At 36.9% G+C, this 62,411-nt stretch overlaps 6 protein-coding genes and 1 non-coding gene across 10 annotated transcripts in view; 3 read left to right on the forward strand and 4 right to left on the reverse strand.

Moving 5' to 3' along the window:
- exoc6 (exocyst complex component 6) overlaps positions 1 to 5,489 on the reverse strand; it is a 23,284-nt gene extending 17,795 nt beyond the window's left edge. For both annotated transcript variants that reach the window (XM_087792727.1, XM_087792726.1), the window contains exons 1-4: positions 5,349 to 5,489; positions 1,704 to 1,875; positions 459 to 506; positions 216 to 306 (exon numbers count right to left, since the gene is read on the reverse strand). In XM_087792727.1, the coding sequence (XP_087648853.1) occupies positions 216 to 306; positions 459 to 506; positions 1,704 to 1,875; positions 5,349 to 5,446 (409 nt within the window). In that variant the 5' untranslated portion in view covers positions 5,447 to 5,489. The remainder of the gene's footprint in view (positions 1 to 215; positions 307 to 458; positions 507 to 1,703; positions 1,876 to 5,348) is intronic.
- A 15,803-nt stretch (positions 5,490 to 21,292) lies between these two features.
- hhex (hematopoietically expressed homeobox) lies at positions 21,293 to 26,042 on the reverse strand. Its single transcript, XM_087793503.1, has 4 exons — positions 25,545 to 26,042; positions 22,154 to 22,332; positions 21,801 to 21,851; positions 21,293 to 21,724 (listed from the first exon to the last, which is right to left on the reverse strand). The coding sequence occupies exons 1-4, from the start codon at positions 25,897 to 25,899 to the stop codon at positions 21,494 to 21,496; spliced, it is 816 nt and encodes a 271-aa protein (XP_087649629.1). The 5' UTR covers positions 25,900 to 26,042; the 3' UTR covers positions 21,293 to 21,493.
- A 707-nt stretch (positions 26,043 to 26,749) lies between these two features.
- LOC148078166 (U5 spliceosomal RNA) lies at positions 26,750 to 26,859 on the forward strand. Its single transcript, XR_015711690.1, has one exon. It is a non-coding gene; the product is annotated as a U5 spliceosomal RNA (small nuclear RNA).
- Positions 26,860 to 30,079: 3,220 nt separating this feature from the next.
- On the reverse strand, positions 30,080 to 33,902 carry trub1 (TruB pseudouridine (psi) synthase family member 1). The gene is made up of 8 exons (XM_087793505.1): positions 33,755 to 33,902; positions 33,582 to 33,680; positions 32,838 to 32,893; positions 32,685 to 32,766; positions 31,874 to 31,946; positions 31,156 to 31,295; positions 31,024 to 31,080; positions 30,080 to 30,482 (listed from the first exon to the last, which is right to left on the reverse strand). Exons 1-8 carry the CDS (start codon positions 33,894 to 33,896, stop codon positions 30,253 to 30,255), a joined length of 879 nt encoding a protein of 292 aa, XP_087649631.1. The 5' UTR covers positions 33,897 to 33,902; the 3' UTR covers positions 30,080 to 30,252.
- Positions 33,903 to 35,111: 1,209 nt separating this feature from the next.
- ppifb (peptidylprolyl isomerase Fb) lies at positions 35,112 to 37,876 on the forward strand. The gene is made up of 6 exons (XM_087792734.1): positions 35,112 to 35,339; positions 35,596 to 35,626; positions 35,996 to 36,084; positions 36,161 to 36,257; positions 36,604 to 36,679; positions 37,564 to 37,876. The coding sequence occupies exons 1-6, from the start codon at positions 35,196 to 35,198 to the stop codon at positions 37,697 to 37,699; spliced, it is 573 nt and encodes a 190-aa protein (XP_087648860.1). The 5' UTR covers positions 35,112 to 35,195; the 3' UTR covers positions 37,700 to 37,876.
- A 157-nt stretch (positions 37,877 to 38,033) lies between these two features.
- Positions 38,034 to 47,151, reverse strand: LOC148078169 (zinc finger CCHC domain-containing protein 24-like). Of its 2 annotated transcripts, XM_087792732.1 has the most exons (5): positions 46,873 to 47,151; positions 45,581 to 45,766; positions 45,050 to 45,100; positions 39,621 to 39,785; positions 38,034 to 39,203 (listed from the first exon to the last, which is right to left on the reverse strand). In XM_087792732.1, the coding sequence occupies exons 1-5, from the start codon at positions 47,098 to 47,100 to the stop codon at positions 39,096 to 39,098; spliced, it is 738 nt and encodes a 245-aa protein (XP_087648858.1). In that variant the 5' UTR covers positions 47,101 to 47,151; the 3' UTR covers positions 38,034 to 39,095. The 2 variants fall into 2 exon arrangements, with proteins under 2 accessions (XP_087648858.1, XP_087648859.1); XM_087792733.1 differs by lacking the exon at positions 45,050 to 45,100.
- A 1,023-nt stretch (positions 47,152 to 48,174) lies between these two features.
- On the forward strand, positions 48,175 to 60,248 carry LOC148078170 (annexin A4-like). 2 transcript variants are annotated; one of them, XM_087792728.1, is made up of 15 exons: positions 48,175 to 48,252; positions 50,179 to 50,632; positions 54,611 to 54,648; positions 54,741 to 54,842; positions 54,916 to 55,003; positions 55,813 to 55,907; positions 56,079 to 56,192; positions 56,368 to 56,458; positions 57,082 to 57,161; positions 57,282 to 57,338; positions 57,407 to 57,500; positions 57,577 to 57,672; positions 58,284 to 58,342; positions 58,894 to 59,016; positions 59,087 to 60,248. In XM_087792728.1, exons 2-15 carry the CDS (start codon positions 50,188 to 50,190, stop codon positions 59,144 to 59,146), a joined length of 1,542 nt encoding a protein of 513 aa, XP_087648854.1. In that variant the 5' UTR covers positions 48,175 to 48,252; positions 50,179 to 50,187; the 3' UTR covers positions 59,147 to 60,248. The 2 variants fall into 2 exon arrangements, with proteins under 2 accessions (XP_087648854.1, XP_087648855.1); XM_087792729.1 differs by lacking the exon at positions 48,175 to 48,252 and adding an exon at positions 48,331 to 48,350.
- The last annotated feature ends 2,163 nt before the right edge of the window (positions 60,249 to 62,411 follow it).

Here is a 62,411-nt window from a genome sequence, read left to right on the forward strand (position 1 = left end):
TAACATGCGTAGATGCTCCACTACGTAAGTCAACGGCTTTGTAGGACATGTAGGAGTGCATTGGACTATGACATAAATAATCTTGCAATTGCAGGCACCTGGGATAAAGGAACAGATCGATAACATGTATGATCAAACAAACATAAATTCTACATCAGTGGCAGATTAACCAAAAAATTAAAATAAACTGCAATTAAATTTTCATTAACAATCACCTGGTATACAGAGCTGGAGCTTCTCGACAGTGATCGCCATGTTTCTTTGCTGAAGCCGACAGCGAATCACCTCCTCCGTCTGAGCTGTCACCTGAGGCAACGAAGAGAACAATGGGAGAGAGGCCAACACTGGGTTAAAATGCGGTCTCGTCTCCAGAGTTCAACTAACATGTGTACTGACAGCAATAATCTCCTCTGAATTTGTCTGTTATCATTCATGCATAGACAAAAGTCTTTTCTTACCTCCCTCCCAGCATCTTGTAATCTTCGATTAGTGTCTGTTACCTGGCTCTATAATGAGAAAAAAAGACAGTCAATTCTTTTTTCAATTGAAATAATACATTTTATTTATTCTCTATGAGGCTAATTGTAAATATATTATTTTACCATGAATAAATCATCGACAAATGATGGTAACCAACATATTTTTAAAAAAAGTGTTTTAATTGCTTCCTCAACTTTTAATCCCAGCCTACTGTTCTAAGGCCATGCAAGTAAAGTAGAGGACAATATATACTAAAGAAAATGTTGCCCCAACAGATGGATTTCTATATAGAGAGATGGGAAATCAATTAGGTACTTGAACTGACATAATTGTTCCTCTACAGATAACAAAATAATTTTTAAGAGACATGGATTTGCACATGAAGCTTCAAGTGGAATCATTTGAACTAAAACTGTACAATCATTTTATTTAAGTCTTTAAACTGCTACATCATTAGGACATATAACTGATGTCACATGTCAACCCTACCTTCATCCGTGTTTACCCCACCCCCTCACCTTGCCCTCTCTTTTCCCTCTCTACCTCCTTTCCTGAAGCTGCTCAGCCTTGTAATCAACTCATTGTCCATGAAGGGGCAAGGACAAAAGCGGGCAAATTCAGATTAACCAGGCAGCAGGGACCTGAACCCATCATCGACGCACTGGGCCTTTCATGGGGTTTAATGGCTTGTGACAGGCTCTTTCTCACAGATTCAGTGACAAACTTCTCGATTCTGGATGTGGATTTTTGAACTCTATGCTGAGAGCCATGACCCAATTGACCAGTCGGCTTTTTGATGACCACCCTTTCAACAGTGAAACTTTCAGGAACAGACCGACCATCCACATAATTGACATTTTGTCTTTGTTTCATTCAGTTGGGGCACTGCGACAGAAACAACATTTCACGTTGACAATTCAATTACTGATCAAGAGTCTAGTAAGAGGTTAAAATGAGGAGTAACTTGTGAACCATAATGAGTTACTTATAATGCAGCAAGCAACATCCAAATATTGCAAAAAGGGTTCATACCTGAAGATCTGTGCCAAACATGATTTAAACAAATAATGACCATTAACTCCACCTATGTTCCTTAATTGCCCTCACTTTTTGAAAATTCTGCCCTTTTTTTAAACTATACTTCAGTGGACATTGAGGAGAAAAAAAGGTGATTAGTAAAATTGTCAATTAAATAGTCACACAGCTCATATTATCCGTTTTACCATTAGCTTTTCTGCATCAGTCCGAACTTTAAGAAGCTCCGTGATGGCGTCCACGAAACCTTGGTGGTGGAAATTACACATCTTTTCAATTTCCCGGTCATGGTTCCGGATCCTGGCATCCAGCTTCTCCATGAAGCGTTTGTGGGCATTTGGCTGGTCATCGTATATTGATCTGTCAGGTAAGGAAGGAGGGAATAACATTAAGAGATTTTAAAACAAAGAATTTGGTGCTTGGTTCTGTTTTTCTATTGCTCATTTTCTGTATCTTATATTTCTTTTCTGTACTTCCGCCATTAAAAAAAATCCTATGTTGTGTTTACAACTCTGGCAATAAAGGTTTCCGATTCTGAAAATTTCACATTTTAAACAGCTATTGCTGAATGTGATTTACAGAAAAAGAAAAATCCAGTTTATACTTTCTCAGTAATGGACACATTTTGAAACTGGGCGTGACTCTTTATAATAAACTAGTTAACATGTCTTCAAAAACGCTCAGTATTAACATCAGTGTCTCAAAGAGAGGACCAGTTGCTTTTTTGCACATTGCTGTAAGGAACCTAACCATTAATCACAAGTGAAAACTCACAACCACAAATCCAAACATGAAGGGTTTAAAATTCTGGCTGGATTTCAACAGGCACAGATGGAGTGTGTTCATATTTATGAGACTATCTTGCCTGTGTAACAGAGCTGTTGGTTACCGGATTACACTTGTATACAGAATAGATTTTTCTGTATAGAGCATAGGTTAAGATTAAGAAAGGTCATAAACACTCTTATTTTGCATATGGAACCTTTCAAAGTTTTAAACAAGACAAGGCAATTAAATTAACAATCATTATAATTCACAAATATGCATCTCATTTATTATATCATTCTTTCACAAATTTCAGCCTCTCTTTTTTAGGGTTGTTATTGGCAGCAAGATCACTACCACTGATCATGATCATGCAAATATACCTTACTCTACTTATAACTCTTAGGCATGAAAAACTAAACTTAAAAAACGAATAACTGAGAATTTCCACTAGCAGGTCATCACATTTTATTCATTGCATTTGTCATAACTGAGAGTCAAGAAAACAAAGACTTTTTAATCATCCCAGAAAGTTCTTTGCTGACATGTAACCTAATAGTTGTAGTGCTGGGTTTATTTTTTTAAACCAATTTTCTATAAATGATATTAGATTCACTGTCTTACCTCACAAAAAGTCATCATCATTAATTACTTGGATCATGTATATAGGTTTCCCTTGATAAATTATAAACACAAAACTACTTAAAACTCAGTTTTTGAAATCTCAAAAATGTCAATATAACATAAAAATATATATTTATACAATTTAATGGGGGGGTTGGGGGAGATCCATCTTTTAGACACCATGCAATAGTGAGAAAGTGAGTCAGGAAGTAGTCGACCAAAACGTTAATGCGTCAACTTCGATCAGAAGTTTGATCTATACCACTATCTAGTGGCCAAGCAGGGAAGCGTAACGCGGTTCCCGTTTTAAATATCACGATAAACTATATATACACTATATTGAAACTATTATTTTTAAAATACATGTCACAGGATGAGGCACAATTATAGGATAGTGGTTTATTTGACGTATCTATACTATCGAAGCCCAAAATACGCAATCATTATTTTAAAAGACTATTACATATCAATATAAGCAAAATGTTTTATTCTTGGATTGACATAAATTCACCGCACCTTCCAATTAGTTATATGAAGTTCATTTCATGCATTAAAAAAAAAAAGTTTTATTTTACATTTCAACAAAAACTGATTTCAAATTCTACTTCTAGGGCACAGAAATTATTACTACACCTGACAGGAAAAGTATGTTTGTGATTACCATACACAAAAATATTGCTATTGATTTGTCATAATTTATTTGCCAGGTGAAAATACACTTATTATTGTCTAAATGAATTGCACACCATGATATCCAATATGATATTCAGGGTGTGCAAAAGAAGAAGGCTGTTTAATGTGTAAGTGAAAACCGACTTCCTGGTCTTCGCTCCTTGCAAAAGAAAACATGTAAATGATTGATTGACTGCACTCATGAAGGAAATAGACATGAACAATAAATATGGATTAGTGAGTCACAACCACCTACACACACACATATTTTCTGAGCTACCCAATATAAATCCTTTTTTTTCTTTGAAGAAGACCTTATTCTCATTAGTAAAATATTCTTTGTGCTAATAATGGATTCCACAATTACATTTCAAATATTGTTAAAGGATCAAGTATAAATCTAAAATATGTTTTAATGAATACTTAAAATACTATGACAATATTCACTTGAGTTAAAAAATGTAAATCTATGCATATTTAATTTAACAATGGCTTTTGTTAATAAGATCTGAATATATTGACGTAATACTTTAAAATAGGGGAATGCAACTTAAGCAAATTAAACCTATCACAACTATATTGATCGATACTGTAGCCATGCCAGGAACTAGCAGATTATATTGAAATCACATCACAACAGAGAGCAATGAGGACATCAGACGATGTATTTTTTGTATTGTAGATAACGTCAAGAAACGCTTTGGATAATTTTTCGTTACAATAACAGACAGATAGATCATCCAAAAGGTTAAAGGAATATTGCTCTTAAAAAAACAACTGAAGTCTTAATTAATATTTACACAAACAACCTGTAAAATCACGAATTTCATACCGTAGTCCAGCATTAATATTAACAAAAGAAACTTGCAGTGAATTTTTTTTTTTTTAAGGTAAAAAGGGACAAAGTTTCCTGATTGAAACACACTGGGATATTAGCATTGTAACATGACACTAGATTAGGTGTCACCAAGTGCAGGTGTTTCTCTCTGCATTATAGGAACCTGTAATGTGCTTGAAAATACCATGTTTCTCTTAATTAATTATTTGTATCATTATTTGAGTAATTAATAATATTAATAATCATAATTATAATAAAGGGCTTATGGATTTTGCTTGATATTTGGGACAGAGTGCTGACTGGTTCAGGGTGTGTAATAATTGACATTTCTTCTAAAATGCAGCTTGTTTGCCTCTATAGCACTGACACAGACATTACTGTTTATCATGGGCATCTTATCTTTATCTTTTTGGCCTTGTAAAAGCAGTTGCTACTATCTACTCTGTCAATCCATGCAAATGATGTTTAACACAAGCAAATGTTTTTTATATTCATGTTCAAAGATTGAAATGCTGACAGTAGTCTAACACACGAACAGATTGTAAAGCAGAAGTGACATTCAGGGTAGGTTGTCAAAATGGAAATACCGGAAATGATAGCTCTTCTATTTGCTTAAATGTAAAGTGTTCAGCCACACCCACAAGTGATGTTTACATATTTGACATGTCACCATAGAGACAATTGCTGCGTAAATGGTTTATCAAACTAGAGCTCCCAGCAGCAGACAGATATGAAGCTAATGCTAGCATCGTTAGCTTACTAGCCAACTGCATCCGTGCATCTTGACTACAACATAGCATCTTAGCATTAGCCTGCCGGTGGCTGGACTAGCTTCACAAGCTTCTGGACAAAGACGCCCAAAAATCTCCGTTCAACGAATACCAACTCAAACATGATGCTTGCTATATATTTCTTAAGGGACGATTGATCATACCGAAGTGTGGGGCCGACACAAGCCGTATCTGTGCTTTCAATTTCCTGTAAAATCCGTTCGTGCTCCGTTATACACTCCAGGGTTTCATTGTCCGCCATGATTGTTGTGTGTGTTATTACTGTGTCACTGCAGCTGCGGGAGAGACCGTCGCATGACCGGATCTGTCCGCAGGGAGGCGCTGTTTAGCTATGTTCAATACGCCAAGCGTTGGTTTTCAAACTTGCTTGTATTTCTCTGTTTCCTGACACATGTGACCCCAGACTTCAAGTCATCACATGGTAATAGTGAGACACAAAAGAATCAATAGACGTTGCTAACAGATGTCATGAAACTTATTTAAAACACATCTTGAAATCATTAACACAACATAACATAATAGAACGTAAACCTTGAACTTTATGAAATACATTTTTTTGCAAGTGATTTAGCAGATTATTTATCACATGGACCTTATAATCAAACCATGGATTTTAATATTTATGCCCAAGATAAAACATTCTCAATGAAATGTGCTATTTTTCTTTTAAACAGATAGAAGGTTAGAAGCTACAATGAAAAAAATAGAGAAAAGAAAAAAAGCAAGAGTCTAATTTTGAAGAAAATAATTCCTACCAATAACTCAATACATGCTGGTCTCATTTTTTGTGGTTGGTGAAGGTATCTACTTGCTGCATCTGTCAGATAAGTTTTGTGCAACGTCCTTGCACTAGCAACGAATATAAAGGAAAAAATGGAAAGTTCAAAAGATCGAATTTAAAGAAAGCATGTTTTTGGAGCCACTTAAAATCTACATAACAGATTTCATGGGAATCATTAAAACAAATATTGACTCTTGAGTGAGTTTGTCCTTGTAACTAATTTACCTTATGGTTGCTCCAAGAGGCAGATCGACAGATTCCAACTCTGCAACAATGGTTCCAAAAGCCTTTTCTTCATTATTAGCCTCCTCACATTGGCTCGGAGGTTCAGGTAAAGCAGCGTGGACTCTGTTGCTCGCCATTTCTCTATCCTTGTGAAAGGTTTCAAAGCCTCTGGATGTTTCAGGATATTCCCGATCACGTGTGTGCATGGTTGGTGCTGACTTCCAGGACACTAGCTACGCTCAGCAGAATTATAGGGAGCGACAGGAAAAAGAGATCTTGTGATTCCTCTGGACTTTGACACAGTTTAAGTTGCTGTGTAAAAGCATATCTGACTGACAATATGCATGAAAAACATTGGCTTTGTCATCGAACATCATCGTTAGCATACTGTACATGGATGATGGAAGGTTGATGATTCCAGCACATGACTAGCTATTTGTAAATTAATTTTAGTTATTTAAACCAGACTTTCTAATTAAATCTTAACAGTGTAATTATACCAAAACTAAATCTCTAAAGCTGTCAACACTAATTTCATAACAAACAACCATGTGACAAAAAAAAGTGAACCTCATGTCTATCATGCACATCAGTACAAGAAGTTCACAGTAGTAGCAGATATTAATGAAGGATTGTTGTTACACAATCCTGTCATAACTTACACTATTTGGAGCTAATTGATCAAAGTGTCTGCCATTGTTTATATTATATACATTTATAATTAAGATAGTTAAGGTAACAGAAACAAAATTCAAAATCAGCATTTCCTAAGACATCTCTGTGTGAAACTTTCAGTTTATTACACATGTGGCCCTTTGCACACACGCGCCAAGTCTGCCATCAGGAGCAATCAGGGTAAAGTGCCTTGCAGCCTACTCCCATCACTATGTGTGAATGGCTGTCAAAGCGCTTTGTGACCCTGGTCTAGAAAGGCGCTATATAAATAGACATTATTATTATTATTATTTATGCAGCACTCATGTTGACAGAAAAGAACCCATCCAAATGTAAAAAATGTTTCTGAAACTGAAACTGTCACTTGATAATTTAATTTTGTTTTTGTTATTGTATTAACTCTGAATACAACTTGCCTATAATCTTAGTTTAGGACTTCAAAAAAATGTCTTTGTCCTTTTGGTGAATATTTTGAATATTGAGATTTTCGTGATCTATGTTTTCTTTTTCAAATGAAAGGTTTATAAATATTTTTTGGCATAGTTATTTATGAGTTGTTATTTTTACGCCCATTATCTTTTTTACTTGGATTTTGAAAAGGTTTTCCTCTTGTTTTTTCCTCTTTTCTTCTATATTTTTGCTTGATGGCCCCTCACAACAGTCATAGGCCACTGGAGAAAATTAAATTGCCCACCATTAGTTCAGAGACTGAATTTGACTTTTCTCCCTCCACTGCAGCACGTTTTTTTTTTTCTTTGACTGCAAGAGGAATTCATCTTACTCTGAAAAAAAGTTTTATGTCTCTAACATGTTATAGTGTGTTCAACAACTGGGTGGTTAAGAATCAGCATTTTGTCTGACACTGACTGAGGCGACTCTGGCAAAAACCGTGCTACAATGTAAGTGAAGCAGCAGCCTTGACCTGCGTACAGGACTGCTCACTACTTCCTGCCATTCTTCTGAAAGTGGATTGACCCAAGAGTCTGGATGTAGTGGCTTACAATAAGCCTGAAAGCCCTGACTATGAGTTTCCTTATTACTACACCAAAAAACAAGAAGTGGTTTCACACACACGCACACACACTCTCAAACATGCATGCACACAGAAAAACACACACACACACACACACGCACACCCACACACATTAAGACACACACAGAGACAGGAAAATATGTCAGAGTTGCAGGAACATACCAACAGATGGCTTGATGCTACACAATGGAGGAGGCAGATGTAAGATGACAGATAGCGAACTACACACACAGTGATACACACACTCTCACATACTGATTTTTAGGGGAATTGTTGGTGTTGGGATATTCTGCGGTAAAAATGTCGTTAGGTTTGTTAATTTCAACACAACACAAATATTTCAGTCTGGCATCTGCAATTTGACCTGCCTGTGTACGTCTTTAATCTAAAAAACTAAATGTTTAAAGTCACACATTCAGTTCTATGTATCTAGCTCTGCTTAAAAGTCAAGAGCTGCTCATTAGTCCTTCATCATTAGCTTGTGTTTTGTTTTGTTCCACTCTGTGTTATATAAAGGTTTTTATTTTTGCGATGTGTTTTTTTTAACAGCGTTTTTCCCCTCAGAAAAGGGAAATTGAGCTGAAAGCATTGTGCGCCCACTTTGAACTGTCTGCCCCTCTTTCCATGTGCACTTCCTCTTCATGCCCGCCAGCTTCCTGTCAGCTTCCAGTGTCTCATCTGCACACAGGTTCTGTTGGACAACTGCTGACCCCCATTGTAAGCTATACTCTAAACAAATAAAACTGAAGGACATCCTGAACCGAAGACTATCAGATGTGTCATCCAGCTGTTATTTTCACTTTATTTCACATGCCTGCATCTCCAACTTTATATCTAGATAACAAATAATCCCGAACCCATAGTTGTAAAATAAGACTTAACTACTTAACCAGTAGTAGTAATAAAACATATAGAGACCTAATTCATTAACCCCAACATAGCTAAATTATATATATAAATAATATATTTATAAAATATATATATATATATATATATATTTCTAGATTATTCAAATTGCAGCAAAACTACTTTATACTTGTAATTACAACATAATAATAACTTAGTATTTTTAACATTAATTCAACTTTAAAGTCAGTGATGCTTTTACAAGGGTGATGATGAAGACATTTATTTAAGTAGAAAATGTCCTATTGATCGTCATTAACTATAATACTACTCATCAATTATATTTAATTTTGATGTTTGTTGCAACAATTCCCTATCTGTGTGTTAATAAAAGGCATATGAAGAATAAAAAGCCACAATGATTAAACTTCATGTAGTTGGTCATGGCTCGGAACATGTGTGTCCTTGTCAAGAGGACGAATAGCTCTGATGGGTCTTTAAGTGTCCCACTCTGCTCACATATGTCTACGAATACTTTCAACACGCATTCGCAATTATTGTTCAGCAGACGTTAGCCACTCGTCTGCCCTGAGCACACTTAGGTGCCCGACAGATGGAGGTGAGGAGGGGCTCCTTTATTATCCTGCCAAGTTGGAAAAGATTTTACAAAGAGTAGTTTCTCTAAGGTTTGCTCATATGGTAAAAATGTCTTTAAACTTGCTTTGCTGTCAAACATGGAGCAAAAACCTATTTTACTCTTGATTCCTATGATATGAGTGAATACATTTGTTATTTGTCAACAATTACATTGTTTTAACAATGAAAATCAACGAACTAAAAAAGCGCTTGGTCAAGTATACTTTGGATTTAAATGTGTTTTGTTGAGATTATGTATAAATACACAGTAGTTGGTGGTAGATTGTTTGACTGAAATGAAATATTCGATTTTAAACTTCATGACTTTAAAAGTCATAGAAACCTATCTATCTGCGTATGAGTCTACAAGTCTGCCGCTGTTGTGAAATTGCTGTTAAGTGTTGGTCCAGAAAGGGGAAGCGAGAGCAGATAAGTACACTCACATACATGCAGGGTCAGTGAAGCAGTGCAGTCACACACAAGTGTCGTCTCAGATGACTGACTGTTGTTGAACATGTGCCACAGGCTGATAGGCAAATCCTCTGGGTGCCGTCGCACACTTCAGACTGCTCCGGACCCCGTTGAGGCAGCCAGCACAAAGATACAGGGGTCAGAGGTCAGACCAGGGATGTCAACGGATCATTTACTCTCAACTTGAAAATTAAGATTAAGATGAAAGGTGACCTTGCATTCTTACTTATGCTTTAACAGTTATTCTACCTTAAAAGGAAACATTTTGTAAAAAAATAAATAATTCGTAGTGAATTTAAATAGCTATGTATAGCTTTAGTCAAATCAAGCATGAACTTTTAAAGATGTGCATGACTCAGGTGGGAAATTAGGTTTCATTGCTGGCCACATACAATTTCAACATTTTCGATTTTTTATTTCTGTAAATGATTACAACAACTGATAAGACATTGGTAGAAAACATTCTTTGAACACCTTAAAGAGATGGTTTTTGCCAAAAACTTAAAACTATAGTTTAAACACTGTTGGAACCTAAACCATGCGTAGTATTATAATCATGGACTAACTTCACATATAACATGTGCATATTCTGACCAAATCTATTTTTGTTTTTCAATCACTAGCAATAAACAATATTCTGATTGTTTGTAAGGGAATGAACTTGATAAAAACAGCATTCTTTAACATCTGTAATAAATAAATAAAATAATTTGTTAAGTCTGATATAAATATGTTGTTCGGTGAAATAGAAAAGTATGCATAAGAGGCAAAAATAATAAGAACTCCTCTTCTCTCTGATCCTTCTTGATCTCTAAAAATATCTGGTTTGATTAGCTGAAAATGGTATCATACCTGTAACTTCTTAAATTTGGGTTCAATATCGTTTTTATTACACTATAGATTGATTGATTACCTTAGTAAATTGTTCTCATTAGAGTATTACATTTGTAAATTGTTCAATTACATTTGTTATTTTTTTGATTATAGTAGACCCTTTTTTATTACAGTTGAAATTTTTTGATTATAGTTAAACATTCTTTATGTTTCTTAATTGTTTGATCCCAGTTCAAAATGTCATTATTTGTCTGTGTGTTATGTATACAAAACCAGAATTGTGAACTATTGTACAAAATGTACTGTAAACCAATGTAAAAGACACAATGACACCAATCTTAACCTGTATACCTCTTAGGCCCTGAGCAAGTCCTACTCAACCTCCTCAATCCCATCTTGGTACTACACAGTCATAATTCATAAAAGTTCTTGGTCCCATTGTTAGAGGAGGTCAGCTTTGTTGATATAAAGGTGGTGCTTTTAAGCCCACTCAAGTTATATTTACCATCCAACATTTTTCTTATTTAATGCTACTTTGATCAGTCAACAGTTCTTTTCTTCATTCTTTGTAAAGTTGCCGATACTTTCCTTCTCCATTCTGTGAGCAGATTTAGCAAGAGCCACGGAAAGGCAAATCTCTTAATTGCTCCTTCTTCTATCCCAACCCTACAGAGTCTTGCTCATCCTCCCTAGTCCTACTCCAACATGTCCCTTGTTCATCATGTTGACCTGTCAATGCACCGAAGTCTCTCCGGCTCTCTCTTTTAACACCTCCACACTTTTATAGTTCATCAAACATTTGAAATAGATCACATATACATCACTAACCTGAGCTAGAACTCTGAAGTGCTGCCTCCCTGGCATCAGAACCACCACCTGAGGTGTAAACAACAAAGACAGGAAAGTCAAGACTCACCCTAAATATTTATTGTCAACTCACTTTTATTGGTACTTTTTTCCCAATAAGCCATATAGCTTCTAACCGCTCCTAGAAACATTTCATACAATTCTCTTGAAATTCTTCAAGAAGTGACAACTCAACAGTGATCCATCTTTACTTGAGTTCTGACCCTACCCCTTTTTCCTGCACAGATCCTCTTCTCTGGACACAAAAGTTCACAGACTTTAATTTTAGGCTTCATTATATAACCTCATTGTTTCATGCTATTCGGGGGGAAGTTTTTTTCCACAAACCATTTTCTTTTAAAATTAACATTTCAAGACTAATTCTTACCTTCATCACTTCAACGGAAGTTTCCCTCAAGCTCTACTTTCCCTCCTGTCTCGGGATCCTGGACAAAGTCGGACTGGGAGGAAGTGATAAACCAGCACATCCTGTTTGCCTCATTGTTGTTGAGATAACACTTTCCATGGTTAACAGCGAGGCTTGATGGTCCATAATGATATTGGCCAACAGCTAAAGATACAAATACACGAAACAGATATGTTCAGTTCAATTAAAATATTATATATTTATGTATTTTGATCTAATCTTGTCCTTTACAATAGTTTTCATGCAAGTCCAATCCTAAATATCAGTTTCTAAACTCAAGTTAGTTGTTTAAAAAATAAAATGTGTTCTTAACTTCATTAAATTAAGAAAATAAGTAATCAAATCACATTAGTTTATTTAAAGATCAAACGTTTTTAATTTTCCTCTCTTATTGTAGGACGATCCTCCACTGTGGTTTGTCACTCGCCTCTTTCAATGTCCTACATCCTCCTGCGCTCAGCACGCTGCCCTTTACACACCAACATTCCTTCATCTATTAATGTCCTTTCCTGTCTCTGTGACCATCACTGTTTTCACAGTCATTTGGCGGAAACCAAACAAATTAACACACCATTGTTCTGCTCAGTAGCGTTATAGCGGGAAACATCAGTGTGGCAATAGTTTCCTGAACGTTCACATTAATAGGCAAAGACCATTGTTGATGGAAGTGTGTGTGTTTTGTTTAGCCAAGCGTTTGAAGCTCTAAACTCTTATTTTGTCAGGTGTCATGCGTCTGCCTAGTCCCAGAGAAAGTAGGCATATCTCCACGGGAACATGTACTGATATGAATACATATATAAAACTGTAAGGCCTTAGTGTGATCATGTGTAAATGATCAGTATTTGAAGTTATGTGGTGCTCTATATGATCTGCTGCCAGTCAATCTATTCATAAAAATGTAAACCAGAATCAGAAATGTTGTCAACTACCCATGTATTTAAAGAAGTAAAGTTATAAATAGGAATCCATATGTAAGTTTACAATTATTGTATGGAGCAGCTGATTGATGTTTATGTTAAAAAACAAAACTGCTGAAAAAAAGAAAATCAAAGTCTAAACAACTTTCTCTCTTGACGTTTTAACTGCTGATATGTGAACTTGGTGTTTCAGGTTGTTAGAATGGAAAACATAAAAAATATAATTTTCCATTAAAATTGCACCAAACCAAAAAAAGTACCAAGATATGTGTTTAGCTGTTGAGTTTTTGTGACCCCAATTTGCTTTTTGAGTTGATAGGGACCCATGCTCATGTGTGTTAATGCTTACATAGGAAGATGTAACTTGTTTACCAAACCATAAGATAAAGGTTTTTCTCAGCAAAAATGATTGCCCTGTATTTATTTAAAAGGATGGATTTATGAAGCATTTCAATTGTTATTGACTATTATGAGCTGAGTGGGACAGCTAGTGTGAGTAGCATTTGGAAAGTTGCTTGCACAACACACATTCGGAGCAACCAAAATGTAATATAATCCATCTGAAGACTGTTGGGTAATAAACCCACAACTCAACGTGTAGCAGCACCATACCATGTCACATGTGAAAGGTGTTAGCATTCAAGTAAACCATGGAAATTCTGCACAAACCACAACAGCATTCAAGTGTGAATCAGACTCAATTATTCTGTCATTCATCAAATACATCCATCCATATAGCCTCAGTGCTGAGTCATGAACTGTACAGGTATGTGTTGACAGGGTGACAAACGTTGGCTCTAGTTCTTGCACTGAAGAACAGCTCTTATCAACCTAACCCTCCATCGAGACAAACACGACATAATAATTCAGTAACAAGCCTCTATTGATTTGCTGCTGGTTAATGACTTGTCTATTCTGTTGATCCTGAATCTGTCCATTGATTTTTTCTGCTTGTGTAAACAGCCAGATTCTTGCAAAACTGCCCACATGTAAAGTGATTTGTTAGCTAGTTGTTGGATCCTGTGATCAGGAGATAATGCTAGATCAATGTTGACCAATAATATTGGGGCTTGTAAAATATTGCTCATTCACTTTATATGTAACCAAATGTGCCCTGCCCCCTCTTTGGAACATTCACTGATAATAAATATGGACAGAGTGCTCTTGAGCGAAACGGACTACAGCTTTTTCAAACATATTGAATAGAATATGTCCGATAGGTTTTGTTTGTTTAGAAGTGTTTATTACCTTGATTTAACATTCTCAATGGACTCACCGCAGCCACGCATGCAGAATTATGCACACCTGCGCTCTCCATATCATTTCTACCTTGAAATCTACTGTGTTGTTGATAAATAATTAGTTGCAAATTCATGCTCCCAACTCCTGAAAGAATAATTAGGATAACTAGGTCAAACACGTAATTTCGTGTGGCATAACATGGTTTACCCACTAACTGGACACGGGTCAAAGATGGTCCAAGCTTTGTCTCCAATTTTTGTAAATATGCTGCCCCTCTGATATACCAGATAGAAGGGATTATTATCTTTCAATATCAATATAATGCATTTGTTTGATCTTGTTTTGATAGAAACTGCCCAACTCACCATCAGTGACCACCTGTTCTCCCGTAGTTTATATTTGACTGTATTTGTTAAAACGATACCCCTTTAATTGAGTCGGATGTTTGCACCATTTGAGCCTCACTATTTATTATCATGTGTGTACACTGCCAGCAGGGCTTGTTTGAGCACTTGATGGACTCTATCTAAATTGGATGTTGAGGCAGAAAATCCTAAACTCTCTTTAGCAGCAAGTGAATACATTCAAAACCTCCATACCCTCCATTTGGATTCCACCTAATTGAAAAGCAAATATTACACTTGAATGCCCCTGAGAATCGATGAGTGATATCTCCTTAGCTGCCGGAGGAATGAATCTATCTCCGATGTCTCTTCCAATGACCTTCCGCGTTATCCAAAAGGTTTTTGTTTTGAGGATTAATGTCTGCATGTGAAACCTTTTTTCCTCACTTAAACGTTCAATGATTTCTGGGACACCTTCAGGCCTCTGTTGACATACTAGATAAAAGGCTGAGCAAAGACAGGTCGATGTCCTCAACAGTCAAGGCGAATGTAGTTATCCTTGAGAACAGGATTTGATTTTGAACGACGATTATTGAGATTCTTATAAGGGTCGAAAGTGTAACACACACCATTGTAGGCTAATAAAAAAAAGATTTTTACCAATAATATCCAGTCCAGTTCTACAATGATCATGATTTTGACTGAGACTCAACATATATGAAGCAATTAAATCCTGTTTGTCATAAAAACCAACCACGCACATCAATGAATGCTATGCATTCGATGGGACCTCTGAAGTTGCCAGGTCAAGTGTTAAGGATGCTCTGCACAGATTCATCATTTATTCTCTAGAACCAACTTCATAAACAGAGTTCCTCACACCTTTGTCAAAGGTTTTAACAAAATCTAAAAATGTCAGTGTATATAGATATACATGTTGACAGTATCCATTAACAAGCGAGTGATGAACTCAATAGAGCTGGAGTTTCTTGGAGGGACAGATAAATCCATTAGTGTGGTGATGAGGGGAAATACATCAAAAACAGCTTGCAGGCTCCATTAATGGCTACAGAAGCACCAGAGTGCTGCCTCCCTACTAGTGCATCAAGAAAGATTTATCCCCATTACAAGTCCTTAGAAATGGGTTTGGTCGTGGATCTGACCGGAGCAGAGCTTGAGATCCTGTTTGCTCTCTTTGCACACAAATCAGCTCACAGCCAATTTAACTGCTACTTCTTTTGCACAGGGAGGTAAGGACATGGCTAAATGGTATTCCATCACCATAAACCTGCTGTTATTTGATTGTATAAAGACCTGATGGAACCTGGAGCATTAACTTATTAGGCATTAGGGGATGTCATATGCTGCCTACATCAACAGATGTGAATAAACCTCACACTAAAGTACAATTATTTTGATTTTACTCTACACTGTGGGACTTTCTTTCTGAATTTCACATGAATTCAGAAAGCCTAATGACAGTCGTACATTTGTTCTGCTTCACACACTTTCTGTTGTGTATCTGCTTAATTCAATTGTCAGTCCTTAAGTCCATTTTTGGTCCACTAAAGATGTTTGATGTTTGTGTCATTTATTCTATTTGCAAAAGAAACAAAAAACATGACAAGATAAGGCTTGATGTTAGGAATGTTAAACTGAATAGTTAAAGACTATTGAATATTGAATATCCATAGGGTCCATATTATACGGGGATTATTTAAGTGGGCAAAAAACAATTATATGTTATTGAAGGAAAGTAAAGTATAGAAAAAAACATCATACAGATAAAAAGAAGATTACATTTTACCAGAAGAAGAACAGCTAGTTTGCATAATTGCTGAGGTATAGGATGATGAGACACCATCAGGGCTTGCAGCCTCCTTATTCCTTACGGCCAAAGAAAGTTCACCAATTCTTGTTGTGAACCAGATTTTCGTTATCCAAAAGTACTATTCAAGGTCTATTCATAATGTTGTACAGAAACAATTTTTGATGATGAATTTGTCAAAGTGTGTATAACTTTTTCAAAAAGCATTCACAGCATTATTTGAAGTAAAACTAAATTATTGAACTAAAAAGGTTTCCATGAACTTACAGTTTGAAAACTAGGTACGTTTGTATGATATAAATTTAAACACAAATGGGCTTGAACAGAAAATACTCTGCACTGAACAAAAACGACATAAATAAACACATTTTGTTTTGCAGCAGCTGTGCAGGGGATCATAGAGATGAACATGCTGGATGTGGAAGTTACGTGTGGTCTGTGGTTGTGAGCCATCAATAATACATATATAACATAACATCGTTTTTTTTTTTATTGACCTTAACATTGGAAATGAGGTGCAATCCCTCTCAACTGTGACCTGAACAGCTTCCATAATGCTTTGCCAGACAGCTAACCAATCATGACATTTATATACAAACATGGATATTGAATGCGACCAATCAGCTGTCAATAAATGAAGCAGGTTCAAGAAAAGTAACTGTTTTTGTTATTGTCAATGTTGTTTGTGTTGCAGGGTTTGCCCTGTTAGAGTGATAAATTCAAGCTTCATTTCAACTCATTTTTTACTCAATCTCATGTCAACTAAGAGTTGGGATTATTTTCAGAGTAATCCGTTACTTTTATGAGTAATAGGCAAAGATGTACTTTTAATGAAGCGACTGGAGCTCAGGGATGAACTTCTTCCAAAAAGACGCTTAAAAACATCCATATACCTTCATGGTGAATATCATATTGAAGCCTTGACGAGAATAATTGTTTCAGAAAAACTTTAAATAAGTCTATGTCCATCTATCTATATCATATTGATGTTTTTAAGTGTCTTTTCGGAGGAACCTGAGCTCCAGTCCTACATTAAAATGAACATACATTTGTGTCTATAACTTTTAAGAAGGAACAGATTACTCTTAAAATAATCCCAACCCTTAGTCGACATGAGGGTGAGTAGAAAATGAGTGAAGTTTAAATTTTGGGTGAAATAACCCTTTAAGTAGGTACTAACAGTTCAAGCCAAAAATATAAGTCTTCACTTTTAAAATGGAATGTGGTTGAAAACAATATCGCTGGGCTCCTCATTGAAATAAAAAAGTAAAAGAGAAGAATGCATTTCACTGTCAGTGTTGATAGTTGACCGCGTCTTGTTCCCTCTCCCTGCTGGCGACACCAGTATCGATGTAAATGGCGTCATTAATTTATCAGCTCAGTGCAGGAGGGGAAGATAATGCCTTCCATTTGGCCAAGGTCAACAGTCAACACATTCCTCCGTCGTTCAAATAGAACCGCACATTAACTTGTGTGCGCCGACTCACAAACACACAAGTCAGCTCGTAAGTAGCTACTGATCTGCGGATAAATTCTTCTGTCTGCTATCTGTTCACTTTGAGTGATCGAGATGGAAATACTTTGAAGGCAGAGACCAAGTTTTGGACACTGATTTCAATTTTCACTAATTGCTATGAACCAACCACACTTATTTCATCACAGTGTTTATAAACCATGTCACTATCCCATGCTATGACTCCTGATGGGTTAATTTGGCAACATTTTTACTTTTTTTTGTCATTTTAAATAAAGATAGTCAACAAAAAAATCAATGGCTTTTCTGGGAATGTGTGCTGGCTACTGTTGACAAAAAAAGAATATCTGGTGCTCACCAGTCTTTTGGAAGAGGATTTCCAGTTATCCAAAAACACACCACTCTACTTTATTAAGCTATTAAATTATGATTTTTTTTCTTGGCTGTTTGATTGTTTCACAACATGACTTTTATTGTAATGACACCTTGAAGACAATTGGTGGTACTGAGACTTTTTTTGGATGCTTCCAGGCTGGAACTGACACACAGCCAAGGCTAACAGTTAGACATAGACATCCAGAATCATTGTAGTTGATTCAACCCCAATCGTCATCGTGTCAAAGTCAAGGCCTGGGCGGCAAATTAGGCCCCCATGTTATTGGCCCGAAAACAATTGATGTTCCAGCTAGGTTCTCATTGATCTAGGTCATGGTTATCCAGACCGTTCCAAAGAGAGTCCACTGGACTGAGTAGAGTTTTAGGAAATAGATTGATGTTGATGACCTATAAAGATGCCACTGTTTAAGATAAGATAAAGAACAGAGATAATTTTTTTGCGATTATTTTTATCGAGTATTTGTACACATGATGTCTATTAATCTTTCATTTTGTTAGTGAGATACAAAACACCCCCACCTGTCAGGTTCAAATCAGATTTATCATTTATCAACAATACATTGGATTTAATCACTAATTCATCAAACAACATGGTTCCAAAATCTAACAGAGATTATTGATGTCAACAATAATAAAGACTTCCTTCAACAGTAAAACATAATGGTGATGGAGTGATGGAGTGATTGGAGTGTGTGTTAGAGGAAATCACAGAGAAGATTAAGAGATATTAACCCTCTGATAGTGAAAAGACAATAACACAGTCAGACTCATACTTCCTACTAGATATTTTGGTAAATATACATTTTGGCGGGACAGAACAAGACTGCCAAAAACTATTTTGGCCTCTTGTGTGATTGAGTTTGACAATCCTCATGTAAAGTATTTAGTAGTAAGTAAACCATTAATGGTTTCATCTCAAGGCTGCATGATTCGATTCATCAGTGCTTTCCTTCTTTTTGTTCTCTTTCTATTGCTAAAATTAAAGAACATAGACAAGCATTACTACTGTACGACCACCCCAGATGTTTTCCCGCCAGATTACACTTGACACTTGATGCTCTGTAATATGAAGAGATTGTCGATCAAGCGACCTGGTAAATAATGAGCACAGACTAGTTCTCAGATTTAGTTTAAAAGTTAAATAAACCAACAAGTTAGCAACACAGCTAATGCTAGCACCTGTGATGCTAACAAGTCTGTGAAGTTTATGTTATTTTAACATGTCAGAGAGATTTGTGAATTTATTAGATACCATTCAATGAAAACATGACCTCTATATATAAAGTAGGGTGACCATATTCTGAATCTCCAAAAAAAGAGCACTCTACTACATGAAATTAAGTTGTTGCAATTCTTTAATGTTTTTCGGGCCAGTTCACGTGTTTTTTTTTACACACTTCTAACTTAAATCCCTATTCTAAGATCCCAAAAACACACTCTTGGAGATGCTGGAAAATACTAAATATAAAGAAAATAAAAGGTTTGGCGTACAGCCCTTCAGAAAGAGGAGAACGGAGGACATATGGTAGACTTAGCTCTAAGCAACATTGGCTAGTTAGTCTGACGAAGAAACCTTTCCCTCCCAGAGCCAAACTATGTTGTTTACGTACATTTTTAAAATCTGATAATACGGGTTAAAGCAATAGTTCGATTTCCTGAGCTGTCATGTGACCTTTGTTGATAAAACAGCAATTACAGCAAATTTGTAAATCAACTGATTCTAATGCGAGAGCATTTTAACATGTGCAAGAGAAGATACGGAAACAGTTGATAAAGAACACATTGTCGGTGGCGGCAGCTAAAAATATTAGTAGCCGTCATCAGGAAACATTTTCTGGATTGTCTTATAATCATTAAAATACTGAGTCAGATTTTCCACATTCAGGGCGTTACTATTTGAAAGAATGAAAAACAAATAAAAAAAAAACAGCCCCGACTATAACGCTTGTCTGGTCGCTCACTCTAAATATTAGCCTATTTATGAAACATTTCACCTACCTACTGTTTGTTCGGTTCAATGTTGACCTGTGAAATTTGTGAACATTACACAATACAGAGGCCACAATCGATGCACGCACTGGTGATGCCGTGTTAGTGTGAGGCCGTTGAACTTTCAACACGTACATCAAACAAAGCAAAGATCTCTGGATTCTCCCACGTGGACAATGTCTCTCCCACATTCATGCCTCTCAGAGAGTCGTATGAGTGTAGCAGTAGCTATGATCAACAGCGCGCAGTACTGTGGAGGTATTGTATGAGCATCAATCAATTCTCCGCTATCTGTCCTCACTCTTTGAGGATTCGCTCAATCATTAACCTAATCTTCTTACCAAAAAACTCCCACTCAGTGTTTGCTTGAGAGCTCAATGATAAGCTATTTGAAGATGAATGTGGCGATGGGACAACCATTGACATCCACTTAATTGTTTGCTGATCGCTGTTCCCCTTTGATTCCTCAGGAGAAGATCAGGTGGAAACAGCAGAAGAAGTTGATTGTTTACCTTGAAATGTTGAATCGAAGGCTCCACGCCTCCATCATTGTTGTGTTTGCACTTCATTACAGTTAGCTGTTTATAGAAAAGGTCAACAGGGCAGTGAGATGAGACGTGCATTCCGGGTCAACACAGAGATGTATTTTTTTTCTGTAAAGAGACAACAAATATTTGTTTTATATTTTTGTTTAATTATGTTTTAAAGCCAAAAAGAACAGGAAGCCTGTCATTAATAGGGGGGCATCTCAGGTAACCCTAAACTCAACAGCTTCTTAACTTTAGGGATGAAATATTACAAGTTTGTGTTATCAAAACACTTGTAAAGACAGTCAAGAAATTAGCCCAGTGATTAATATGGGATATGGGACATACACTCCATATCTAAAGTTAACCGTTATACGCTTAGTTATCATGTCATTCTTAGCATGTATTAAATATAAATGAATGTGCAGAGAGACATCGCATAAATAGATGTCTGTGGAGAACTGTATTACTTTTCTGCCTGAAAACAGAGGTGGAGAACTGGACTGTCTGAGGTGTGCGATGAAACCCATCCTCTGTAGTTGTTGTTGCATTACTGAAGCTCCTCAAGACACTTGGGTTTAAAGTTTTCACAAAATGTTTTATTAGAAACAAAGATATTTGTGCTACCGTGAATTATTTAACATACATAAAACATTACAAAGCTACTACAGAAAAACACAAAAAAACAACAGGTCAGGCGTTCACAATATATACAAAATGTCAGACGAGCAAGTTTTTTATTTCTCTGTGTTTTGTTTCCAGTCTTTTAAAAAAAATCCAGGTGGACGCAGTATTTCTCAGAGCTGGTTCTCATCATCATCGTCGATGTCCAGCTCCTGTTCTGTGTCCTCAGAGTCTGTGTGGGACTGCAGGGGCGAGGATGCACACAAGCAGCCACTTTGAAGACCCTCTGAGCTCGCTGCAGTCGGTCTCCTCTCTGAACTAAGTGTCTCTGAAGAGTCCAGCCCTGCCTTCTGCACATGGCCGCTCTCCTCTTCCACCTCTCTCTTTGACCCGGTAGGATTCTCCTACAGACAACAGAGAGACTTTTTCAAATGTCTGTGTCACGGTTGTGGATCTCATATTCACATGACTGGCTCTTACCTGTTTAAGTCGACGCCATTTTGCTCGTCGATTCTGAAACCAGGTTTTTACCTAAAAAAAAAAGAAAAAAGAATTAGGACAATATATATTTGTTTAAAATTCATGTGATGTAGTATTTTTTTTGTGCAGTATTTCTTCCAACAATCAAACGTGATATATAATTATTATTATTATTTATTTCCTATTATTATTGTTATATTAAAAATATTAGCAATAATAAAGAATATTATTGCTGTTGTTGATTATTATTATACTCATTGTTATTATTATTCTATAGACATGTATTATAAAGTACAGGAGATAGGCGGATGCGGGGGTGGGATGTATTTTTCCAAAAAAGTTATGATCCTCACCTGTCTCTCACTGAGCTGCAACATTTTGGCCAGTCTCTTCCTCTCCGGGGGTGAAAGGTACTTCTGGGTCTCGAACTTTTTTTCCAGCTCAATTGTCTGATCGTTGGAAAATCGCACCTGCCCTCCTTTTCGTTTGTGGAGCGGACGCTGGATGAAGGGGCTCCACAGTAGGGGCTTACCTAAATATGAAACATACATTAAATACAAGATTTTTTTTCATTACACTCAACGACACAGGAGGCGCATAAGTTGATCCCAAGTAATGACTAAAATGAACAGTAAACACCATAAAAATAGTGATTTAAATCAATCAAATGATTGTGGCGTTGTGTTAAAAGGGAAGAAATTTGATGCAGAAAAAACAATTCGATTTTTAAATAAAGAATGACACGTTAATAAATCGATTGCAAAACCCCATACGAAAAGTATTAAGGGAATTTAAAAAAAAGCTTAAAGGGGGGGAGTAAAATAATACAAAACAATGTTGGCTATAAAAGTATAATAGACACAAATTACAATATTATCCTTTTTTCTGACTATTTCAAATTACGCCGCAATTCACACGAGTAAAAAAAAGATCCATGGTCTGCTCTCCTTCTGCCGCCAGGAAAGTCGTGACAAAGAAAAATCTCCGCCTCTTGTATTTCCTGCGAACGGAGATGAGCCAACCGGCTGTCGTGACAACTCTAATGTCTAAGCTCTGTCGTGTTTTAGGATTAAGAAAACGGTGTTGCAATGTTCATGAAAAATCGATCCTTTAGCGTCACAGACTACTGTACAGCCTTTATTAACAGTCAATTAAATAACATTTTTACAAAGGATTTATTTAAACTCAAATTGATTATTTGTATTGTTCATTTAATTTAATAATTGGTCAGAATTCAATGTGCTATTATTCTTTGATGTTTAAATTACAATAACCCCAAAACATATTTAAAAATATTTTTACATTGTAGTTAATCAATAAAATTAAATGTAGCATAAATCAAATTAAAACTGAACAGATTTTTCATCTCATGACATCGTGATCCCTGTTGCAATAGAACGACTGATTTTTCATATTCCGTGTAATCCTTATTTAAATAACATCGAGTTCAGACATTAAGTTCGTTTTAAATATAAACAAAAAAAAATCAAATATCTCAAATAAAATTTAAATTATTTTTAATTTGAGATCGCTTTTCGCACCGTTTGTACGTTGGCTCCTGGCGGGCCGTCAGTCGTCCCTCGTACGATTATAGTATTTAGAAACGTCGGGAACAGAAAAGTAAAAAAGGTTCTTGTTTTTATTTTATTTTAAATGTACGTTTTTTTTTATACAATATGAAATTAAAACAATGGCCATATAGCTTCAAAAAGCATGCTAAGAGAAGTGTATTTTACGTTTGTGTTTTCTAGATGATTTAAATCGTTATCGTATCGTTACTCACGAAAACAAAAAGCAAAGCGTTTACGGTGATTTTAACTATATATTAGTGGTGGATATATACAATTTCTTGATACAAGAACAAAATAAAAAGTAAAATGATGACGAGTTTACACTTAAATTGGACATCACAATGTTTCGTTGCGCATGCAGAAATATAATGACAAATATTCAATGTGATAATGAAAAAGGTTATTTAATCGCTAGTTAATAACTGCTCGGACTTAATTTTACATTAAAAGATTATATCAGAGGAACGTCATGGAGGGAGAGAATAGCTGTGGTCACTGTAAATTATCAATACAGTATATGCATCTTAAGATGAAAAAACCGAAGACTGTTTGTGCTGCGAGAGAGGGATGTCGCTTCTCTGTTTTCTTGATTTTTTTCTCCTCAGCAATCATAGCGGAAGTGAGCCACATCCTCGCGGGCCGCCACAGGAAGTGCAACAATAGGTGACAAACGGATCCCGAGCTATCAGAGGCCGAGTGTTTCCTGAATTTCTCTCTATTGAGGATGTCGATAAAATAATCTGCAGCATGCAGCGAGCTACCCAGGAAGCGCTTGGCCGGTGCTGGGGGATGTGAGTGGGGTCCCGGAAAAACCTTCAACAGTTTGGGAACAGATTTACTTGTGCAGGCTCGAAGCTTCCGGTAAGAACGGAAGATTGAACCAGTAGCATCATTGTTGTCAGGGAGGCGATAAACTGGGACTTGAAGCAGAACAAAAAATATTAATTATTATAATAAAAAAGATGAGAAATAATTTACTAGGCACAGAAAAACACACTGACAAGCCCCAGAATGTCAGACTATATATTTAAATGTTTATCTGAACTAAACAATTTAGAAATGGTGTTGTGGCGTGCATGCGTGTTTAGCCATACGAAAAAAAAAATCAAAGTGGAATGACAACGTTTACTATTTCCAACCTTTTTTTTAAATATGCCCTTTCGAAAGAAGAAAATGCAAAATAAAATATTGTCGATTTTCCTAGATTAAAACACAGAATTAACACTGTATAGTATGAACGAGCAGACGTATATCACGAAACCTAATTCTGTCTTAAATGTTTATATTCTGGCGGACCCGTTAAACACTGTTGTTTTTTTTTTTGTTGGAATATGCTTCGACCCGAACATGATCATGAATTAAGTGGGAACTAAATAACAATAATCCCAATTTTAAATTACAGTTATGAACTTTTCTGATTGAAAGGACACAAACACACACTCACGCACATTCTTGTATACTTCCGTTGAACAAATTAATTTCAAGAAAATATCAAACGTTTTACGTTAATCCTTTCTTCCAATATATTGTTTCCCTTAGTTTTTACTTTCATTTCTATCGTTTTTTTCACCCCGTATTTTGTATCCCTGTTGTCGATATTTTTGGATTATAAATATAATAATTTATTCATCAATGCTAGACAAATATTCAGCACCACTGGAAAAAAAAACAAGCTTTGTATAACTTCACATTTCTTCTAATCTCCTCATCTGAAACGTAAAAGAATACATATATTTCACTGAGCTGATTCATTAAATTAATTCAACTCGAATTGTTTTTTAATTTGTCAATACAATGTAGAAAACCCGCATATACTATAACCAGTGATACATTATTTGAATATTAAATATATTATATATTTCGTTTGTTATTCCTTTCCTCCGTTATTCATTTTCCTTCCTCTTTCATTATTAATATAATTTTGATTATTAGTGTTGAAGGGAGGTGCCCACCTGAAGACCCCAATGAAGCACTAAGGGATTCTACTATGTAGCTCAACTAATTGTTATTTATATTGTTTTTTGTAATAATTAAAAATAATAATAATTATATCTATTATAAGTTGTGGGTCATGAGCCACGCAGCTGGGGTTGTTTCCGAAAGACACGATCCAACAGACATTAATAGTTTACAGTGAAAAGTCACGAGATGTAAAAGTTCGAGTTGTACTCACCAAGTGGGTCGTGTCTGAGCAGCGCCTGCGCGTACTCTCCCATGGCTCGGCTGCTCTGCGGCGGGTGCAGCTGGTAGATGGAGCCCCCCAACACGCCATAGGGTCCGGCCAGAGCCGCCGCGTGATGGGACAGAACCGGGTGGAGGGGCGTGGGCTCGTACACCGAAGTTCGGTAAGGAGAGATGAAACTCGTGAAGGAAGAGTTCGGAGACGGAAGCAGCGGCGAGCAGAAGGAGGGAGATGGGGAGGCGGTTGTTGGGGTGCTGGTGCTGGATCGCCCCAGAATGTCCTCGATGTAGAAGGGAGTGGGCTGAGGGGGCTGCAGCGGGGTCGGCGCGTACAGAGGGACGCTCATGATAGAAGACCAGGGCAAGACTCTTTACTCCAGAACCATGTGAGAAAGTTGCGACCGAAACATGAGCCTCAGCTTCCACGCTTTGCCAGTGACCCCGGAGCAGTGCGTCAGGCGCGCAGAGAGTTCTGTGGGTTGTTATCAGCCGCAGCAGGAGGAGGAGAAGTTCTGCTTCCTGCAGGTGGGCAAAGTCTACTTCTGATTGGTCCGCTGGTGCCCCGGTCCACCGAAGACTCCAACTCAAACTAGAACCAGGTACCGCACGCGTTGCGTTTGCGATTTGTCACCAACATTGCAGAGGATTTACTAAGAAACGTGTTAAGAAAATCAACGGCAGATAAACAACACACGTCACCATGATGGTTCACTATTCAGGCGCCAATGACATTGAATATGTGTTGCTTTCTTTTATCACGATAAAGTGCAACCAAAATGATACATTTGAATAAAAAGGTAATTTGTATGTCGGTTTTGTCTCTTATAAACTACAATTTATTTATCAATTTGAATTCAAACTAAGTTATAGACATACAAAAGACGGATTTCGAGTAAAAAAAAAGATAAAGGAAATATTCTTTAACATAGAAATTAGATTATTTTTCTTCAATAATATTCGAATGAATGATCTTGACTTGGTACTTATAATTTGTATTACAAAAAATATGTCATATATAACATTTTTTAACTTTTAAAACAAATACATTTGTGTAAATTTGGCTCTACACATCAATTCAATTGCGTGGGTTTACTCTGGGTACTCCTGTTTCCTTCCACAGGCCAAAAACATACAGAGTTTGATTGGGAACTTGGGGAAATTGTCCGTAGGTATGAATGTATGAATGGTTGCATGTCTTTGTTTATGTTTCTCTCTAGATCGTATAAATCTTTCGCCTTTTACTAAAGATTTCTGTGGAGGTACAACATGAGTCTTTACTCATTTTTGGTGTGTGTTCCCCCACCCCAGCTTCTCCCATAAGGGAATACACAGTAGAAAATGAATGTAAACATTATCTTTGTACAATCATAGATTTGAATTGACAGCTAGGTAAAATGTAAACATCGCAATAGAGGGTGTGAGAAGTTCCTCGCTTCATGTTATCTCTGATGCATTAAGACACATTAACTGAGGAGTGATTAACTCAGGATCTCAGTGTTGAATTACCACTGATATGCTCATGAGACTAACTGCTGTGTAAATGTTGCTTCAATACATCAGTGACTGTGAATCAGTGGATGTTACGAGGTCACAAATGTGGTCCTTGATACATGCATTAATTAAACTTGTGTTAAGTATCTTACTAATGATCTTCTAACAGCTTTGTGTCCAAGGAATCTGATCAAAGGATTCTGAACAACAGATCAGGGGAGTCAACAGTGTGTATTCAGAAGCTCTCTGCTTTAGTTGAAGTGTAATAAAACTGATATTCTTTGAATCCATATTATTAGGGCAAGACAAGCCTGTAGTGACAGTGATATTAAGACTAATGAACACAACGTTCCCCCAATATTACTTAAAAAAGGTGCATTAAATTAGAATTAGTGATGAAAATATATTATATTAATGGATGAGACAGCAGTTTAGCCTTGTATAGGTTCATCTTAAGATTCTTCACTGACACACAGTTACTGATTTTGTGTTCAAACTAGCTATGAAAATAAAAAAAACACACACAAAAGTTAACAACAGAGCCAGGCAAGTTTGTACACAATTTAGGAAATAATTTGAAAGGCACAAGGTTTACAAACCAGATGTTCTCGAGGTAAACCTTGTAAGTGTGATTTTAAGAGATATGACATCATCATTGAGTGACCCGAGCCTGGAACACTCAGACGTACAAAGCCAAGAGAATTAAAAAAAAAACGTTGAGATGATAGCAAAATAAAATTAAAAATGAGAATAAAAAGCATGGATTGCTCAGTTACTGCAAGGACAAGACCACCAATTCTTTTGGACATTGAAACTCAGAAAAAGATTGTTTATGAGATCTTAGTATAAGGAGTATTCCAGGTTAACGCTTGTCTTGTAGCAGTGAAGTCTAAAACAATGACTGTAACCTAAACCTTATTGACCCAAAACATGTGTAGGAGAAGGAACACTTTAAATTATGATGTTTTGTTGCCCTTCATTTATTATCTAACATATTTTGAGTGCATGCAGAGGAGGCTAAGGAATATAGATCTTCACATCAAATGTTATAATTCATAAAGCTTGAATAATATATAATATGAACAGATTTATAAAACTAGATTACACATCAAATTAGACAATATTTCCCCAAATTCACAGCGAAATCTAATAAGATTTAAAAACATAAAATGTATAAAACATATTGTCAAGGATGTTCAAACAAAACTACTGAGAGACCACCACAGCCAGAATAGATCTCTGAGTTCTGGACCCCTGCTTAAACCTTCCAGAGTTTATTGAGATTATAAGCAGGAGAAGTAGTTTTTTGATCCAACAATCAGGGATTCTCTACTAGTTAGACTCTTCACACAAGACACTCAGTTTCAGCAAAAATACTGTCATGGTTAACTGTTTAAATCCTACAATTATCCACTTATTATAAAAATATTCAGCTTCATATAGACTATTTTGGTTAGTCCCTTTTAATAATTTCCTCATAAGGTATCCTGTCCACAGTCAGGAAGCTCATTGGTTATCACTGATAAATGGACTCACCTATCCAGCTCTGCTGTGAGATTATCAGGTCATGAAAGCGGACCGCTAACTAACTTTCCATCAGCTCCAATTTAGATAAAGTAGACTTGCAGGACAAACAGGGACATGAGCAGTCTTGGAGACATGAAAGACACCAGTGCACGGCTAATATTTGGACTTCGACAATGATTGCAGCGATCATTGATCCAGCGGGCTTCCTCTGGCGTCAGACTCCTGTCCCACACGATTGATGACAGCTGGCGCCATATATCTGCCACAACAGAGTCTGACTTGCTCCCAAATCTTCTGGACCACCTGGACAACTCTAACCTGCCTGAAGACCCCCTTTTAAGGGGACACTGCTCAACCAGGATGATTGGAAATAAAATAGCTAATAAATAACCGACATAACTGCCAGTCAGACCGCAGACGCATTCTGTTTGACTGCCTGGTCATGTGATGTTTCAACAGTTAGGCAAGGAAACCAAAGACATATGGTTACCACATAGCAGTTTAATTGCGAAAATGTTGCCACAATATTCCTCATTTGACACACGAGTACTTCCTTATAACATAACCATCACACATTCTGGCTTTTAAATATATGTTATCGACAACACTAAAGGATAAAAACATCTGAATGGTTTTAGTGTTTTATCTCCGTTAGATTGACACCTGCCATTTCATTTTTGCCACATTCTGCAGAAAATAAAGACTTTTGAAGCTGACCAGCTCTGGTGACGGAGACCTTCAACATTGAAGGTTCATCTTTTTTATCAGTGAAGCTCAGATGAAACGTAGAAGTTTATCTTTCTCTCCCTGCCACAATGTGTATGAGTTTGTGTGTTTTTATCTGCCACTCAATCACTCATTACTCCCCTACAACCACTACTGCACACATGATGACTTCCTCTGCTGACAGTGACCACTGCTATTTAAATGAGATTATTTTTGCAGCTCACTGTGGGAACTTGAATGTGCTTGAACAGTATGAACATTTGTTTTTATTTAGGAACAACTTTTGTTTATGTTTCAATTGTAGATGTTTATTTTTACTTTCAGCTTTCCAGTTCAGCCTGCATTTAAAAAAAGAAAGGATTTCTAATGAGTTAGGGGTTTGACAGTTGTATTATATTTTAACTGTAATGAATATCTCTTGTCATTAATCCTTGTTATAATATATAATAGAATAATCTGGTTTAATTCTAACTCATTTTTTCACCATGTCAGGCCGATACAGAGACCTTATGACTGTGGACGCTGCTTCGATCCGCCTGTCAAGTTCACACCAACTCATTTCCTCACTTGAATAAGACCCAGAGATATGTCAACTACTGTATCTAACCTTGACAGGACACTCACCTTAGTTTATATAGTAGCTTATCCTTCCAAATACCAAAAAGTTAATCCTTTTATAAAAAAAATTGTTTTTAAATATATGGAGTTCACATAAGAAAGAATGAAAAACACCCAATTGTTTTTTTTAGTTACTTTATTATTGTCCTGTTAACAGAAGGCAAATATAACACAAGCATGACTTTTTCCAGAGCTTTGAAATAAAATGTAAATAACAATGAGGTTATCAAAAATTATGAAACTCATCACATTTCAATAAAAAAAAAAAAATTGAAGTCCGATTCAGAGAATCAAAATGAAAAATGTGTTTTCACTACAACATTGTCAAAAAACAAGTTTCAACTTTCCAGATTAGGACGTTTTTCCGGATGAACACCATCGTCTTTCTCTTCTTTTCCTGTCGGAGCTTCACTCTCTGCAGTGACTGGACTGTTCTCAGAGCACGGCTGTAGAGTTCTCACGATATTCTCCATCGTCCACTGCTCCTCACGTAAGCAATGTTCCTCCAAGGTGAACTGGCCCTGCTTGGTCCGCGTCAGCTCTTTGACATGAGCACATGACGATAGAGCTTCAACAGAAATATCCTTCTTTAGTCACGTCAAAACACACATTACCAAACTGTTTCACCAGTTTTCTGTATCACACATACAACTGGATAAAGAATTATTCATAATCATTTTAAACATCACAAACATTAAAATTACAAAATTTAATGTATACAATAATTAAATTAATTACATTGAGGGAGTACAGAAAACTTGACTATGTGTTTAAGAATATAAAAAATGTTTTTGTTTATTGTAAATATGGCTAAAATTATAATTTAATTAACTTTTACCATAAGTGTACAATTTAAACGGTCAAAACAAGTATAACTCAGATTAACATATATATTTTTTGTCCAATTACAAAAATATACAACACAGTTTTAATTTACCAGTCATATAATATTTTTAATTTACCAGTCATATAATATACATTTTAAATGTATTTATCTAAACAAAGAGGATAAAAAAGCTAAACTTCTAGAGCTACACCTAAACGTGATCTGATCTTTGTCAAAATAGTTATATAAATGAAATGATCAACAAGAATGAGAGGGGTCAAACCTTTCCCAAGGTCGTCCACCAGGCTCCTGACATAAAACCCTCCTCCACATTCAATATCTGTAAAGAAGCATCAAAATATTTGAATTTCTGGAAAAATCATTGCCATAACAGAGACCAGACATCAGCACTGACCCAGAGTGAAGAGCGGAGGATTGAAGTCCTGCAGCGTCAGGCTGTAAACTTTGACCGGTCTGGCTGGTTTGGCTTCAACCTTCTGACCTTTCATCACCATGACGGACAAACGCTGACCATTTTGTTTTAGAGCAGAATAGCTGGAAAAGGGAGAAAACGGCGTTTTAATTACATCTAGTGGAGAATACGAGTACTACACTCCAATGTCAAAATGAGTTGCTGGGATAAGGAGAAAATATAGAATAAAGTAACACTCATACAAACAGATAAATGTGTATTTGATGGATTCTGAGATAGATCTTAAAAATAAAAAGAATAATAAAAAAATTAAAAAAAAGTGTTTATTTATTTTAAGTGGTTGCTCACAACTGATCCTGGACCAGATCTTGAATATCTGGTAAACATTGTAATGCTTTAAGTTAAGAGTCGCCCTACAGAGCATGACCATGTACTGTAATATAGTAAAATACAGGTATACTATATTCAAACAGACATGAGCTTCGTTTTCTTTCCAGTTTCATCTTATTTTAGATTTCGCAGTCAAATAAATTCCAAGGATCTTAGAGACAACATCTTTCACTTCACATTCTTATCCTTCTTATTCCGACTAGTCTTGACCGCAGCTGGACCTAACTCAAAAGGTCCAGAAAATTACCACAAAGGATTGTGTAACTTTAAAGATCTATTACTGGTGAAAACATTAGAATTGCATACTCACAGTGGAGGGGCTTGCATGATGTCACCAACAAAATCTTTTATCTTGTCCTCTAAATCCATTTTTGTTATGTGATCTGATGACAGAATAAATTGACTGATGCAGGTGAAATTATTTTCCTTTTTTTTCTCCTTTTACATTTGTCTTCTACAATCCTGTCCACCCAGCTTTAGCTATGCTGTGTACCTTTCTTAAAGGGCACCTAATGTGAAAACCCAACTCTCCTGACTTAACATATATAAATATTGAAGTCATCCTCTTCAAAATGCAGTAGGTCATTCATCATGACGTTGTTCCGTTTTAAAGTTATTACTTGATAAAGTTGTCTCCCGTCTGAAATCTCGCTAAACGAAATCACGGTTTAAATTAAACATTCTGAAGTCACTCTGGTGGAGGTGTCCTCCCCTAGAAGCCCTAAATCAGTTAAGTACCTACATGTTAATGGTGAAACAAAATAAATATTTATGTAAACATGGTGAGCTTTAATTCTGCCTTTAGGTGTTTTTGTAATGTGTAAATTAAGTTTTAGGGGTGAGTTTGAAATTTATGTACTTATTTTTATTCTAATAAATTCTTATTTATTACATTAATATTCACTGGGACTTTAATAGAGTATTTTATTTGATCAGATTGAGACTTGCATTAAATCAGAATTCTTAACACACTGGGATTTAAAGTTTTGATATTTTTTAGATCATGTGAAGTTGCTACAAAGCTTATACTTTGATAGTTTTTAAAATGAAATTTGTTCGAATGAAATGACCAACATTTGTCAATATTTTTTGCAAAATGTGTTGCACTTTGTTGCCGTTACCAAAATCTTTTTCCAGCACAACACTCCCTGATGCATCAAGTGTGTCTGTAGCTTTTCCCAGTTGGCCCACTGCAACATATTTCTGGGGGGGAAAAAAGAAAACTGCTGCAAAAAGTATTCAGTAGTACAGTATATTACTGTGAATACACTTACCTTAGAACCCGACAGCATCTTACCGAGCATTTTGGTGCCATTGCCAATACCAACAACTGCAAAACAGACAGAAAATGTATTTTTGTTTAATCAAAGTTACTAAACTTCTATATCATGTCAAGGTTCTGGATTTCTATCATAATAACACAGCAAAACATCAACAAATACTTGTAAAAGGTCACAAAAAAGATGGATCAAAACCTATCCCTCAACAATTTTTACAGTTAACATGCATACTTATGTTTTTTTTATTATTTGTGAATGAAGCCACAAATCCTTTTCATGCATTTACAAAAAAATCAGAGTAAATATGCTCACATTTAAAACCTGTTAAAACATGTACAAAGCAGTTCAAGTATGAGCGAAAAGTTAATTATGGGTCAGTAGTGAGACGACAGAGTGTCTGTGACACAAAGACAAGAAGCAGAGTACATGTAGGGAAGAATGGAGGCAAAGTTAGCAGGACAAGTCTCAGAGGGTTAGGGAACATTAAGGAGAGACATGAGACATGCAAGAATGAAAGAGAAATGAAGAAGAGCAAGACAATCAAGAAGGTCAATGGATGTGGTCAAGAAGGACATGTAGAGGACAAATAGGTTTGATGTGCAAATTGTGTCTAGGTGTTGCTGTTGCAATTTTAATTCCAATGTACTTTCATGTTAAAAAAAGGAAGAAATTGAAAGTCTTAAGATGAAATGACTTGGCCATAATACAAAATGGAAAAACAGCAGCAAGTCTTCTTACCAAGCACCCCACTGGCACTGCTGTCAAGCGTTCCTCCATGGCCAATCTTCAAACTTTGTTTACTCCTCTTCCGAGGGTTTGGATTTTTCTGTCCCGCTTCTAGAAAACAGGTGTAACACACAATTCACAGAGAACCTTAGCAGTAACCCCTTTATCCCGCCTCCGAACGTTACCTTTCAGTAAAGCTATTTTAAGAGTATTAAGAACATCAGCAGATGTTGGTCCTGTTTTTTTATAGATCGCAAACAGTCCATTTAAAGACTGTAGTTTAAATAAAGAATTAGTCACTGGCATAGCAGCGTTACTTGCAGCCATGCTTGTTTTGATTTTCTTATTCGTCACTGTACAGCCGGGAACTTTAAATCCAACACCGCCCCTAGTGGCCGAGATTCATAACAGCATGTCAAACAGTGTTAAGTTCAATGTCAAATAGTTGGAGCAGATTGATTTTTTTTTAAACTTTAGAGTAGAGATTGGACTGATATTAAATATGCCAGATGTGTAAAATAATGTGTCTCCCATAATATTTTCATCCAGCCAGTAGCTTGCACACAAACACGTTCTTCAAGAAAGGGAAGGACTTTTAGTTGTCTGTGCAAATTAAGTTACACAATCTTTTGTCTTTCTGCAACTCATGTCAGAGGTTGCCACAGCAAGTACACTTTGTTCATCTTAATCTATCTGTGTGACCTTTAGTCACACCTACACTCTTTATTATGATTGTCTTCTTCGACCATCTGGTATTTCCATTCATAACAGGTTCCCTGTTTTTATAAAACAGAGCATCATCCACTCTGCCACTTCTAACTGTATTGACAAACAACACTGAACAACACCCGCACTTGAAATCTGTGGGTTTACACTTTGTTCATCCACATGCATCACAGTATTATACTTGTGTTTGCTCATCTATTGCTTTATCACAAAATATAAATATATTGTTGTAATAAACAATAATCATGTTTTAAATATAAAAAGGAAAAGGTTATTTAATATGAATACAACATTTAGAACAGAGAAAAATATATTTTTCATTATTATTTAAATAATGCTGTTATTAATTTATTGTAAAAACTCCTAATAGAATAAACTTATTTCAATAACTTTTAATTATTGCAAGTAAATGTTTAATGATTAATGAAAATGATTGCATTCAATAAAAACAAATACAACCTTTCAATGTAGAAATATTGTTTTAATTAAAAAAAAATAATAAATGCTTAAAAAATACAACATTTAAATTATCATTTTAAAAAAAGGGGTAAGGGGGAGAAGGGCAGATTTTATGACATCTAGTGGAAAATGTGAGTACTGCATTCAAATGTCAAAATTAGTTTTGCTGTGATGAGGAGAATATACAATTAATTGAAACCAAATTGTTACAAAGTGTTTTTAAAAATAAATAAAAAATAACACACAGCATTTTTCTTAGCATATTTTAACAATATTGTCGAAGGAGGCTGGTGCGAGCGTGAGCCATGCGAACTCTCGCGATAACACCCGCCGGTCACTCATGTACTACCGGTTGGATCCGCGAGCACTTCCTAGACGCGCTTCTCTCGACGCGTGACTGCTGACCTGACCGCAGCAGCACTTGTTACACACGCTGGAAAAATGTTTCTTTTGTCGAACAGAGTGAGATGTTTGGCGTTCACGGCGGCGCGCGTGTACAGCAGCGGCGCTGCGGCGAACATCAACCCCACAGTGTTCTTTGACATCTCTGCAGACAACGAGCCTCTCGGTCGAGTCACCTTCGAGGTGAACACGCACGTTTATTACTTTCTGTTCCTGACCTTTACTCTGTGTATCCTCTGATCTACTGCTACTTGCATCTTATTTTATGGTCGTTTTTATTCGGACCGATGTGAAAGAACTGGTCGTGTCGTTTTGAATGACCCTCAGGCCATTTTCTTTTTACATAACAGACTCGTACAGACACGTTTAGAATTTATCGTTGGTTTAAACTATTGTCTTTCGTGATAATCTGGATCTGAATGATGTTTTTCTCTTGCAGCTCAATGCTGATGTCGTGCCCAAGACTGCAGGTGAGAATATTTTTGGTTGTTTCAGTGAACATAAATCAAGAGTTGACCTACATTATTTTTTTATATGCATTTCTACCTATATATAGTCATTTTGCACATTATACAAAGTTACTGGGACTGTCCCTGGTTCATCACTGAGTTTTCTGCCTTTTTTAGTTGCTCCTGACAAAAGCAAACAGCTGCTGTTTTGAGCAGGATTATAATGCATGATGTCACCCTCATGTGTGTTAAAACTATCAAAAAATGTATTTGTTTTATTTTTGTTTATGCTATTTAAAGTTCAGTTATTCGATTTATTCAGTACCACCCTGTACTGTTATACATAAATTGAAAAACAAAACCAATAGTCTAAATGTATTTCTTTCACAGAAAACTTCCGAGCTCTCTGCACCGGAGAACATGGTTTTGGATACAAGGGATCCATTTTCCACCGGGTCATCCCACAGTTCATGTGTCAGGTAAGTCGGTCACTGAGTGGCACCTGGTTTGTGTCTCTGCAATTGCAAAGTTGCTCTTCAAGCTTTTTTTGTTTAGGGTGGAGACTTCACAAACCACAATGGAACTGGAGGAAAGTCAATTTACGGGTCGAAGTTCAATGATGAGAACTTTAATCTGAAGCACACTGGACCTGGTAAGAATAAAATTATTGTTTGAATTAATTCAGATTAATATAAGGCGAGATGGCCACTGTGTAGTAGTGTTTTAAGAAATATTTATTTAAAAAACTCTTTATATTGCACAGAAACTATGATATGGATCATATTTTATATATTTTTTAAATTGTATTTAAGGGGCGGTTGTAATTGTAAATGCTTTATTTACTTATACTGTCTTGACACAAAAGCTCTGACATTGAGATCAGTGAAGGTTACAGTTGTATTCGTTTACTTCAAGTAACAAAATACACCACACGGTGGCGGTGTTGGACTTGAATGACTGAACTATAGCGTTCATTTCACTTATGTTTTAATCTACAGGAATCTTGTCAATGGCCAACTCTGGATCCAACACCAATGGATCCCAGTTTTTCATCTGCACTTCTAAAACAGATTGGTAGGCAATGTTTGACTCACACAAACACATTCCTGTAAGCCTGTTTAATGAGCAATGTTATAAAATGCATATGAAGCAACATCTATACACCACAAATACTGTTTTTCTTTTTCGAAAAAGAAAACCCAAAACTTAAGTGTCATTAGTGCTTTTATGTTTCGTTTCCAAAACAAACAGTTGAGTAACTGCTCAAGTTTTATTGTTTACAATCTTTGTCTGCATTCACGTCATGTTCCATGTCATTTGTAAATATAGAGCTGTAGCTCGGATAAGCTTTGAACAAACATTTGCATCAGGAATACTTTAGTTCCAGCAGCCCTGTTTTGCATGTTCCCAAAAACATAAATATCGAAGTTGTCACTTTTTTAATATTTAACATCAAATCAGTATTGAAATGCATGACAATATATACCAATGAGCGTTTTTTTTGTATTTTTAATTATTTATCTTCGGTCAAAAGTTGATTATGACATTATGCGATGTATAAAAAGGGTTTAAAAAAAAAGTAGTTTAACTTTAATAGTATAAATGTGGCTAAATTGATTAAGCAAGAATACTTTAGGATTTCAACAGTAGTTCAATATACATATAAATCCTGTTTATTGCCCAAACTAGGTTTAAGTTAAGCAAGATATAAAGACTCGATCTTCACTCCCAATCATTCAGTTGTGTATAATGTTTGCCTGAGATGATCTATTATGATTATTGGCATTGATCCTGAATAAAAAGTTGAAGGAAGATGGTCAAAGATATAAAAATAATGTACCTGATACAACTTTATTAATCTGTCAGCATCATTTGTCATTGTGGAATTCTCGCGTCTACAATGTTGACACCAGAGCAGATCTGACGATACAGACAAATGTATGATTTTTCTTCACCAGGCTGGACGGCAGACATGTTGTGTTTGGCAGTGTGAAGGAGGGGATGAACGTGCTCAAGAAAGTGGAGGCTCTGGGCTCTCGGTCTGGTCGCACGTCTAAGAAGATCACAGTAACGGAGTGTGGGGAGCTGAAATAAAGCTGCTCTAATGTGATCTACTGCTGGAATTCAAGTCTATGAAAAAAGCTAAATACTCATCAGGAAACCACTAACCCACTTGAGTGAGTGTGGGATGGAAAATGTGAATAAATATAAAAAGGATGAATAACTACTTGAAAATAATAATCTGATTTAATAAATGTTTTTTCTACTGCATTTTTGCTCTTGGGTCAATCGTATTGGATCAATTGCAGGTGATGATGTTCACTTTTCCCTGGTAAAGAGTGGAGCGTCAGCGATTTGTTGGAGACAAAACACAATATGCCTGAATGATCTTCACAGCTGATCACATGAGCTAACCTACATCATGTGTCTCAATAGAAGCATCCAAAGTGAGTTTGAATAGAGGGAGTCAGATGGTGTAAACATTGGTGAGTTTGGTGACATTACATTTCTGAGCTACACATTTTTCATATATTTGAAGGTATTTTAGATTCACGTCTTTTGGAGTCTGATCAAGTTAATCATTGTATTAGAGAAACTAAAGAGATGATCTTATTTAGATTTAAACAAGTGGAGGACACATCTTCCACACCTTTCTTCTGAATATTGCATGCATCTCTGTTGACCACCCTGGGAGAGGTGTTTGCACTGGCTCCGCCCACTTTAGATCAGGGTTAAAGCCCACAGGTAATCTGCACTCTGACAAACCATTGCTGTTTCAACTGATTAATATCTAAATTTGGGAGAATATATTCACCACGTGATGTTCCTGCCTCTAAGATGGAATCATTTCATGGCCCGTATGTGAAGAAAGCTACAGAAGGATGACATCGTCTGGATTTAGCAGTTCATCCCCTGCTTTCCCTGTGGCTTTTTGGAAAGGAGTTATGGAATATATTTAGTAGTTCAAGGTGTTTGACTAAGGAGGAGTAAGTATGGCTGTTAAACTTAGAACAAACTTGGATTAGAGGACTGCTCGGCGGAGAAGGATTATTGCCTGGTTTGATCCCCAAGGACTCTGACTTTAACACAGAACATGATGAAAATTACTTAATGGCTTCAGGTCCAAAACAATCTCAAAAGTTGATGTTCACATGAACAAAAATGAACTTTTTCACGAACAGTATCCATCAAAACAAAGCAAGCATTTTCAAGATGAAAGGTATACAAATTGATTCTTAGTACCAACACCCAGTAGAAAACAAAACTATTATTTGTAACAAAGATATATATATATACACATGTACAATCCAGAATAAAGTAAATGTACAAACACAAACAAATAATAATGGTTATTTTCACTCATTAGAAACAAAGTAAAGACACAAACGTACATTTTATAGAAAGAACTCAAATTCACAGTTTGTACTGTAGAGGGATTATCAGAAGCAAAGAACGTTAAAGAACAATTTTGAGCCATAACATGAAGGTGTCACTGAGTGTCACGGCAGTAGAAGCCCAGGACTTTACACTTCTCACACAGCTGCTGTGGATGTTCTTTCGTGTGATCCACTGGTTTGTCTTGCTTCTCAAGGGGGCGCTGAAACAGTCATTTCATTACCTGATGTATACAAATACATGCAAAACTCAGACAGAACATTATGACCATCTTAAGGTTTTATAACTTAACTTGTTCCAGATTGTGACGCATGCTGTTGCCAAGAATATTTTGACAGTGTTAGGTTTGTAAGAAGCCAAACTTAGACTTTCTTTAATTTAGTTTGAACTACTGTTTTAGACGTTTGTTCTGAAGTTTAGAAGGAATAGTTGACGTTAAAAACCCAGCCTATGAATCGCTAAATTGAATCAACTGTCAGGTCTGCAGTAAGAAAACAAGTTTAATGTGTGAAGGTTGTAGTTTATCAGGGTGTGGCTATGACCTTTGACATTAATACTCATGGCGTATTATGAAATAGTCTTAATTGTTGATCATATTTGAAAGACGCAGTTACAGTACCTGTTTGTTTGGGTAGACGTTGATGTGGCACTTGATACAATCTTGTCCCATGTTGGCCCAGGAATTGGCGCTCTTCCACTTCCTCTTGCATTTAGGGCACTTGTACTCACCAAAACATCGTACCTTCCCCTGATAGGGAGTTAGACCTTTCCTTTTGGGTCGACCCTACACAAAGATTGACATAAGAACAAGGTTTAATGCAGGCAGGGATGGTCAGTCTTGTGTTTTTTCAAGTGTACGTTGATAAATTATTTTGTGGACAACAAACATGGAATAGCCTGAAGTTAATTAATGGATTCTTAAAATTGCACAGAAATCATTTAAATGTATTATTTATAACAGTCTGAAGCCCTAGTCAATGACACTCTCACAACATGTAATCATGTTTTAACTTCTGTTTAATAAAGTCTGTCATTCAACAGCGTTGCCAGTTTCACTGACGTGTTTTCTGTGCAATGACAATAAAAGAAAATGTCTAAGTCTTTTTATATTAAATAATATTTAAACTAATATGCACTTGGTGAGAGAATTTTCATAGATCTGATATTCAAACAAGCTTAATCTGAAAGCAGATATGAAAGTAATTATTACCTCCGCCAAGGACGTTATATGATCTTATAGAATACATGTTAAACCAGTCCTGTCGCCACAGTCTGCATCTCAGTTTGTTTACAAAATGAGAGAAAAGCTCTTGTGGTGGTGCTTTTCTCTTTCCAGAAGCTTGAAAAATTAATCCAGGACTTCAGCCAACGAGAGAAATGACTGGAGCCAAATACAACTGCCGCTCAGACATACTGCCTTAAGGCAGTTTTCTGGTCACGGGGTGGCTGGGGGGTCAGCCGGACAAAGTCGCCTTGTGAGAAACATTTAATTTCATGGCCAGGTCGGAATCGTAGTGTTCCTCTGTGCAACCATGGCTGTTCAAAATTAAACCGATCATCCCAGAAAATGTTGAGAAGAAAAAAGATTTCAGGCAAGTGATATGACTATTAGCATTTGTCTGTCTGTTAGCATGACCACTCAAAAAACAGCTGTACGGATCTCAAGGTAATTTGCAGATATAACTGCCTGAATAGGTTCCCGAATAGAAGTCGTCTCTTTGAGAAGCACATTGCAACACTGTGTATCATCACTTCATGAGCTATGTTTCTTCTCGCTCAACAAGTACCACTGATTCCATCTGGTATTTCAAACTCATGTAAGTAAGTTTGGCTAAAAAGTAAGGCATAGACGACTTCTCATTTTCACCAGCTGAGCTCCAATTGAAGGGCAGATGAGGCCCCCGACTTACACAGGGGACCTGTGGGAGGCTAGAGAAGCAATACCTCAGGCTCTTGGTCTGCCCTTGCAGAACCACAACCACATTTCAACACACAAAGATCTGAGCAGCAAATCAAACCCAGATGAAAATTGTAATTGTACCATTGAATCGTGTAACAAATCACGATAAATCATCCGGACACTACTGGTTTGAAGCACAGGACATAGAGATGTTAACTCGCCATTCTATTAATCTTACCCTTTGTTTGATATACACGAAAGACAATTGTGGAGGAAGAAACTTCAGTTTTGACTGACAAAACAGGGTGTGTTTCCACCATTTGCCTCATGTATTTGTTGTTTTGTATTTGTTGTTTTGTCAGTCAGAAAATAATCAGGTGAGGAAGTTTTGATCCGACACATTTGGTTATTTATGTGATGATGCATTCAGCTTCAAATTCAGAGACAACTCAAGTGACTATTATTGGATTCTCAAAAAAACAGGTAACAATTAAAACATCCTACTCAGCATTAAAGTTTAGTTTTACTAGTTCAGTGACAGAACTCAATTTAACTTTACTTATGCTAGACTATTTCTAATCCAGACAAGGGAGACCACACTTCTAATCCTTTTCACTCATTCTTAGATCCATATCATACCAGAGCATGTTTATTAGCGTTTAACTGACACCGGTTATCAAAGGAAGACTTTCTGGCAGACATTCCTGACTCTATCTGAGCTAATCTTCTCCAGCTGATTATCAGAGCAAAAAAGCTTCACCAGACTTTTTTTTATCTGTAGTGAAAACAAAAGGACCAAAGCAGGAGGAACCAGACGCTCGACAAATAATTCTTTCATGCTCGGTTGCAACATCCAAGTCAAGCGAAGAGAAGGATCGTTGTCTTTAACGGAAGTTTTGAACACCAGAGTTGAAGCTTTAATTGTTCTTTTCTGTCTAAGTAGAATCATAACATATTGTCGGTTAAACATTGGGCCTCCCAGCTATTTGGGGCAAGATGTGAGGGATCCCCTGAACATGCCCCCAAACTTACATACAAAACAAAATTCAGTCACACACAATTTACAATTCTAAAGTTATAATATGAAGAAAGAAGTGAATCTTGTGTCTTGAAATACGTTTGCGAGGTGTTGAATGCAGCAAAGTTGTTTAGCTGCATATCTTTATTACATTCATGTATTTTGGGCTGCAACGCCATGTTCAGGAGAGCTGAAAACCTTTACAGAATCACTGAACCAATTTAGACACCTAAATGGATTCTGTGCAAACTGTACAGACATTTGAGATGCTTGAGAAAATGTGCAATTTCTACTGTGATACTGCTTTAATATTTGATATTAACAAAACAGTTTAGAATGGAAGTGTTCTGATAAATTAAGTGAAATGAAGTCAGTCATTACTTTATAATAGATTTTATCTGTCAGGATAATCTTAGGTTATCTTGTTGAAGCCAGCTGAAGTTTGAGAACCTGAGATCCCATTCTCTTCTCTGATCCCACCACTATCCCTCTCTCTTATCTTTTCTTTCTATCGTCTCAACGATCCACACATCTGTCCCCCCCCAACATCCTGTTTTAGACCAACCCAGCCCAAGTCCTTCTAGTTAAAAGTTGAATAATGTTTGCTTTAAACAGTCATTCTACAAGTTATTATCTTTTCAAGGACCAAACTTCCACTACGAGAGAGTAATCCTTCCTTTGTACAATCACTTCCAGGACACCCACCCACTTCCTGCCTGACTGGCTGATGTCAACGACACAATGTGGATGAGGCCTCCAAGGAGAACCAAATAGACCGACAGAAACAGACAAGGATGGAGACAACTCCAGCCAAGTAAAGAGGGTTGAACAATAAAGTCAAACTTCCTGACGCCTGCTTCCAAAGCCCCTCTTAGGAAACAATGCTTCCCTTATCGAGCCAAAGTTCTCCTCACTGAACCCCATTGACTGCGAGAGAGTTGAGCTTCTGTGGAGTCAACAACTTGTATCAGAAGTAAAAAGAGTTTCACAAGCTACAGCATCATTCGGAGAATGGAAGCAGAGTGTTGTGCAACAGAGAGCGGAGTTGAAGCAGCATGCCTTTGTGATGATGACAGCCATACGGTCAGTGTAGAGGACTGAAACACGAGCAGCACATGCACAGCTCTGACATCATGGTTCTGAGGATGAGAAACAGGCTGCACAGATCGTTTCCAGATTGTTCTCATATTTTAGGGCGTGGATACACAGAGCACTGTAAACACATCAGTGTTTTTGAAATCTGAAATTCCGATATAATCACTTGAGCATTGAAAACTCCACAAAGAAGAGCAGTTGAGCATCACTTTTACACTTAAACGTTTATGTTATGGTGCATGTGTGCAAAATATCTCTTATGTTGTTGCTGGTCCACGCAGTTGTGTAGTGTTTCTACAGGCAGTCACAACAATCACTCCTGCACTGTGTACTCAGTAATTGGCTTAACAAATCCAAATTCATATTAAACAAGTTAATTTAAAAAGCTTAAATTGTTCATTCCAGTATTTACATTTTTGCAGCTTGACCCACATTCAGCTGAGGACAGACATTTGTTGTTTACCCACTATCAACAATACATCAGGAAGAACCAGGTTGACCTCTTCAGGGTCTTACTTTTTTCCCCTACATATTCACCTTCACCCAATATTTATGGATCATTTAGGCAGCCTGTCAACCCACATTACATACTAGTGTGAGCGGTCATCAAATAAGTGGGGGAAAATAAAGTTTTTATATATTTAAACATTTTGTAGATTTTGAAACATAAAGGAGAAGATATCAATGTTTTCATAATGTTTTTGTATGTATAAAAATGTAATTAAACAAATACCACTGTTCCAAATCTTTAAAGGTCTTTAAAAATATGAAGACGCAGATATCTAGACACATTCAAATGAAGGATATTTAGCTTGTTAGCTACTGGTTGTCTGAAAATGTACGTTGTAAAATAAATAATAATAAATAACTAATCAGAAATAATACAATTTGCCAGAGAGTAAGAGGTGAATGCCACTATAACACCCTGCAGTCACATCCTTTTAATGTAATGTCTGCCTCAATTAACTAGTTTAAACTAAAGAAACCGAAGATTTCCTCCATTCTTCAAGTTTAATAAGTAAATAAGATTTGCACATGTTTGTATTGAATTTCTTGAGTTAGAGAAACAGTTCTCCTCGGAGTGGTATGATCGTTTGTATCTTTGTGAAAATGTATTTATCCATCACTAATTAGTTTGAATGTTCTTTGTTTCTTGGTTTGAAAATATTGAACATTTAAACAACTTCAAACTTTTTAAAGTCAGTGTTTCTCCTCAACGCATTCCTTATTTTTGTTTCAGACATGACGGTTCTATTTTTCTTTGGGATGAAAATAGACTAACTGCTTTGGGGGTCACACTAATCAAGTGTTTAATCTGATTTTAATTTATTGATCACTTACATGTTGGTTCGGGAACACCTTCAGAAATAATGGCCATGTTGAGAGGCTGAAGATCACAAGTTCAGAACTTGAGAACCCTTATGTTCCACATCTGAGACTCGGCAGAGCTTTTGAGGGCCCCTTTGCTTCATGTATGGTTGTTAAACACACTCACACTCACTTCCTGTATAGTTTCTCTCATCTTACTGATCCATGACATTCCTTGATGTAGTACGAGGAGTACCTCAATGGAAAAAACTTATAACACCAAATAATTGTAAAAATTAAGGGCTTATTTTGAAGTTGATGATGATTGTGTATTTTAGTTCAAATCTTTATATAATCGGCTCAAAATACAGTCAAATGTGTGCTGAACTTAATGTGGGGTTTTATTTTTCAAATGATCTAAAATGTGTTTGGTTACAAATTCATTAAGTTGTTCTAACCAACACTTATTAAATATATATATTGTTAACAAAACATTCTGGTGTAAAAAAGATTGTTGTGGGTGAGTTTGTTGAAGTGTGTACTTGTTGGTCAGATAACTTACATCTAAACAGAGTTTGACCTGAAATTTTAATTTAAAATCTGTGCCTCTGAGTGACCAGCGTATAATATTGTCTGCAGACAGTTAATGTGTCTCCTCTTGTCCAGACTGGAACCGTCTGACAAGAACATAGATATGTGTGTGTGTGTGTGTTGGCTTCCTACTAACCTGTGTGTGTGTAGTTGTTCTTTCTACTGAACCATTCTTGTTTTGCAGTACCTGCAAAAGTTAAGATTTAAACATAACGTTCTCCAGCAGCTGATGAAAGTTTCACTTGATCTTCTGTGGTCAGCTAGTGGATCATGTCCATCACATGGTTCAGATATCAGATGTTTCCCTCAGAGCAGGATCGATGTGAGGACCACAGCTGCGCATCCAGCAGAGGTAATATTTCTCTGCTGTTTGTAGTGGAGGTCAAACTCAGTTCCTCAGCGTAACCCATCATCTCGCATTAGTGCCAGCTCTGTGATTAAACTGGCATCTGCTTCTCATTACCAACCAGCCATGGCACTCAGAAATGTTCCGAGGAATTCTTGAGGATGGATAAAAGTAAATACAAACACACCAACCAAAGTAGCATTGCTTCACAGGACTACACAGAACCTCGTTTAGAGAGATAAAATATGTCTCAAAAGTCATTTTTAAAAAATGGTCATTTTAAGGCCATTAGCGCTAGCTGGTAATAAAAGTATTACTCACCTGAGGGCAATCTCTGATGTAGTGGCCTTTGGTGAAACACAGGTGGCACAGGTAGTTAGGAGGGAGTTGTTTGCTCGGTCTGTGTGAGTCACAGGAAAGTGAGAGCTCAGAGAAGTTGTCCGCCAGAGTGCTGAGGCCATCCACGATGTTGTTGTGAGACATCGGAGGTGAGCCTCTGTGTGAAACCTGCCAGGAAGATCAAAATGATTACATGTTTTCAATTAAAACTCTAAAATGAATAAACCAGCAGGAGATTTTGGCAATAACCTCAGGCTTGACTTTGAAGATTAAATAAATAAATTACAGATGTTCCCTTTCTATGTAAGGACTATTAAAGTTGTTTTGCTTTATACATTTTAAATCATAATTATTTTGTAATAATTCAATTAATTCCAACCAATGAACCAAGTGTTGTGCTTCACTGTGAAACAGATCCAATGTAATTTTATACAAACAACAGACCCCAATGAAACCAAAACTAGCCAGTGGTGAATAATGGAATGAGTGAGCCAATATACCAACCCGGAATAAAGATTTTTTTTTTAAACGAAGCTAGTAATTAGTTAACAAACGATACTCAAAAAAATATACGATATATATACGATACTAAAAAATCACTCAGTCCCTGAGATACACTAAATTCTTTATAAAAACATTGAAACAATATTCCATAAACTAGTGGGCAAACTAATGGAAGAATATACAAAAAAACAAAGAATGCAAACACAAAAAGAAGATAGTGCTCTAAATAACTGTTAAAGCACGGAACTGATCATTTGTTTTCAATGACAACTGGAGAAAATCTACGTCAGGTCAACTATTCATATCTGCACCATCACAACTGTGGTCATTGTTTCGCAGAGGACAAGAGTAATATGGAGAGAAATTGGCCATGAAAGACTTGGAGAATGACCTCAATCCTTTTCAATCAAAATTGCTCTTTTAATTAATCCTGTTGAAGTTCAAAAAATATATGTTGAATTGCATTTTTTTTCTTCTTGTTGCAAGTTTGAAGATGTGTTTTTAAGGTTGAGAATGAATTGATTACTTGACAACTGAATGTATTTAACACATTTGGCAAGAACACTGAGGCAGCCAATCTGCTAAAATAACCTGAGACATTCAAATATTCTGGACTGAATTTACCAAAATAAAAAAATAAAAGATGGCTGCTGATGGTGTGGAGGAAATACTTGTTGTAGAATCTCAGTGTGGGTCAACCATAGAAGGTCATGACAGATAACATAAGAACATTATGGTTATAAAAAGTTGACTTGAGGTTGTCAGTGTACCTCTCTGTCGTAGCCATGCAACTCGCTGCTCAGGTGGAAGATGTTGTCCAGATAGTTGAAGCTCAGGTCTCTTGTGATGCTCTTGTGGGTCTTCAAGTCTCCAGGAAAAATGTCCTCCCTCAGCCCACCGGTGTCGCTGCGATGGTGGTCCTGCAGAGACATGTAGACCCAGTTGAACAGCTGCGATGGCCGACAGACGGGGAGACTGGTCTCCATGGTGGACGTCATGATGTCGCTGGACGGCCGAGGAAGCAGCTCGTCTGGACCCCACTCAGACTGTCCCCTCCTCAGCTCAACGGTCCACATGTGGAGTCCCGGAGGAAAGAGGAGGGGCTTGAGAGGAAAGTTGAACTTCATCCATCGGACAGTAACTTCCATGATCTGGACTTGAAAATGCCACAGATGTTCTAGTGTAACTCTCACAGTAAACACTGTTTACACTAGATCAGCTCATAGTTAAAATGAGAAATAAAAAAGACACTACAAGTTGAAGTTGAAAAAAAGTATTGACCTAAAAACAGACTGCCCTCAAGTGGTGAGGTGTATTCTCGCACCTCCATTATAATAAGAAGTATATTGTATCTCTATTTTGCCACAATATGGTATGGTCTGTTATCCCTATATGGTCTGTATTAATACCCTAAAATGTCTGCTGTTTTTTTTTTTTAAATAGATCATTAAGGATCTCAACAATTTCCCGAAGTAGATATTTTATCTATCTAGCCTTGAATATACAGTAAATAGTGAATAACTTCAACTACATTGAGTTTGCACTCATTATTGAATTCTTGTAACACATCAAATTGATATATCAGGAATCTGCGTAGGTTTTTTATTTCGTGTTTTAATTTTATTTTGTAGGATCAACTACTTCAAGAGCCAACCACACAGGATGTCTTAATAAACGTATTCTATTGTTCAACCTACACCAAAAACAGAATAAATGCTACTTAAAATGATTCTTAAATTTCCTATTATGGTGACAATTTAATTATGAGATCTCTTAACACTTCATTCTCCAGCAGGAGAACATAAGATGGTTTTACTCACTAACATGTGGCTAACATCGCGTAACCATAGTGATGGAATACTCATGTGATTTTTTTATTTACTTGTTTTAGTTCAACATTTCAATCGAAACTAGTATTTTGGAAATGGTATATTTAAAACCACCGTGTGAAAAACTTCGTCTTCGTCGCCATGGTAACTTTAAGAGAGGTGATGGTGCGCGAGTGTGGGCAGTCACGTGTGCGTGTTTGTGTTCGTGTTCGTGTTTTTCCAAGGTTGTGTTACTTCTGCTGCAGGGCGGAAACAGGGCTGAAGACACACCCTCTTCCCGTCTGACCCTCGAAGCTTCTCGCTCTGCGGCTCAGCTCGACGGTAAGTCAAATGTTTTCACTCTAAAGCAAGAATCGAGCTGACTAACCCACACGAACTGCACTGGGACGTTTACAAGATGCTGTGATATTAATCCTGGGGTTTGTTTGTTTCTTATTCTAGCGCGTTTGTGACGTTTAAAAAAAGCTACGCCTTAATAAAAAAAAAACGAACGTTAACTTCCGCATCGTAACATCCATTAGTACCGTTATTGACGTTTGAACCAATGCTATTTTAGTAAACTGACATGTTGTTGTACGCTAGCCTTCTGTGTCAAGAGATTAAGTGCGAAATGCTAATAAGTAGCTAAAACTATTATGTAACGTTTATGGACTCCCGGAAAAAAGAGTGTTTAAACGTATAGTCCACATTAATGTCATCAATGTATCTCGATATTTCATGCTTGACATTGATGCATACTAAAAAGAGGAAACTTATTCTATTAAATTCGAATTTTTTAATAGTTTCAAAGTACTCCTTATTAATTTTGAAGATCTTTAAAGGTTCCTATGTCTTAAAATAATTGTCCACCATTTTATTTATAAATCATTTGTGCTCCCTTAGCAAAAAAATAAACATGTTTAAGGGTACTATGGGAGTACTGGTTTTCTACTAGAATTGAAGTAGTATACTTGGTTCACATCTGACATACTATATTTCGAAATGGTACTTAGGTTCTTGGTTCAGTATTCTACTTTTTTTTTATTGTGCAACTATATGATTGTGTTGACCCAGAAGTTAAGAGTGCAAAGGATTATGGGAATGTGTGATGGCAGAAATTTGGACTTTTGTTGTTAGATCCACTTTCTTTTTACTGCACTTTGTTCTTGTTCTTGTTTTATGATTCTATCGTCTGTGTTGCTGTGTGTTGGAAAAACAATTTCCCAAAGAAGATCTACAGAGATCAATAAAGTTTATAAGTCTATCTACACACATATGCTTTGAGGTATTACCCCCATTATTAATCTAAGTATGGTCATATAGGGCTGAAGTTAAGGTTTATATCTTGTAGTACTTGTGATCATTTGCATTACCTTAATGAACCTTAAAGAAATACAAACAATTAATTCTTAAACATTCAACCTGCCTTATTTATTGATCAAGGTTAAGCATAAAAAGCTTGAAAGGGCTGTTATTGTGAAAACCTAACTCTCCTGACTCACTGACATGTTTCAAATGTTGAAGTCTTCCTCTTCAAGATGCAGTAAGTCCCTCATCATGACCATCTTTTGAAGTAACTTTAAGTTCTCCTCCGTCTGAAATCTCAGCGAACAAGAGGTTACAAGACACATACTGAAGAGTACAATAAAGGTCCGAGATCAATTTATGTGGCACTCAAACTACACATTAGTTGCCCCTTAAGCTTGCTGGTTTACAACGCGCTTGAGTATTAAATGTAGTGCATTTTACCATAATGCATACTATAGGTATATACTTGCATGTTAAAAATGAATAAACTTTATTTTACTACAAGTACATACACCTACTTCCTGGTCTAGAAAGGCGCTATATAAATAGAGATTATTATTATTATTATTATTATTATTATACCTATACTTAAGTATTCTTGATATAATGAACTTCAAGTTACTACTACAAGCTACTTTTTGCTACTGGTTGATACAAATGTCATATCCATCAGATGGCTGAAGGTCATCACATTCATCCACAATCTCACTACCACAACATGTATATAATAATTAAAATACAAACTTCACAGGTGTTAAATATATACATGATCATTAGAATAGAAACCGGAATCAAATATATGATTTCCGGTTAAAAATATTAAGTTGCAACTTGATATAAATGGTTCTTTAAAAATATTTTTAAAAGATCCTTATTTGTTTATCTGTATCAGGACTACACTGGAAACAAATCTTCATACAATAATTTCCACATTTCCCTTCTTCTGTCTGTAAACCTCAGGTCCTGAAAATGAGTTACCCAGGATACCCACCACAGTCTGGGGGATACCCCCCACAAGCTGGCGGATACCCTCCTCAACAGGGCTACCCTTCAGCAATGGGTGGCTACCCTCCACAGGCAGGGGGGTACCCTCCACAGGCGGGTGGCTACCCACCCCAAGCTGGAGGTTACCCACCCCAGGCTGGAGGTTATCCCCCTGGAGCTGGCGGCTTCCCACCACAAGCTGGTGGATATCCTTCTCCTGGAGGATTCCCTCAGCAGCCTGGTGGTTACCAACAACCCCCAGGAGCTGGAGGTTACCAACAACCCCCAGGAGCTGGAGGTTACCAACAACCCCCTGGAGCTGGGGGATACCAACAACACCCTGGAGCTGGGGGTTACCAACAACCACCAGGAGCTGGAGGTTACCAACAACCTCAAGGTGCTGGAGGCTATCCATCTATGCCTCAACAAGGTGAGGCACAATTAGAATACAAACGTTCATTTACATCCAACTGAGGGTCGGGGGTGGGTACTTAAATTTCCTCAGGTGCCACATTTGGAAGAAAATAAATGTATATATGCCAATAAAAAAAATTATAAACCAATTATTTCAAAATTGAATAAAATGTTATTTCTAATCATGATCTCAACAATAACAATAATTATCTTGAGGAGCAATAAAGGAGTATTGGATCCAAATTATGTTTTATTTAATTTCATTGCAAGATGATTTAAAGTCATACTACTTTACAAAATACTTTATTATGAGATTAAAGTTGTACTAAATGCTTTATTACAAGATTAAAGTCGTACAAAATGCATGTGTAGACAGACAGACAGACAGACAGACAGACAGACCGACCGACGGGTAGATTTTATTAATCCCTCGGAAATCTCCTTCGGGAAACTGGGTTTCCAGTTCACAGCAAACGATAGATTCATAAAAGGACAAAGCGAAAGGGATGACAAACTCCAAATATAAAAAACATGGATGAAAGGAAATGCGCAAAGAAAAGGATACAAAGATTAAAATGGAATAGAATACAGCATCCTTTCACTCCGCCCCTGCACTTAAACTCAGAAATATTCAGCCTAATAGCACGAGGAATCAATGAGTCCCTTCCCTGTACAACTTCCATTTGAGAAGCTCTACATTTTCTCAAATGGATGTGTCTCAAGCCTTACTTATGATCGTGACTCTCTGTTTAGTATCAGAGAGTTGATGGAGGACTTCTATACACGGGACAGTTACGAACAAGCGTTTCCTCTTCTCCTCTTCTTTCTCATCGACTCGGACTCGCTGGAGTATTTGCTGCTCTGTAAGGGGCCAGGCAAAGTCCTCAGGAAATCAAGGAGAAGAGGCTTGCGTGTCGGGTTCCAGGTCAAGAGAAGAAGCGCTAAACACTTCTGCGCTCTGGCATCCTCGGTATCTGTGCTTGATTCCTCTCTCTGAAATCTGTAACAGCGTGGCAGCTCTGCCGTTTGCCTGCAACTCAACGGAGATCCTGGAGCCTACACACTCAGTGTTTTTTATCACCTCTTTGTACCTTCCTATTTACACATGCTGCCTGCGCGGTCCAGCCTTAACCCACGTGACCGCTGGAGAAGCCTCCTACAAGTCCGGCTGCGTTCTGTTGTCACTTCCTCCGTGATGTCATCAACTCTGCACATCGGCCTGTTGAATGCTTGGTCCATTGAAATTGAATCCTTTTCACTAAATGGTCTCTCCACCAGTAGAAAGCTGCATTTATTGTGTCTTTCAGAGACATGTCAGAAAGAGGAAGAGTTTATTCATCTTAATGAACTGTTTCCTGCTGGTTGCTCTGTTGTCGGGAAGCCCTGTCCCTGTCATGACGGTCCAGCTGTTGTTTATAGAGACAGGTGTACATACAAAGTGACTCAGACACAGGAATTCACTTCTTTTGAGTCCCAGATGATCATGGTGGGTTCTTCAAGACCTTTCTATTGTGTGTCAGTCTACGGACTCCTGGTCCTGCTGCTGTGTTTTTAAAGAATTTTAGGGACGTTTGATTCTCCATTATGAAAATGGAATATGTTCTTATTCTTGGTTATTCTTTAATTTTCATATTGATGACAACACATCTTGCTGTGCAAGGAAACTTTGAACTTTAACTGAAGCTTTTAACTTTGATCAGCATGTTTCTGAGCTCACTCAGCACAAAGGCCACATTTTAGACTTTTATTCTTGGCCCAGACATTTCTAATGTATCTGTCCATGACATTGTTTAAAGCTAGCCACAAAAGTTAGGTCTTAGAAGCGTGTAATCTTTACCCATACTGCGATACTTTGTTTTTTTGCCATGTTGACCCTCTTTTCTTCAGTGATTTCCTTATTGTGGACAATTATATTTGCAAGTTGTGACTGTTCAATCGAACTTGACAATACAGAAATAAAGTTCCCCTTGACATATGAAGATCTCCTGAGCCTGAAGAGACTTTGTCGAAAGACTGAGCGTCTCTGCAAGTCCACTCACCTTGAGGTGCACAGACTTCACCTCAGGCATCTGATGTCCTCTTACAATGAGAAGATGGAAACTGCCAGATCTGATTACATTCACAAACTGTTAACAGTAAATAAGAAAAAACCCAAAGTGTTGTTTGACACCATTAATTCTCTCATAGGTCCTGCTGCTCCAATCACCCCTGTTTTTGTCATGAAACCATCCTCTTGCTCATCCAACCTCCTTCCGTGTAGGCTCATTATTAAAGTGTTTGGGTTACCAAAATGGAAAACCTCTCCCTTTCTACAGGTTTTTCATAATGCATTTAAGCATGCCGTTGTGGAGCCTTTACTCACGTTGTCTCCGAGCAGCTGTCATTGTTCCTGGATCAGAGCAACATGCATGAGTTCAGTCTGCAAACATCGCTCTACGGAGACAGCCTTACTCAAAGTGTCCAATGACGTCATAATTCTCTTAGAACTGTCCTCAGCCTTTGACGCCGTTGATCACCAGATCCTGCTGAGAAGACTGAGGGATGAAGTCGGACTGTCAGGGTCTGTTACATTGGTAGTTATACCCTCTGGGCAGAGTTTAAGTGTGTCAGCCAATCGAATAAGGTCTGAATCAGCAGATCTGTTGTGTGGAGTCCCTCAAGGTTCTGTTTTGGGTCCTTTATTATTTTTGCTGTACTTCACCTGGGTAAAATCATTCAGAGATTTCCTGATGTTTCTTACCACATTTTTTGCTGATGACATCCAGCTCTACTGCTTGTTTAATTCTTGGAGGCTGAACAGCTTAGTCAATTGCTTGCTAGAAATCAAACAATGGCTAAGTTAAAACATAAGGGCTAAATGTGGGCAAAACTGAAAATCTGGTTATTGAGCCTGATGATAAAATTCCAGGGTTGAGTCAGTAAGTGGGCGACTTACTATAGGTCAGTCTGTCAAACTGAGCCTGAGAAACCTGGGTGTTGTATCTGACAAAGACATGTCTGTAGTTTAGGGGTCGACAACCCGCAGCTCTTTCAGCCCCCTGATGCGGCTCATTCAGTTTTTTGTTATAAAAAAATAAAAAAATAAGTATAAGTCAAAAAGTGGGAATTTTATTTAAATGTTTCATACCATTTTTCCAATGATGCATTAAAAACGCATTGTGACCCTAGTCTGTGAAAGGCGCTTTACAAATAATTACTAATTAATTATTAAATAATTACTTCCTTACTTACTTTATTACTGGATTAAGGTCATACAAATATACCATTTCACTGTGTTAACAAGTAGTTCGGGATAACTTTAGGGTCCCTGTTGGTGTGATGTACTTCCACATTTTGTGACGACCAATTCCGTCAATGCAGGCATTTATTCTAATATAATGAAGGCTTGGGCTTATCATAGGAGTCCATTTGCCACAGAGCGTTGGACCCTACAGTTTTACTGACGACTTTTGAGAGACTACAAAACCTCTTTTGACCGCACGTGGCACAATTTGTTCTAAATCCGTCTGGTTCTTTCATCTTGCATCTTCTTTTTAAAGTCTGTATGCTGGATGCTGATTTGCCAAAAAATTAAGGATTCCCTTACCTGTAAATCAGGCCCCATAATATAGCTTAATAAAATAGGACCTTTAATTAAGTTTTTTGTACAACTTTAATCTCATAATAAAGTATTTTTGTAAGTCTTTTATCTCATAATAAATTTATTTTATAAAATAAAATAAACCTCGAGTGGCCCTTATACTTTTTCATAAGAAATATTACCAAAAAGGACAAGGAAAAGAAAAGGGTATAAAATAATTAAAGTATATTATATTTAGAGTTTATGCAATAATTAATACAAATTTAGCTGATTCCGTCCTACACTGATTTAATTTTTATTAAGTAGGCATCTAGTATGACTACGCATTAGCACAAAACGTACCGAATAATATTCATCAATTCACCCAAGTGTTATGATCACTTTTGTGAGTTTCATTGTAGTGTTTCTTTGCAGGTGGAGGATGGGGAGCTGCACCAGGTGGCTACGGAGCGGTACTTGACATCATACTTACTAGAATAGTTCTAAATAGCATTTTCTATTGGATCTCTCACGTTCAACAACAACAAATGTCTTCTGTTTTTAGCCAGGAGGAGCTCCCCAGGGATACTCAGGAGGTCCTACTAATCCCTCAATGCCTGCTTATGGAAGTGGAGTTCCAGCCAACCCTCAGGCACCGGCCATTCCAGTAAGTTCCAGCAGCTGTTCCACTGTATCTTACCTTAATGCCTGCTATTAATGTGTTCTGCTGTTATTATTAGAAAGGCTTCAGGGGATCTATTAAGGACTATCCAGGGGCAGATCCTCTCAGAGATGTGGAAGTTCTGCGAAAGGCCATGAAGGGCTTTGGTAGGTCTCCTTTGAGTTGAATGAAGCCACTTATTTGTTGTAGTTTGTCTTTTCTAAGATGTTCATTTATGTCTATGGCCATGACAGTGACATGCTTTTTGGTTATAAGGCTTTAAAACGTGTTTCAAGAATTAATTTCAAATTCATATATAGGAATATCTAAGAAAAGTGGTCATTGAACGATTGTTTTTAATTGTATTATTTATTTTTTGAAAGAAGGAAGTGTTAATGAGAATTTAGCAGATTAATAATATAGATGGATGGATAGATAAACTTTATTACTGTACAATGATAAAGTCTCTCTACCATTTACAGCAATTATAAAAAGCAAAAGTCAATTTATTAGATATATTTTAGTCATCACAGTTTTAATCACGTCTGAATTCTGTACTAATGAAGAGAAAATAACGGGAAATGTAAAAACAAGCTACATTCAAACCTCTAGTTGTTTTATTTTAATTCACCTTCTTGACGAGTGAATACACATTAGAGAAACAAGTTTGCATTAAAAATAAGATGGGAGTTTTATTCTTATCTTGTTCGGTTGATACTCTAGCAACATTATTACGGTTATTCCCACTCAATTTTACCAATTTTATCATTTATGTCACCTTCACACTGTTCCTTTTTTGGGGTCTTGATCTTTTTGTATCTTGTCCATAGTCTTACTCTATACACAGTATGTCTTCAATACAAATTGTGTTTTGGTTGGGCATGGCTGCTTTTTTTGTTTTGAATGTGACTTAAAACATAAGTCCATCTGTCAGATCTAAAATGTAGTATAAACGTGTAGTGATTGTCACAAACAGGCACAGATGAAAACGCCATCATTGAACTCCTGGGAAGTCGAAGCAACAAGCAAAGGGTTCCGATGGTCTCAGCCTACAAAACCACTTATGGAAAGGTACTTTTCTGAAGACTCGGGAGTTCAAAGGCTCTCTTGCAGTATTGTTTTATGGAGATACTTTTACTTTTCATTGTGTCTTTATGTAACAGTGTTTATGTTGATGGTCACCATGTTACAGTTGTTTTTCTTGAACATGATTGAACATTTTCTTTCCTGTGTTCCTGTCAGGACTTGTCTCATGATCTGAAGTCTGAGCTCACTGGAAACTTTGAGAAGCTGGTTCTTGCCATGTTGAAGAGCCCTACGCAATTTGACGCATCAGAGTGCAGAGAGGCCATCAAGGTTGGAATTTCTCATTATTGCTCATGCTATGATTATGGGCTTTGGCACAACCAGTTTGTTTGACTCATGGAATGGAGACATCAAGAGATTATTTTTAGACAAGATGAGTCAGACAGATACAACTCATCTGTTCCAATACTGACTAACGGTTTTACTTGCTCTTGTTTTTTTTAAGGGTGCAGGAACCGATGAAGCATGTTTGATTGAGATTCTCTCTTCTCGCTCTAATGCTGAGATCCGTGAAATTACAAGGATCTACAAAGCTGGTAAGATATGGATACTTTTCCTCATAGCAGAGACTTTGACACAATAGATTTTATTATATCAATTTCCCAGACACTTTTGAGCAAAAAGATGATAGTATTCTGGAAACTGTTTGAATATATCGATCAAAGGGCCAAATACAGTAAATGTTATTTTTGGTATCGTATCAAAAAAGACAGAACATACGGACAAAAAAGGCCACACAAAGTTATTCAATGTTTAATTATTGTCTATGTTTCTAATTCTTATTTGTTTAAGAAAAAAAGGAAAAAATTGTTAGGATCATGTGTTTAATATTCATTCAAAGTTTTTGTTAGAAATAAAGCTATTATGAACATGTAGCATTTGAAATAAAAATGTTAATGTCACATAAAATAAAGCAAAAACAATTTAATAAGATTTGTCTGTCCACTGTTTTTCCTTAAATCTATATGTAAACAAATGATATAAATATGGCCAATAATTAAAAGATTCCACAGCAGACAGGACCATGAGATTGGGATCTAAGAAGATTCACAAGTTGATTTGTGTGCTTTCTACTTTGCTTTGTTTTTGCCTTGTTATTGTTAAGTAGGAATAAATTACATTTTCCAAGTTCTAAATGTGCCTTTACATTTTTTTTCAGATTATGGAAAAAGCCTGGAGGACGCCATCACCAGTGATACGTCCGGTCATTTCCGTCGACTGTTGGTTTCTCTTTGTCAGGTGGATATTGTTGACCACAATGTTGATACGTGTTTGGGGGGAAAATCCATTATTTCGAATGTATTATTATGTGCGTCTGAAGTAATATTTTTGTTCCACATGTGCATTTGTTTTCTCCAGGGTAACCGTGATGAGAGGGAGCATGTTGACATTTCTGTGGCCAAACAGGATGCTCAGGTATGAGCTACTAGAGTCACTATGTTGTTGCTGTACATTCCTCAGTTGACTTGTGTGTCTCTGAACAGAAACTGTACGCTGCTGGTGAAAACAAAGTGGGAACAGATGAGTCTCAGTTCAATGCCATCCTCTGTGCTCGCAGCAAGTCTCACCTTCGGGCAGGTGTGTTTCGAAACATTCTTTCATCTCCCTGCAGTCGAGTTGTTCCAGTCTCAACTGTGGTTTGCTCTGTCCTCAGTCTTCCAGGAGTACCAGCAGATGTGCGGGCGAGACATTGAGAAGAGTATCTGCAGGGAATTGTCTGGAAATCTGGAGTCAGGCATGGTGGCTGTTGGTATGTCCTACTTTTTTTAAATGTCTTAAATAATATATTTTCATTAAATGAAGTTTAGGTAAACACTAAAGAATGCTTGTGTGATGTAATCATATTTCAGTGTGTGAACATTCCTCATAATCTTATCTCTGTTATATTCTGGGAGAAGTGCAACCCACCTAGTTATCAGTAACATCAAGCACATATTAAAATGAAGCCAATAAGTTTAATATTTTCATATGACTCAATTCAACCCTGCAATCTTTTGTGTTCTGCTTACTTGTCTTATCATTTGTATAAGAACTGCAGCTGCTGTGAACTTTTGCTTTTGTGTTTTTCTGTGGCTTTGGTTTTCTCCACACAGTTCCTTTTTTGTAAGTACTGCTACTTTATACAGCGCTTCCCACAACAATTACTTAACATGATGACACGTCAGTCTAAAACATCATCAAAAGTCTCAGAATTTGCTAGAGACTAAATAATTTATTAACGTTGTGTTTAAGTCCTTTTTTATTTTTATCTCTGCTATGAATGTGTTTTTTTTCATGGTCACTGCTTCATAAATTAATATTTTTATAGTACTGAAAACATTTTTCTGGTGATTTAAAAAAAACAACATCTTTTACTTCCAGTGAAATGCATCAAGAACACTCCAGCCTACTTTGCTGAGAGACTCCACAAGGCCATGCAGGTAAACAGGACAACAATATTCCTCCAAAGGCTTTAAAGACAATATAAAGAGTTAACTCTTGGTGGAGTTGATGCTTTTTGCCGCTTTTGTCTGAATGGAGGTTAGCAATGTGCTATGAATATGATTAGAATATTATGTTGGTTTTTTGCCATCCGCTTGTATGGAGCTTGTCCTTCTTAGTTCTTGTGTCACGGAAATAGTTTTACTGATTTGGTGGAAGTATGCTGTTCAGAAAAGTGTCTCCTGGGCCATTTGTTTCTCTTGTTTGCACAGATAAACTTTCATTGTTACTTGTATAGATTTAATGAGGTTAGCAGTCAGTCAGTCAGCATGAGGAGAAGTGTTAACCTATACATGTCAAACTGTTGTTTTCTGCTACTGACTGACACACAATGCTTGATTTGTGTCTCATGCTGTAGGTATTTCAGTCAAAGTTATAGATAGTGATGGAGCAGGTTAATAAAGGAGCCCCAATCCTAAATCAGAAGAGTGTTGCTCTCTGCGTTTTCTATTCAAGATTAATTTCTATTCACATCTTGTGTGTTTAAAAGGGGGCAGGGACAAAGGACCAAACCCTCATCCGCATCATGGTGTCCCGCTCTGAGGTGGACATGCTGGACATCAGAAAGGAGTATGTCAAGACCTATGGAAAGTCCCTTTACACTCACATCTCAGTAAGTCTCCACTTGTAGTCCACAGTGACCTTCATGTGCAGTATTTTTGCTCAGGGTGTTGTGTTTCCAGGGTGATACTTCTGGAGACTACAAGAAGCTGTTGTTGAAGCTCTGTGGAGGCAGCGACTAGACGACCATGAAGAATCCTGGACAGGACAACTTAAATCTGCCATACAACTGTTCTACATTAAATCTATATCAAGCATTATATTTGTTTTCTCTATAACCATAGATGCCACATAGAGCTTGTTAGTTAATTTGTTTGTAGTAATTGAATTGTTCACACTGATTGAAAGCAGATAATCCGTCAACTAACAATATTTTTTCAAGCTGTAAGCAGCTTAAATTTGATATAAAGATGAAGTTTTTGTTATTAATAAATGTCTGGTGTTTCACATTTAGAAAAGCACTTCCAATTGAAGCAACTGACATCCAAAAAACTTGGGTGCTGGTTAAAGTGCAAGTTTCTGAACGCTAGTTCTGATAGATGGTCCTCTCGATGGTCCATACATAGATGTGCCTAACGATACTAATAATGTTTGTGATTAGATGACTATCAGAGGTTTAAATATAGCTGAACACAACGATGAATGATAAAAAAAAAAACGTGTACCTCAACATGGTTTATATTTCATCATAAGCTCAGCCTTACAAAGCATTGGTCCACTTGGTGCAGTGTTTGGACTCTTTGATGTTGTAGACATAAAGTCCACTTTTAACCATGCTTTTCACCATCAATAACAAACTCTGTTGGCCACAGGGCTGCAAATGTTGTGATGTTGAACAAGTCTAAGGTTAACTAAGGATTAGATAAATCATTTTCTACTTGCATTGTAAGCCAATTGAATTGTGTTTGCGACATATATCCAGTGGTTAAATCACATTTCATGTTTTTTATCATTATGTATCTATGCAACCTAACATGCTCCACCACTGTATGTTTGCTTTCTATAGCCAAAGTTTCAATAGAGGTTCATACAAACTACAAACCTTCGTGTCAATATGAGCAAGTGTCTTTCCGTCAGTGTGAATGTCTTCTCACCTTCTGCCACTAGAGTGCGTTCTTTTGCCAATAATTGTTTTAAGCTATATCTAGTTTGCAGCTCTAACCCTGTTGTGCCACATATACATTTTTTGAAATGAAGAACACTCTCATAGAGCATCGTCATGGGAAGTGCCTTGTAATAATTTTGCAAACATTGCTCACGTCAATAAACAAAAAAACATCCGTATTTTCGAGTTTATTTTGTTTGCATTGTGTTGCAGATGAGCACCATCTATTTCTCACATGCATGTATTTGAACAGAAGTGAGAAGTGTGGCTTACGTAAGCCATGTGTGTGCTTTGTTTTGTAATGAGGGTAGGGGGGGGGGGGGGGGCTCAGGTTTGTTTTGCAGCCTGACACAGAAAACAGTTTTGAAGACTATAAATAGGTCTTGTGGTTTAATTTTCTGATGTGGTTTGTTGTCCTCACTGGCCCTGAGAGTGGATGTCTCACAGGGAATGTGATGGGCAGGTTATGGAGTCCACTAAACCCCTCTCACGGCTCACCTTTTGTCCTCTTCACTCTTTCTCTCACACATTATCAAAATGAAAACCGTCCTGCAGACAAAGTGAGATGAATATTTGATGTCAAGATTTACTCCGGGGAGTGTCTGGTAAATCTCCAGATATATAGGTCAAATTTGACGAACCCTTTTAGAGACACCGCACAGAGTAAGCATTTAAATTATGAATATGAGGAAGGGAATATTGTGTGCGACAGAGCTCAGACCAAGGTTGGAGGTTCAATTCCAACCAGATATGTCTCACTGTGTCGATGAGCAAGACACTTAACCATGGCACGCTGCTTCGCAGCCTACTCCCACCAGTGATCAGGTGGGTAAATGTTTGACTTGCTGAAAAGAAGAGAAAGCACAATATAAGTCAGAACCATATACCATAGGAACCATATATCAGTTAACAATGAAAGTTCTTATCTCTGGACTTTGGATTTGCATCTATCAATAATACAATTATTAACCAATATGGAGTTTGACTTTGTCTATAAGCATAATGGTTGTTCAGAAAGCTACAATACCCTGGTTATCCTAATCAATACTTGTGCAAATCATTATAAATGTAGTTAAGCATTCATCGTATTAACGACACCACAAGTTACTTCTTGATATCATGGGATTCATTGTTTGATATCTTCAGGACCCTCAGGTGTAATATTTGGTTGGTCATCTCTAAAATTTAGAACTACTTGTGTTTAAACACACACATGATAAATGATCTCAACTGTTGACTTTCTAGTTAAAGAAGCAGGACGACCTGTAGTTTTAGCCTGGGATGCAAGGATGAACTTAGTCCAGATCCATTGATATTTGGAGAACAGTAGAGTTGATTCAGAAGGGAATTTGTTTCCAAAGTGTCAGATTTAATTAAAAGGGCGATAGGATTGCATTTGATGAGATTTCCTACATTTGACTTAAACATCATTGAGTTAGCAGTGTAGCTTTCGACAATCTCATTGTTAAAACGCTGAAATGTTAAATCCAGGAATCAGGAAAATTTCCTTGAACAAAAAGTTGCACAATGATATCGACAGATGTGCAGAAAATAAATTACTTGCTGTATTCGACCCGACCAGTAGATTAAACGGATTATTGAGACAGACCTGGCGCGACAGTCACATGGATTGTTGGTAAAAAACCACAACATTAATTAATAATAAATAAATTGTTGATCTGTGGTGGATTTTCTGAGGCCGTCTGTTGAAGGATGCTGGTGACATTTGGTGGCCCGGGACGTAATCCTGCTCTAAACTTCATGACTCCATAGATGCAAATGACAAACCAGAGGATTATAAACCAACATATACTGGTGATACGGCATCAGAGGGCCACTGAGTATCTTCCTTAAAAGACAGCAGTTCATTTCAAGACTGTTTCATCTGCAGGATACCTGAAATAGCTTATATGATTTGACATATCTGCATGTGGTTATTTTTTTAGTAGGATAGGAAAAAAAAGATACCTTCAACAAAGTCCCTTCTAAGTATTTTGCTGGGTGAAAGCCAGATGGATTTTCCCTGCAGGGAAAAGAAATTAGTTACATAACCACTTACATTGTTAAAGCTGTTTGAAACTGTGGCGGGGTATAGGCACAGTGTGGAGCATATTAAGCTCTCAAGCTAAGTCCTGTGTGCTCGGCTTGGCTTAAATCCAGAAAGAGCCAGCACTAATCATGTCGACTCCTATCTGCAATTATGGTAAATGAGCTCAGAGAAGATTTCCACACATTGTATGGCCACTGTTCGTATAGCCAGAGAAGCGCATTACTAGACTTTAATACGGTATTTGACTTTCGTGTCCAATAGATGAGGACATCTCAGTTGCGAGAGCATCCAA

The sequence above is a fragment of the Callionymus lyra genome, chromosome 6 (assembly GCF_982586985.1).
Source record: "Callionymus lyra chromosome 6, fCalLyr1.hap1.1, whole genome shotgun sequence".
Lineage (NCBI taxonomy): Eukaryota > Metazoa > Chordata > Actinopteri > Syngnathiformes > Callionymidae > Callionymus > Callionymus lyra.

What these genes read in the sequence shown, in the direction of transcription:
- hhex (XM_087793503.1), bottom strand. Translation starts at nt 25,899, where the DNA reads ATGAGCGTCCCTCTGTACGCGCCGACCCCGCTGCAGCCCCCTCAGCCC. An exon ending in TGCAGCTCAGTGAGAGACAG is followed by an intron (nt 21,852 to 22,153) that starts GTGAGGATCATA and finishes TTTTTTTTTTAG; the next exon opens with GTAAAAACCTGGTTTCAGAA. An exon ending in AATGGCGTCGACTTAAACAG is followed by an intron (nt 21,725 to 21,800) that starts GTAAGAGCCAGT and finishes TGTTGTCTGTAG; the next exon opens with GAGAATCCTACCGGGTCAAA.
- trub1 (XM_087793505.1), bottom strand. Translation starts at nt 33,896, where the DNA reads ATGGCTGCAAGTAACGCTGCTATGCCAGTGACTAATTCTTTATTTAAA. An exon ending in ATCATGCAAGCCCCTCCACT is followed by an intron (nt 31,296 to 31,873) that starts GTGAGTATGCAA and finishes TCCCTTTTCCAG; the next exon opens with CTATTCTGCTCTAAAACAAA. An exon ending in TCCTCCGCTCTTCACTCTGG is followed by an intron (nt 31,081 to 31,155) that starts GTCAGTGCTGAT and finishes GCTTCTTTACAG; the next exon opens with ATATTGAATGTGGAGGAGGG.
- ppifb (XM_087792734.1), top strand. Translation starts at nt 35,196, where the DNA reads ATGTTTCTTTTGTCGAACAGAGTGAGATGTTTGGCGTTCACGGCGGCG. An exon ending in TGTCGTGCCCAAGACTGCAG is followed by an intron (nt 35,627 to 35,995) that starts GTGAGAATATTT and finishes TTTCTTTCACAG; the next exon opens with AAAACTTCCGAGCTCTCTGC. An exon ending in TCCCACAGTTCATGTGTCAG is followed by an intron (nt 36,085 to 36,160) that starts GTAAGTCGGTCA and finishes TTTTTTGTTTAG; the next exon opens with GGTGGAGACTTCACAAACCA.
- LOC148078169 (XM_087792732.1), bottom strand. Translation starts at nt 47,100, where the DNA reads ATGACGTCCACCATGGAGACCAGTCTCCCCGTCTGTCGGCCATCGCAG. An exon ending in TGCATGGCTACGACAGAGAG is followed by an intron (nt 45,767 to 46,872) that starts GTACACTGACAA and finishes TCTTCCTGGCAG; the next exon opens with GTTTCACACAGAGGCTCACC. An exon ending in ACATCAGAGATTGCCCTCAG is followed by an intron (nt 45,101 to 45,580) that starts GTGAGTAATACT and finishes TAACTTTTGCAG; the next exon opens with GTACTGCAAAACAAGAATGG.
- LOC148078170 (XM_087792728.1), top strand. Translation starts at nt 50,188, where the DNA reads ATGAGTTACCCAGGATACCCACCACAGTCTGGGGGATACCCCCCACAA. An exon ending in TACAAGGATCTACAAAGCTG is followed by an intron (nt 56,459 to 57,081) that starts GTAAGATATGGA and finishes ATTTTTTTTCAG; the next exon opens with ATTATGGAAAAAGCCTGGAG. An exon ending in GACTCCACAAGGCCATGCAG is followed by an intron (nt 58,343 to 58,893) that starts GTAAACAGGACA and finishes TGTGTTTAAAAG; the next exon opens with GGGGCAGGGACAAAGGACCA.